Source organism: Oncorhynchus clarkii, unplaced genomic scaffold (genome assembly GCF_045791955.1).
Source record: "Oncorhynchus clarkii lewisi isolate Uvic-CL-2024 unplaced genomic scaffold, UVic_Ocla_1.0 unplaced_contig_10307_pilon_pilon, whole genome shotgun sequence".
In the NCBI taxonomy this organism is placed as follows: Eukaryota; Metazoa; Chordata; class Actinopteri; order Salmoniformes; family Salmonidae; genus Oncorhynchus; species Oncorhynchus clarkii.
The window spans coordinates 253754-325842 of NW_027257959.1; the positions used below are offsets into that span (position 1 = coordinate 253754).

Genomic DNA, 72089 nt, shown 5'->3' on the forward strand with positions numbered 1-72089 from the left:
TCTGATTCTGTTCTTTGTTTTGCATCTCAAATGGCACCCTGTTCCCTGTATAGTGCACTACTACACTCTTAGGGAAAAAAAGGTGCTAAGTAGAAGCATACAGGGTTCTTTGGTTCCCCACAGGGTTCTTAGTCCCCACAGGTTGAACCCTATTTTGGTGTAGAACCCTTTGCTCTGCCTAGCACCCTTCATGTAGGGTTCTTCATAGAACTCTCTGTATACGGTTCTACCTAGAACCCTCTATGAAGGGTTCTACCAATAACCATTTTATAATATAAGCGTTCTTTCTAGAAGCCTCTATGAACGGTTCCACCAGCCTTATTAGTTTTTTAAAACTGTAATTATGCATGAGAATACATGACATGTATCATAAGGTCTTTCTTTGAGGGTCTAATTATACCCTAACACAATGGTGTATGGAAACCCCTGGTTTACAGGCCACATCAGGCCTGCAAGTCACATTATTCTGGCTTGCAAAGGGATGCTTAATCACTATTGGAATCTAGTCCGAGTTAGGATATCCAACAATTGGAATTGTTAATCACCCGCAACCTGCATTCAGAATAACTGCCAGGGTAGGGGAGATTGAATACTGAGACTACCTCAATCCTTTAAACTGGAACAACTGTCTCAGGAACAGGTGCAACTACTAACAGATTGTAGTGTAGCATTAAATTAATGAATCAATCAATGTACATTCAAGAACACAGATATTAAAACAAAACAGAAAAACATAAAATCACCATGCAACACAGCATGCTGGGAAATATGATATATGGTTCAATGTAGAACCCTTTCCTGCATTCCAAAGAACCCTTCTTGCATTCCAAAGAACCCTTCCTGCATTCCAAAGAACCCTTCTTGCATTCCAAAGAACCCTTCTTGCATTCCAAAGAACCCTTCCTGCATTCCAAAGAACCCTTCCTGCATTCCAAAGAACCCTTCTTGCATTCCAAAGAACCCTTATTGCATTCCAAAGAACCCTTCTTGCATTCCAAAGAACCCTTCTTGCATTCCAAAGAACCCTTCTTGCATTCCAATGAACCCTTCTTGCATTCCAAAGAACCCTTCTTGCATTCCAAAGAATCATCAAAGAACCCTTTGTCTTCCAAAAGGGGTTCTTGAGATCAAAACGGTTCCTGGTAGAACCCTCATCCCTTCGCAAAGAACCCTTTTGTGGAACCCTCTTTTCTTCTAAGAGTGTACTTTTAACCTGAGGTTTTTTTTCTGGGCCTCCAGGCAACTCCTAGCCAAAAACACGTCTGCGAAACAGACTCGGTGACGACTGTTGCTGACGTCCAAATTAGTGAGCCGTCACTCAGAGAGTAATGAAGCTTTGCAGTTCTTTTGGAGGGCACTCAGAGTTATTCTGCCACACGGTAAGATGGTATACGGTCACCGTGTCAAAGCAATTCCTTCATAGGATTCTCATTTGACCTTTATTGTACAACTGTATAATGGTATTCCTCCATAGATTTTTGGGTCAGACGCCATTGAATGTCCATTCCAGGTCTAATATTGGAACCACACCTGTGGCACTTACACCTGTGATTATCCAGTTTCCAAGGGTGGCAGTGTGTGTTTGGTCTCCAAGCAATGCTCTGTGGAGTCTAATCTCTCCTCTTAACGGGCCAATTCGGGTGAGGGTGATGACAGGTGACGGACAGGGAGTGCCACAGGGATCAATGTTGGGGTCAATTCTGTTCTCAGTTCAGTCAAGAACTTATTTTGACTGAATTATAAAACTGAAGTGATGCAGGATTCTCATTCCTTTACGATACATGATTCTCATTCCTTTACGTTTCAGGATTCTCATTCCTTTACGATGCAGGATTCTCATTCCTTTACGATGTAGGATTCTCATTCCTTTACAATGTAGGATTCTCATTCCTTTACGATGCAGGATTCTCATTCCTTTACGATGCAAGATTCTCATTCCTTTACGATGCAAGATTCTCATTCCTTTACGATGCAGGATTCTCATTCCTTTACGATGCAGGATTCTCATTCCTTTACGATGCAGGATTCTCATTCCTTTACGATGCAGGATTCTCATTCCTTTACGATGCAGGATTCTCATTCCTTTACGATGCAGGATTCTCATTCCTTTACGATGCAGGATTCACATTCCTTTACGATGCAGGATTCTCATCCTCAGTGATAGCAAGTTGTTTGCTTCTTCAACATGGTCCTGTTGGTGTTTAAAACGGGGCTTGTTTATAGACCTCTTTCTGAAACACGACAGGTGAGAGAGAGTATTTTCCTTCTCTCTCTCTCTCGTTGTCTTTTGTGTTCTCTGTTCTGATCTGCACTGAGACCTCATAATGAAGACAAATCAACCATCCATTTAAACCTAATGAACCACTCCTGTCCCTGGCAGGATAAAGCTGTTTATAAAACACATTTGGGTTGCTGTCTGCTGCACTGCACACAGTGCAGCAGACAGCAACACGCCTCTTCTTCTGTCCTTGTTTGCTCTTCTTCTGTCCTTGTTTGCTGCTCAAAAGCAGTACAACATATTTCATTAATTAATTTATTTCACCCTTTATTTAACCAGGTAGGCTAGTTGAGAACACCTTTATTTAACCAGGTAGGCTAGTTGAGAACACCTTTATTTAACCAGGTAGGCTAGTTGAGAACACCTTTATTTAACCAGGTAGGCTAGTTGAGAACACCTTTATTTAACCAGGTAGGCTAGTTGAGAACACCTTTATTTAACCAGGTAGGTTAGTTGAGAACGAGTTCTCATTTGCAACTGCGACCTGGCCAAGATAAAGCAAAGCAGTTTGACACAATACAACAACACAGAGTTACACATGGAATAAACAAACATACAGTCAATGATACAGTAGGAAAATAAGAGAGGTAAGGCAATACATATAGAGAATAGGGTGCCATTTGGGATGCAACTTCTGGCCGTTTGCCAGGATTCTCGTTCTATTACGATGCAGGATTCTCATTCTATTACGATGCAGGATTCTCATTCTATTACGATGCAGGATCCTCATTCTATTACGATGCAGGATTCTCATTCTATTACGATGCAGGATTCTCATTCTATTACGATGCAGGATTCTCATTCTATTACGATGCAGGATTCTCATTCTATTACGATGCAGGATTCTCATTCCTTTACGATGCAGGATTCTCATTCTATTACGATGCAGAATTCTCATTCTTTTACGATGCAGGATTCTCATTCTTTTACGATGCAGGATTCTCATTCCTTTACGATGTAGGATTCTCATTCCTTTACGATACATGATTCTCATTCCTTTACGATGCAGGATGCTCATTCCTTTACGATGCAGGATTCTCATTCTTTTACGATGCAGGATTCTCATTCCTTTACGATGTAGGATTCTCATTCCTTTACGATACATGATTCTCATTCCTTTACGATGCAGGATGCTCATTCCTTTACGATGCAGGATTCTCATTCCTTTTCATGATGCAGGATTTTCATTCCTTTATGATGCAGGATTCTCATTCCTTTATGATGCAGGATTCTCATTCCTTTATGATGCAGGATTTTCATTCCTTTATGATGCAGGATTCTCATTCCATTATGATGCAGGATTCTCATTCCTTTACGATACATGATTCTCATTCCTTTACGATGCAGGATTCTCATTCCTTTATGATGCAGGATTCTCATTCCTTTATGATGCAGGATTCTCATTCCATTATGATGCAGGATTCTCATTCCTTTACGATGCAGGATTCTCCTTCCTTTATGATGCAGGATTCTCATTCCATTATGATGCAGGATTCTCATACTATTACAATGCAGGATTCTCATTATATTACGATGCAGGATTCTCATTCCTTTACGATGCAGGATTCTCATTCTATTACGATGCAGGATTCTCATTCTATTACGATGCAGGATTCTCATTCTATTATGATGCAGGATTCTCATTCTTTTATGATGCAGGATTCTCATCCTTTTATGATGCAGGATTCTCATCCTTTTATGATGCAGGATTCTCATTCTTTTATGATGCAGGATTCTCATCCTTTTATGATGCAGGATTCTCATTCTTTTATGATGCAGGATTCTCATTATTTTATGATGCAGGATTCTCATTCCTTTACGATGCAGGATTCTCATTATTTTATGATGCAGGATTCTCAGATACATGGTCTCCACGTTTTCTTCGTTTTAGACAGCATCAGATACATGGGCTACATATTTCCCTCCCACGGATGATTTTTTCTGGTGAGATTCAGCCATTTGCGAATATACCGAAAATTATGAAAACACAGAGACGAAAGAGAACATATTTAATATATATATATTTTTTAATTGGTCAAATATTTGGGGAAGCTTGGCTTTAGCATCCGCTGCTTGCTATTCCCCCATCCGTTTCCATCAACAACACTGTCGTAAGTCTACACAGTTACCTCTGACTGTTTGATGTACGTTGCTTAAATCTCCTAGAGAACAATAAATACAGAAATAGGGCTGGATGGTAACGGATTACAGGCTTTAGCAGAGTAAAGAGGAACAGAAACGGTTGCCTCTTGTGATCTTCACAAGTGTTCCACTACCGCTATAACCCCTCTATATCTCCTCCAGTGAGATCATATCAAGGAGGGTTTGTTTGAAAGCTTCGACACGTTTTCCATTTTGTTAAAAAAATTAGCCTGTTGTTTTTTTTTTTTTTGTTGGTTGGGTGACATCAGAACATTGTGTGTGGTATTGTACACGCTTTCATCACTTCCCTCTCCTCAAACACGAGCTGTGTTCCGTGTTCCAGCCTGGTATCCACGGTGACAGCACATCCTTGTTTACCTTGCGTTGCTCATAGAGGAGTTTGCATAAATGTGCTGATGTCATAAAGACATCTGCTACACACACACACACACACAAACACAACCACACACACACACACACACACACTGAACATGGAAACACACGGTTTACAGTATAGAATGTCTCTCCAAGGTGACTGAGCCCTCAGGATCAGTGGTCTTGTATGAGGGTGACTTGAGCTGCATTGACAGACACTTTAATGTACTGAGGTCTGTGAGAATTTCTCCAAGCTGTAAGCCAAACAGAATCATGTTGCCGCGACCTTTTATCAAAGGACTGTTAAGTGGATGTGCAGCTGATTGGGGATTTATAAAGACTTTTCTTCAGCTAATGATCTGTTCGTCTCCGGAGGTCTGCTTATGTCGCTATGCAACAACATCTAATCGACACCTGTCGTCGCTCTGAGGCGTAAGAGTTCGGGAAGTGTAGATCCTGGAAAATGTTGAGACAATTCCCAGCACCCGCGAGCAGAAAGCATGGCCGTGATCTCCTGCGTCGTCTACCTCCTACCTACCTAACCTCTCACCTGTAACCCTGAAGGACAGCTTTTGTCGTGGTAACCAAACGGTAAACAACAGCAAAGTGGGAAACCTGAAGATCACTGCTGTGACAAAGGACTTTCCCCTAAATAATTCCCCCTAACTAATTTTCCCTAACCCATTCTCCCTAACCTAGTGCCGTGACAAAGGACTTTCCCCTAACTAATTCCCCCTAACTAATTATCCCTAACCCATTCTCCCTAACCTACTGCTGTGACAAAGGACTTTTCCCTAACTAATTCTCCCTAACTAATTCTCCCTAACTTATTCTCCCTAACTTATTCTCCGTAACTAATTCTCCGTAACTAATTCTCCCTAACTAATTCTCCCTAACTAATTCTCCCTAACTTATTCTCCCTAACTAATTCTCCCTAACATATTCTCCCTAACTAATTCTCCCTAACTAATTCTCCCTAACTTATTCCCCCTAACTTATTCTCCCTAACTTATTCCCCCTAATTTATTCCCCCTAACTTATTCCCCCTAACTTATTCCCCCTAACTTATTCTCCCTAACTTATTCTCCCTAACTTATTCTCCCTAACTAATTCTCCCTAACTTATTCTCCCTAACTTATTCCCCCTAACTTATTCCCCCTAACCTATTCTCCCTAACTAATTCTCCCTAACTTATTCTCCCTAACTAATTCCCCCTAACTTATTCCCCCTAACTTCTTCTCCCTAAATTATTCTCCCTAACTAATTCCCCCTAACCTATTCTCCCTAACTTATTCCCCCTAACCTATTCTCCCTAACTTATTCTCCCTAATTTATTCCCCCTAACTTATTCCCCCTAACTTATTCCCCCTAACTTATTCCCCCTAACCTATTCTCCCTAACTTATTCTCCCTAACTTATTCTCCCTAACTAATTCCCCCTAACTTATTCCCCCTAACTTATTCTCCCTAACTTATTCCCCCTAACTAATTCCCCCTAACTTATTCTCCCTAACTTATTCCCCCTAACTAATTCCCCCTAACTTATTCCCCCTAACCTATCCCCCCTAACTTATTCCCCCTAACTTATTCTCCCTAACTTATTCCCCCTAACTTATTCCCCCTAACTTATTCCCCCTAATTTTTTCCCCCTAACTTATTCTCCCGAACTTATTCTCCCTAACTTATTCCCCCTAACTTATTCCCCCTAACTTATTCCCCCTAACCTATTCTCCCTAACTAATTCTCCCTAACTTATTCTTCTGTCATGCTCATACTGTTTCTACTTGTGTCTGGGGCCTTTTTATTCCAACCGTACTCACCAGAGGAGGCTGCTGAGGGGAGGACGGCTCATAATAACGTCGGTGCACCAAACACCTGGAAACCATGGAAACCAATGTGTTTGATGTATCTGATACCATTCCACTGAATTCCGCTCCAGCTCTTACCAGGAGCCCATCCTAACCCACCTGAGATACCTATATATACATATATACAATTAAACAGAATGGTGAAGCAGTGACTGTTTCCCTTGTGTCATCATAACAACTGCATCTGTCAGCCAATCATGATGCTAAGCTCATCCTCTGTTCTCCTGTCTATCTCCATAGCAACCCAACGGGTGTTCTCTGCCTGGCCTGGACCCAGAATACAGTTCTGCCATACTCTGACTTCCCAGAATCCAGTTCTGCCATACTCCTGACTTCCCAGAATACAGTTCTGCCATACTCCTGACATCCCAGAATACAGTTCTACCATATTCCTGACTTCCCAGAATACAGTTCTGACTTCCCAGAATACAGTTCTGCCATACTCCTGACACCCCAGAATACAGTTCTGCCATACTCCTGACATCCCAGAATACAGTTCTGCCATACTCCTGACATCCCAGAATACAGTTCTGCCATACTCCTGACATCCCAGAATCCAGTTCTGCCATACTCCTGACACCCCAGAATACAGTTCTGCCATACTCCTGACATCCCAGAATACAGTTCTGCCATACTTCTGACTTCCCAGAATACAGTTCTGCCATACTCCTGACACCCCAGAATACAGTTCTGCCATACTCCTGACTTCCCAGAATACAGTTCTGCCATACTCCTGACTTCCCAGAATCCAGTTCTGCCATACTCCTGACTTCCCAGAATACAAGACAGACCAAACTGAGGAGAACTTAGCCCAGTGTTGCAAAAAGGAGAAGACACATTCTTTGCTACTGCTGTTTGAGGACAAAAGTAGGTAATAAAAAAATATTGATCCTCAAACCAGACAGTCACTATACCTGGGTGGATTGACAGAAACCTCAACCCAGCAGTGTTACAGTATTACTACGGACCGTTCTGTCTCGGGACTAGGCTTATTAACTAACACACAGTAACTACCTATTACAGCGGCAGACACACGTCTGAAGTGGATAGTAAGATTACTGTTGATCATGATCATAATAAACAGATTTCAATCAATCCACCATCCTAATTGATCTCTGGTTCACTCCTGATAAACTATTCCATGAGGCTGGCTGTAGGTGTAGAGGAGGCAGGGCTGGCTGTATGAGTAGGAGAGACAGGGCTGGCTGTATGTGTAGAGGAGAGACAGGGCTGGCTGTATGAGTAGGAGAGACAGGGCTGGCTGTATGAGTAGGAGAGACAGGGCTGGCTGTATGAGTAGGAGATACAGGGCTGGCTGTATGAGTAGGAGAGACAGGGCTGGCTGTATGAGTAGGAGAGACAGGGCTGGCTGTAAGTGTAGAGGAGAGACAGGGCTGGGTGTATGAGTAGGAGAGACAGGGCTGGCTGTAAGTGTAGAGGAGACAGGGCTGTCTGTATGAGTAGGAGAGACAGGGCTGGGTTTATGAGTAGGAGAGACAGGGCTGGCTGTATGAGTAGGAGAGACAGGGCTGGCTGTATAAGTAGGAGAGACAGGGCTGGCTGTATGAGTAGGAGATACAGGGCTGGCTGTATGAGTAGAGGAGACAGGGCTGGCTGTATGAGTAGGAGAGACAGGGCTGGCTGTATAAGTAGGAGAGACAGGGCTGCCTGTATGAGTAGAGGAGACAGGGCTGGCTGTATGAGTAGAGGAGACAGGGCTGGCTGTATGAGTAGAGTAGACAGGGCTGGCTGTATGAGTAGAGGAGACAGGGCTGGCTGTATGAGTAGAGGAGACAGGGCTGTCTGTATGAGTAGGAGAGACAGGGCTGGCTGTCAATCTGGCAAAGTCATTGCTGCCTGCCTTGAGCTCAGTGTTTGTGTTTGTGTGTGCGTGTGTGCGTGTGCGTGTTTGTGCGTGTGCTGGTTGGTGGCTCAGGCTCAGCTTGTAATCATGCTAATCATAGCTAATCATAGCTAATCAAGAAGCAGTGATAGCCTCTCGCAGGGAGAGCAGCGGCTGTTCTAATTAACTGTGGTACACTAACGAGGTGTCTGTGTCAGAACGAGGTATCGGTAAGTGGCACAGAGAGAGAGACATACAGGCACAAGTAGGCATGAGTGGGAAAGGGATGTGGGTACAGACACACACGTGCACGCGCACGCGCACATTCACCTGTAAAGTCAAAATAAAACACAGAGTTTTAGTGCCCTCTAGTGGTGAAATATAAGGTTTACTCCCACCCACACAACAGGTGCAGATTCTCCCTCTCTCTCTCTCTCTCTCTCTCTCTCTCTGTTTCTCCCTCTGTTTCTCTCGCTCTCTCTCATTCTCATTCTCTCTCTCTCTCTCTCTCTCTCTCTCTCTCTCTCTCTGTCTGTCTCTATCCCCTTCTCTCTCTCTCTCTCTCTCTCTCTCTCTCTCTCTCTCGCTCTCTGTTTCTCACTCTGTTCCTCTCGCTCTCTCTCTCATTCTCTCTCTCTCTCTCTCTCTCTCTCTCTCTCGCTCTCTCTCTCTCTGTTTCTCACTCTGTTTCTCACTCTCTCTCTCTCGCTCTGTTTCTCACTCTTTCTCTCACTCTCTTTCTCATTCTATCTCTCACTGTTTCTCATCTCTCTCTGTCTCTCTCTCTCTCTCTCTCTCTCTCTCTCTCTCTCTCTCTCTCTCTCTCTGTTTCCTCACTTCCCCCACCCCAACCCTCTTTCCCTAGTCCTCTCTCTTTCAATTAACAAAGAGCAAAATAGGTTTTTAAGGTCCCTCTCACTGAATATGCATGTTGTTCTGTCCCTCTCACTAAATATGCACGTTGTTCTGTCCCTCTCACTGAATATGCACGTTGTTCTGTCCCTCTCACTGAATATGCACGTTGTTCTGTCCCTCTCACTGAATATGCACGTTGTTCTAGATTAAATCATTTTCCCCCTCAGCAATCTACACACACTCTGCCATAATGACATCGCTCAGCAATCTACACACACTCTGCCATAATGACATCGCTCAGCAATCTACACACATTCTACCATAATGACATCACAATACCCCATAATGACATCACAATACCCCATAATGACATCACAATACCCCATAATGACAAAGCAAATATTCTGGCAAATTTATAACAAAGAAAACGGAAATATTAGATTTACATAAGTATTCAGAGCCTTTACTCAGTACTTTGAAGCACTTTTGCCTTTCACTGAGGAGTGGCTTTCGTCTGTCGACTCTACCATAGAAACCTGATTGATGGAGTGCTGCAGAGATGATTGTCCTTCCAGAAGGTTCTCCCATCTCCACAGAGGAACTCTGGATCTCTGTCAGAGTGACCATCAGGTTCTTGGTCACCTCCCTGGCCAAGGCCCTTCTCCCCCTGATTGCTCAGTTTGGCCAGGCGGCGAGCTCTAGGAAGAGCCTTGGTGGTTCACAAAATGCACTTAAGAATGATGGAGGCCACTCTGTTTTTGGGGACCTTCAATGCTGCAAACATTTTTTGGTACCCTTCCCCAGATCTGTGCCTCGACACAATCCTGTCTCGGAGCTCTACGAACAATTCCTTTAACCTCATTGCTTGGTTTTTGCTCTGACATGCACTGTCAACTACGGGACCTTAAATAGACAGGTGTGTGCCTTTCCAAATCATATCCAATCAATTACATTTTTCACAGGTGGAGAAACAGCTCAAGGATCATCAATGGAACTGAACTTAACTGAGTTAAATAAAGGTTTTTAAAAAAAATTATGGAAACAGGATGCACCTGAGTTCAATTTCGGGTCTCATAGCAAAGGTTCTGAATACTTATGTAAATAAGGTAGATATTCTTTTGTATCCTACCCCCTTTTTCTCCCCAATTTTTTTGATCTTGTTTCATCGCTGCAAATCCCCAACAGGCTTGGGAGAGGCGAAGGTCGAGTCACGTGTCCTCGAAACATGACCCGCCAAGCCGCGCTTCTTAACACCCGCCAGTGTCTGAAGTTTGACTACCGAAGTCAGCTTGCAGGCGCCCGGACAAACCCTCCCCTAAACCGGACGACACTGGGCCAACTGTGCTCCGCCCTTTGGGACTCCCGGGTTACGGCAGTTTGTTACACAGCCTGGGATCAAACCCCAGGCTGTAGTGCCTTAGACCTCTGTGCCACTCGGGAGGACCACTGTTTTTATTTTTCATTCATTTACAAAAAATGTCTAAAAAACATTATGGGGTATTGTGATGTCATTGTGGGGTGTTGTGATGTCATTATGGGGTATTGTGATGTCATTATCTGGTATTGTGATGTCATTGTGGGGTATAGTGATGTCATTATGGGGTATTGTGATGTCATTATGGGGTATTGTGATGTCATTATGGGATATTGTGATGTCATTATGGGGTATTGTGATGTCATTGTGGGGTATTGTGATGTCATTATGGGGTATTGTGATGTCATTGTGGGGTATTGTGATGTCATTGTGGGGTATTGTGATGTCATTATGGGGTATTGTGATGTCATTATGGGGTATTGTGATGTCATTATGGGATATTGTAGATTGATGAGGAACCTGTTTTATTTCATCCATTTTAGAATAAGGCTGGAATTGAACTAAATGTGGAACAAGGGAAGGGGTCTGAATACTTTCCCAATGCCCTGTACATATATATTTATATTCAGGACTCTTGACAGCTCATTCACTTTTGGATGGATGTGTGTATTGTTATCGTGTTGCTAGATATTACTGCACTGCTGCATTTCTACTACTACTACTGCTACTGCTACTGCGATAACATCTGCAAATCAGCGTACGAGACCTATAAACTTGGATTTGATTTGATTTACTACATACTATGAAGTTCACAGGGGTTGAAGTATTGATGTAGCAGAGGATTGGAAAGGGATGGAAATGGAATGATCTGCCCCCCCCCCCCCCCCCCCCCCCCCCCCAGCAGCGACACACACAGACCTGTGAAAATCAACAACTCCTTTGGGAGTAAGTCAATAGGATTTCCTGTTTAGGGTGTCTAGACCGAGACCCAGTGGGAATACAATTGTAACACCAGATAAAAATGTGAGTTAGCAAAAAAAAAAAGTTTTTGGTATTTTTTTTTTATATACATGACACTTTGGGGTGGAAACCCTCCCGTCTCAACCAATGAGAAGACATGAAATAGACAAGATGACGAACTTCATGGAGCAAAGTAAATATTTATTTTAATTAACTGAGCTTGCAACTGGAAGTGAACATTTTATGAGACTCTTGTTTCCACAAATCAAAGACGGTATCGCTTTAGGTTGGTTGACAATTCTCTGTGCTACACCAACCAGCACCTACCCTATAACTCACTACCCAGTATAACCAGGTAGCCGAGTGGTTAGAGGCAGGTAGCCTAGTGGTTAGAGGCAGGTGGCCTAGTGGTTAGAGGCAGGTAGCCTAGTGGTTAGAGGCAGGTAGCCTAGTGGTTAGAGGCAGGTAGCCTAGTGGTTAGAGGCAGGTAGCCTAGTGGTTAGAGGCAGGTAGCCTAGTGGCGGGTAGCCTAGTGTAGCCTAGTGGTTAGAGGCAGGTAGCCTAATGGTTAGAGGCAGGTAGCCTAGTGGTTAGAGGCAGGGTAGCCTAGTGGTTAGAGGCAGGTAGCCTAGTGGTTAGAGGCAGGGTAGCCTAGTGGTTAGAGGCAGGTAGCCTAGTGGTTAGAGGCAGGTAGCCTAGTGGTTAGAGGCAGGTAGCCTAGTGGCGGGTAGCCTAGTGTAGCCTAGTGGTTAGAGGCAGGTAGCCTAATGGTTAGAGGCAGGTAGCCTAGTGGTTAGAGGCAGGTAGCCTAGTGGTTAGAGGCAGGTAGCCTAATGGTTAGAGGCAGGTAGTCTAGTGGTTAGAGGCAGGTAGCCTAATGGTTAGAGGCAGGTAGCCTAGTGGTTAGAGGCAGGTAGCCTAGTGGTTAGAGGCAGGTAGCCTAGTGGTTAGAGGGAGGTAGCCTAGTGGTTAGAGGCAGGTAGCCTAGTGGTTAGAGGCAGGTAGCCTAGTGGTTAGAGGCAGGTAGCCTAGTGGTTAGAGGTAGGTAGCCTAGTGGTTAGAGGCAGGTAGCCTAGTGGTTAGAGTCAGGTAGCCTAGTGGTTAGAGGCAGGTAGCCTAGTGGTTAGAGGCAGGTAGCCTAGTGGTTAGAGGCAGGTAGCCTAGTGGTTAGAGGCAGGTAGCCTAGTGGCGGGTAGCCTAGTGTAGCCTAGTGGTTAGAGGCAGGTAGCCTAGTGGTTAGAGGCAGGTAGCCTAGTGGTTAGAGGCAGGTAGCCTAGTGGTTAGAGGCAGGTAGCCTAGTGGTTAGAGGCAGGTAGCCTAGTGGCGGGTAGCCTAGTGTAGCCTAGTGGTTAGAGGCAGGTAGCCTAGTGGTTAGAGGCAGGTAGCCTAGTGGTTAGAGGCAGGTAGCCTAGTGGTTAGAGGCAGGTAGCCTAGTGGTTAGAGGCAGGTAGCCTAGTGGTTAGAGGCAGGTAGCCTAGTGGTTAGAGGCAGGGTAGCCTAGTGGTTAGAGGCAGGTAGCCTAGTGGTTAGAGGCAGGTAGCCTAGTGGTTAGAGGCAGGTAGCCTAGTGGTTAGAGGCAGGTAGCCTAGTGGTTAGAGGCAGGTAGCCTAGTGGTTAGAGGCAGGGTAGCCTAGTGGTTAGAGGCAGGTAGCCTAGTGGTTAGAGGCAGGTAGCCTAGTGGTTAGAGGCAGGTAGCCTAGTGGTTAGAGGCAGGTAGCCTAGTGGTTAGAGGCAGGTAGCCTAGTGGTTAGAACCAGGTAGCCTAGTGGTTAGAGGCAGGGTAGCCTAGTGGTTAGAGGCAGGTAGCCTAGTGGTTAGAGGCAGGTAGCCTAGTGGTTAGAGGCAGGTAGCCTAGTGGTTAGAGGCAGGTAGCCTAGTGGTTAGAGGCAGGTAGCCTAGTGGCGGGTAGCCTAGTGTAGCCTAGTGGTTAGAGGCAGGTAGCCTAATGGTTAGAGGCAGGTAGCCTAGTGGTTAGAGGCAGGGTAGCCTAGTGGTTAGAGGCAGGTAGCCTAGTGGTTAGAGGCAGGGTAGCCTAGTGGTTAGAGGCAGGTAGCCTAGTGGTTAGAGGCAGGTAGCCTAGTGGTTAGAGGCAGGTAGCCTAGTGGCGGGTAGCCTAGTGTAGCCTAGTGGTTAGAGGCAGGTAGCCTAATGGTTAGAGGCAGGTAGCCTAGTGGTTAGAGGCAGGTAGCCTAGTGGTTAGAGGCAGGTAGCCTAATGGTTAGAGGCAGGTAGTCTAGTGGTTAGAGGCAGGTAGCCTAATGGTTAGAGGCAGGTAGCCTAGTGGTTAGAGGCAGGTAGCCTAGTGGTTAGAGGCAGGTAGCCTAGTGGTTAGAGGGAGGTAGCCTAGTGGTTAGAGGCAGGTAGCCTAGTGGTTAGAGGCAGGTAGCCTAGTGGTTAGAGGCAGGTAGCCTAGTGGTTAGAGGTAGGTAGCCTAGTGGTTAGAGGCAGGTAGCCTAGTGGTTAGAGTCAGGTAGCCTAGTGGTTAGAGGCAGGTAGCCTAGTGGTTAGAGGCAGGTAGCCTAGTGGTTAGAGGCAGGTAGCCTAGTGGTTAGAGGCAGGTAGCCTAGTGGCGGGTAGCCTAGTGTAGCCTAGTGGTTAGAGGCAGGTAGCCTAGTGGTTAGAGGCAGGTAGCCTAGTGGTTAGAGGCAGGTAGCCTAGTGGTTAGAGGCAGGTAGCCTAGTGGTTAGAGGCAGGTAGCCTAGTGGCGGGTAGCCTAGTGTAGCCTAGTGGTTAGAGGCAGGTAGCCTAGTGGTTAGAGGCAGGTAGCCTAGTGGTTAGAGGCAGGTAGCCTAGTGGTTAGAGGCAGGTAGCCTAGTGGTTAGAGGCAGGTAGCCTAGTGGTTAGAGGCAGGGTAGCCTAGTGGTTAGAGGCAGGTAGCCTAGTGGTTAGAGGCAGGTAGCCTAGTGGTTAGAGGCAGGTAGCCTAGTGGTTAGAGGCAGGTAGCCTAGTGGTTAGAGGCAGGTAGCCTAGTGGTTAGAGGCAGGGTAGCCTAGTGGTTAGAGGCAGGTAGCCTAGTGGTTAGAGGCAGGTAGCCTAGTGGTTAGAGGCAGGTAGCCTAGTGGTTAGAGGCAGGTAGCCTAGTGGTTAGAGGCAGGTAGCCTAGTGGTTAGAACCAGGTAGCCTAGTGGTTAGAGGCAGAGTAGCCTAGTGGTTAGAGGCAGGTAGCCTAGTGGTTAGAGGCAGGTAGCCTAGTGGTTAGAGGCAGGTAGCCTAGTGGTTAGAGGCAGGTAGTCTAGTGGTTAGAGGCAGGTAGCCTAGTGGTTAGAGGCAGGTAGCCTAGTGGTTAGAGGCAGGTAGCCTAGTGGTTAGAGGCAGGTAGCCTAGTGGTTAGAGGCAGGTAGTCTAGTGGTTAGAGGCAGGTAGCCTAGTGGTTAGAGGCAGGTAGCCTAGTGGTTAGAGGCAGGTAGCCTAGTGGTTAGAGGCAGGTAGCCTAGTGGTTAGAGGCAGGTAGCCTAGTGGTTAGAGGCAGGTAGTCTAGTGGTTAGAGGCAGGTAGCCTAGTGGTTAGAGGCAGGTAGCCTAGTGGTTAGAGGCAGGTAGCCTAGTGGTTAGAGGCAGGTAGTCTAGTGGTTAGAGGCAGGTAGTCTAGTGGTTAGAGGCAGGTAGCCTAGTGGTTAGAGGCAGGTAGCCTAGTGGTTAGAGGCAGGTAGCCTAGTGGTTAGAGGCAGGTAGCCTAGTGGTTAGAGGCAGGTAGCCTAGTGGTTAGAGGCAGGGTAGCCTAGTGGTTAGAGGCAGGTAGCCTAGTGGTTAGAGGCAGGTAGCCTAGTGGTTAGAGGCAGGTAGCCTAGTGGTTAGAGGCAGGTAGCCTAGTGGTTAGAGGCAGGTAGCCTAGTGGTTAGAACCAGGTAGCCTAGTGGTTAGAGGCAGGGTAGCCTAGTGGTTAGAGGCAGGTAGCCTAGTGGTTAGAGGCAGGTAGCCTAGTGGTTAGAGGCAGGTAGCCTAGTGGTTAGAGGCAGGTAGTCTAGTGGTTAGAGGCAGGTAGCCTAGTGGTTAGAGGCAGGTAGCCTAGTGGTTAGAGGCAGGTAGCCTAGTGGTTAGAGGCAGGTAGCCTAGTGGTTAGAGGCAGGTAGTCTAGTGGTTAGAGGCAGGTAGCCTAGTGGTTAGAGGCAGGTAGCCTAGTGGTTAGAGGCAGGTAGCCTAGTGGTTAGAGGCAGGTAGCCTAGTGGTTAGAGGCAGGTAGCCTAGTGGTTAGAGGCAGGTAGCCTAGTGGTTAGAGGCAGGTAGCCTAGTGGTTAGAGGCAGGTAGTCTAGTGGTTAGAGGCAGGTAGCCTAGTGGTTAGAGGCAGGTAGCCTAGTGGTTAGAGGCAGGTAGTCTAGTGGTTAGAGGCAGGTAGTCTAGTGGTTAGAGGCAGGTAGCCTAGTGGTTAGAGGCAGGTAGCCTAGTGGTTAGAGGCAGGTAGCCTAGTGGTTAGAGGCAGGTAGCCTAGTGGTTAGAGGCAGGTAGTCTAGTGGTTAGAGGCAGGTAGCCTAGTGGTTAGAGGCAGGTAGCCTAGTGGTTAGAGACAGGTAGCCTAGTGGTTAGAGGCAGGTAGCCTAGTGGTTAGAGGCAGGTAGCCGCGTGGTTAGAGGCAGGTAGCCTAGTGGTTAGAGGCAGGTAGCCTAGTGGTTAGAGGCAGGTAGCCGCGTGGTTAGAGGCAGGTAGCCTAGTGGTTAGAGGCAGGTAGCCTAGTGGTTAGAGGCAGGTAGCCGAGTGGTTAGAGGCAGGTAGCCTAGTGGTTAGAGGCAGGTAGCCTAGTGGCGGGTAGCCTAGTGTAGCCTAGTGGTTAGAGGCAGGTAGCCGAGTGGTTAGAGGCAGGTAGCCTAGTGGTTAGAGGCAGGTAGTCTAGTGGTTAGAGGCAGGTAGCCTAGTGGTTAGAGGCAGGTAGCCTAGTGGTTAGAGACAGGTAGCCTAGTGGTTAGAGGCAGGTAGCCTAGTGGTTAGAGGCAGGTAGCCTAGTGGTTAGAGGCAGGTAGCCGAGTGGTTAGAGGCAGGTAGCCTAGTGGTTAGAGGCAGGTAGCCTAGTGGCGGGTAGCCTAGTGTAGCCTAGTGGTTAGAGGCAGGTAGCCGAGTGGTTAGAGGCAGGTAGCCTAGTGGTTAGAGGCAGGTAGTCTAGTGGTTAGAGGCAGGTAGCCGCGTGGTTAGAGGCAGGTAGCCTAGTGGTTAGAGGCAGGTAGCCTAGTGGTTAGAGGCAGGTAGCCGCGTGGTTAGAGGCAGGTAGCCTAGTGGTTAGAGGCAGGTAGCCGAGTGGTTAGAGGCAGGTAGCCTAGTGGTTAGAGGCAGGTAGCCTAGTGGCGGGTAGCCTAGTGTAGCCTAGTGGTTAGAGGCAGGTAGCCGAGTGGTTAGAGGCAGGTAGCCTAGTGGTTAGAGGCAGGTAGTCTAGTGGTTAGAGGCAGGTAGCCTAGTGGTTAGAGGCAGGTAGTCTAGTGGTTAGAGACAGGTAGCCTAGTGGTTAGAGGCAGGTAGCCTAGTGGTTAGAGGCAGGTAGCCTAGTGGTTAGAGGCAGGTAGCCGAGTGGTTAGAGGCAGGTAGCCTAGTGGTTAGAGGCAGGTAGCCTAGTGGCGGGTAGCCTAGTGTAGCCTAGTGGTTAGAGGCAGGTAGCCTAGTGGTTAGAGGCAGGTAGCCTAGTGGTTAGAGGCAGGTAGCCTAGTGGTTAGAGTCAGGTAGCCTAGTGGTTAGAGGCAGGTAGCCTAGTGGTTAGAGGCAGGTAGCCTAGTGGTTAGAGGGAGGTAGCCTAGTGGTTAGAGGCAGGTAGCCTAGTGGTTAGAGTGTTGTGCCAGTAACTGAAAGGTTGCTAGATCGAAGGTAAAAAGCATTCTGCCCCTGAACAAAACCCACCATCATTTTTTAATTGTACCTTTATTTAACTAGGCAAGTCAGTTAAGAACAAATTATTATTTTCAATGACGGCCTAGGAACAGTGGGTTAACTGCCTGTTCTGGGGCAGAACGACAGTTGTACCTTGTCAGCTCGGGGGTTTGAACTTGCAACCTTCCGGGTACTAGTCCAACGCGCTAACCACTAGGCTACCCTGCCGCCCCTCCACTCTAACCACTAGGCTACCCTGCCGCCCCTCCACTCTAACCACTAGGCTACCCTGCCGCCCCTCCACTCTAACCACTAGGCTACCCTTCCGCCCCTCCACTCTAACCACTAGGCTACCCTGCCGCCCCTCCACTCTAACCACTAGGCTACCCTGCCGGCCCTCCACTCTAACCACTAGGCTACCCTGCCACCCCGCCCCTCCATTATTTGCATATTTCCGTTAGGGTATGCCTACGCTCCTAAACAACAAAACATTTTACAACTTTGGCAAAGGGTAAAATCAACAATAATTAGTCCACCCTGTTGTATTCTAGAATTTCAAATTCTAGTTTTGGGAACAGAAGACTGTATTGAGATCAAATTATTCATAGATGAGAATTTGCATAATCTCGGCTAAAATGAATCGCCCTCGATCTTCTCCACTGCCGTCCACTGGGCTTCTTCTCATCCCCATATTTGACCCAACCGGATGCTTCACATTTATACATCCGGTAAAATATCTGGCTCATTGTTCTATCTGTGTTCAGATTATTTGATTGATTTGCCTGAAATATCCTGCTGCTCTGGCGTGCCCTCTGGCGGTAGGTCGGTGCATGGGCTTCATTATAGGTCACATGCAGAGAAACAGCAGCAGCTTCGATTTTCCGAAGATTCCCGATTCGGAGCTCGACTTTCCGGAAGATCCGGGTACTCGGCTTCATTACATTACAGGTCACATGAAGAGAAACAGCAGCAGCGTCGATTTTCCGAAGATTCCCGATTCGGAGCTCGACTTTCCGGGAAGATCCGGGTACTGGGCTTCAACCTCAACATAACAGCAATGGCGGAGGCAGCAGCTACAGCGGCTCCAGCAATACCAGGAGCCTGGACCAAACACGTCACCTGCAGGTAACGACCAGACCCGGGGATCAATTTAGCACCACTATGTTGATGTTGTCCATGGTTTGTAACCAAAACGCCGGGGGTTTTGGCCGTTTGTTAAGCGACTTTACAACGCCGTCTTTTGTGCTCCGGTAGCAAGCCCAGCTGTGTTTTGTTGTGATACAGGCAGCCGACGGTAAAACGGCTTCGTCCTGCAGTTGAGACATTATTAACTAGAGAGAAATTCCCCCGTACGATTCAAAGTGATACACAGTAACATCCGCAATGGCAACACAAAAGGAAAACGCACGGAGACCCAGCGGCAAATAGACGCTGAATTCAATATAATTAAAATGGTTTAATATGATAATATTTATCAGCCAAACACTGAAATGATTCCGGGGGGTGTAAATATGGTTGGATATTTCGCAGAGCTCTCATTCCTCGACCAAAGCTGAAATGCGGTAGAGACAACCAGCTAACTAGCTAGAATTACATAAGTCAGTGTTTACTGTGTTATCTAATGTGAATTACACTCTGAACGTGGTCAACACCGTCAATGCCAGTTCTGTAATAGTGCTACTGTGTTTACTAGCTGTCCACTGGTCTCTGAATTCCGCTGGATATTAGTTGGAGTTACACCAATGGAGTATTGAGTCAAAGCTCCTGAAATAATGGTATCATTTAGGCCTTAATTTTGTCCCAAGTGATACATTTGTTTTATTGATAACAGGAAGAATTGTTTCTAGTCTTCATGTTCCCACTGTGACGTTTTACAACGAGCATCATCGTTCGGTTCAAAAGCTACATTCAGGCTGTTTGTTTGAACACCTCTGTTTGTAATCGATGTGAAATAACTTCAGCAGACATTTATTCCCATTTTGTCTTTCCCTTTCGCAGGTGTTTCAACAGAGCACATTTCAAATTATTTGTGTGACTTTTTTTTGTGTTTTGTCTTTGGTTTATTCGCAGGTATTTCATGCATGGGCTTTGCAAAGAAGGCACCAACTGTCGATATTCCCATGATCTCAACACCAGTCAACCAGCTGCAGTTATGATTTGCAAGTTCTTTCAGAAAGGAAACTGTGTGTTCGGCGACCGGTGCAGGTAAATATTATTTAAAGTTTAATATGTTCCTTTTAGGTGTTGGGCCGTAGCAAGCTGCCTTGTAGGTGGTTGGCCATAGCAAGCTGCCTTGTAGGTGGTGGGACATATAGCAAGCTGCCGTGTAGGTGGTGGGCCGTAGCATGCTGCCTTGTGGGTAGTGGGCCATAGCATGCTGCCTTGTAGGTGGTGGGCCGTAGCACGCTGCCTTGTAGGTGGTGGGCCGTAGCAAGCTGCCTTGTAGGTGGTGGGCCGTAGCATGCTGCCTTGTAGGTGGTGGGCCATATAGCAAGCTGCCTTGTAGGTGGTGGGACATATAGCAAGCTGCCGTGTAGGTGGTGGGCCGTAGCAAGCTGCCGTGTAGGTGGTGGGCCGTAGCAAGCTGCCGTGTAGGTGGTGGGCCGTAGCATGCTGCCTTGTAGGTGGTGGGACATAGCAAGCTGCCTTGTAGGTGGTGGGCCGTAGCATGCTGCCTTGTAGGTGGTGGGCCGTAGCATGCTGCCTTGTAGGTGGTGGGCCATAGCATGCTGCCTTGTAGGTGGTGGGCCATATAGCAAGCTGCCTTGTAGGTGGTGGGCCATATAGCAAGCTGCCTTGTAGGTGGTGGGCCATATAGCAAGCTGCCTTGTAGGTGGTGGGCCATATAGCAAGCTGCCTTGTAGGTGTTGGGCCATAGCAAGCTGCCTTGTAGGTGTTGGGCCATAGCAAGCTGCCTTGTAGGTGGTGGGACATAACAAGCTGCCTTGTAGGTGTTGGGCCATAGCATGCTGCCTTGTAGGTGGTGGGACATAACAAGCTGCCTTGTGAGTGGTGGGCCATAGCATGCTGCCTTGTAGGTGGTGGGACATAGCAAGCTGCCTTGTGGGTGGTGGGCCATATAGCAAGCTGCCTTGTAGGTGTTGGGCCATAGCAAGCTGCCTTGTAGGTGGTGGGACATAACAAGCTGCCTTGTAGGTGGTGGGCCATATAGCAAGCTGCCTTGTAGGTGGTGGGCCATAACAGGCTGCCTTGTAGGTGGTGGGATATAGCAAGCTGCCTTGTAGGTGGTTGGCCATAGCAAGCTGCCTTGTAGGTGGTGGGCCATAGCAAGCTGCCTTGTAGGTGGTGGGACATAGCAAGCTGCCTTGTAGGTGGTGGGCCATAGCAAGCTGCCTTGTAGGTGGTGGGCCATATAGCAAGCTGCCTTGTAGGTGGTGGGCCATATAGCAAGCTGCCTTGTAGGTGGTGGGACATAACAAGCTGCCTTGTGGGTGGTGGGCCATAGCATGCTGCCTTGTAGGTGGTGGGCCATATAGCAAGCTGCCTTGTAGGTGGTGGGCCATAGCAAGCTGCCTTGTGGGTGGTGGGCCATAGCAAGCTGCCTTGTGGGTGGTGGGCCATAGCAGGCTGCCTTGTAGGTGGTGGGCCATAACAGGCTGCCTTGTAGGTGGTTGGCCATAACAGGCTGCCTTGTAGGTGGTTGGCCATAACAGGCTGCCTTGTAGGTGTTGGGCCATAACAAGCTGCCTTGTAGGTGGTGGGCCATAACAGGCTGCCTTGTGGGTGGTGGGCCATAGCATGCTGCCTTGTAGGTGGTGGGCCATAACAGGCTGCCTTGTAGGTGGTTGGCCATAACAGGCTGTCTTGTAGGTGGTGGGCCATAACTAGCTGCCTTGTGGGTGGTGGGCCATAACAGGCTGCCTTGTAGGTGGTGGGCCATAACAGGCTGCCTTGTAGGTGGTGGGCCATAACAGGCTGCCTTGTAGGTGGTGGGCCATAACAGGCTGCCTTGTAGGTGTTGGGCCATAACAAGCTGCCTTGTAGGTGGTGGGCCATAACTAGCTGCCTTGTGGGTGGTGGGCCATAACAGGCTGCCTTGTAGGTGGTGGGCCATAACAGGCTGCCTTGTAGGTGGTGGGCCATAACAGGCTGCCTTGTAGGTGGTGGGCCATAACAGGCTGCCTTGTAGGTGTTGGGCCATAGCAAGCTGCCTTGTAGGTGGTGGGCCATAACTAGCTGCCTTGTAGGTGGTGGGCCATAACTAGCTGCCTTGTAGGTGGTGGGCCATAGCAAGCTGCCTTGTAGGTGGTGGGCCATAGCATGCTGCCTTGTAGGTGATGGGCCATAGCATGCTGCCTTGTAGGTGGTGGGCCATAGCAAGCTGCCTTGTAGGTGGTGGGCCGTAGCAAACTGCCTTGTAGGTGGTGGGCCGTAGCAAGCTGCCTTGTAGGTGGTGGGCCGTAGCAAGCTGCCTTGTAGGTGATGGGCCATAGCATGCTGCCTTGTAGGTGATGGGCCATAGCATGCTGCCTTGTAGGTGATGGGCCATAGCATGCTGCCTTGTAGGTGATGGGCCATAGCATGCTGCCTTGTGGGTAGTGGGCCATAGCATGCTGCCTTGTAGGTGATGGGCCATAGCATGCTGCCTTGTGGGTAGTGGGCCATAGCATGCTGCCTTGTAGGTGATGGGCCATAGCATGCTGCCTTGTGGGTAGTGGGCCATAGCAAGCTGCCTTGTAGGTGATGGGCCATAGCATGCTGCCTTGTGGGTAGTGGGCCATAGCATGCTATCTGCTTTAGTTTTTGAGATTCTAGAACTCTGCCAAGTCGTGCTGAGAGATTTGGTGCTGAGAGATTTGGTGCTGAGAGATTTGGTGCTTTTTGAGGTCTGGTTCAGATATTTACATGAAATACATTATAAAATAATGGCGTTACAATTATTTTATAGCTCTTTTTAATGGAAATTCCAAAGCCCAAAAATAGTGAACATTGAATTGCCAGAACAGTAAAAATATTCCATTGTCTCGGCGTTCCACATTGGGTAGACGTCTATGAAATTATACATATTTCAGTTTTGTATATTACTTTAGTTTTCTTTAATGACTTATTTTTCATTCCTTAAAGTAGCCTGATCACCTCATCTCTGTTCAGGCAGTAGCAGCCAGCCAGGCCGTCTAACTTTGTCCTGCCCCACACTGTACTGTCTGTACTCATTCTACTTAGCTAGCCTGCCCACACTGCACTGCCTGTAGTCTGTACTCATTCTACTTAGCTAGCCTGCCCACACTGCACTGCCTGTAGTCTGTACTCATTCTACTTAGCTAGCCTGCCCACACTGCACTGTCTGTACTCATTCTACTTAGCTAGCCTGCCCACACTGCACTGCCTGTAGTCTGTACTCATTCTACTTAGCTAGCCTGCCCACACTGTACTGTCTGTACTCATTCTACTTAGCTAGCCTGCCCACACTGCACTGCCTGTAGTCTGTACTCATTCTACTTAGCTAGCCTGCCCACACTGCACTGCCTGTAGTCTGTACTCATTCTACTTAGCTAGCCTGCCCACACTGCACTGCCTGTAGTCTGTACTCATTCTACTTAGCTAGCCTGCCCACACTGCACTGCCTGTAGTCTGTACTCATTCTACTTAGCTAGCCTGCCCACACTGCACTGCCTGTAGTCTGTACTCATTCTACTTAGCTAGCCTGCCCACACTGTACTGTCTGTAGTCATTCTACTTAGCTAGCCTGCCCACACTGCACTGCCTGTAGTCTGTACTCATTCTACTTAGCTAGCCTGCCCACACTGCACTGCCTGTAGTCTGTACTCATTCTACTTAGCTAGCCTGCCCACACTGTACTGTCTGTACTCATTCTACTTAGCTAGCCTGCCCACACTGCACTGCCTGTAGTCTGTACTCATTCTACTTAGCTAGCCTGCCCACACTGTACTGCCTGTAGTCTGTACTCATTCTACTTAGCTAGCCTGCCCACACTGTACTGTCTGTACTCATTCTACTTAGCTAGCCTGCCCACACTGTACTGTCTGTAGTCATTCTACTTAGCTAGCCTGCCCACACTGCACTGCCTGTAGTCTGTACTCATTCTACTTAGCTAGCCTGCCCACACTGTACTGTCTGTAGTCTGTACTCATTCTACTTAGCTAGCCTGCCCACACTGCACTGCCTGTAGTCTGTACTCATTCTACTTAGCTAGCCTGCCCACACTGCACTGTCTGTACTCATTATACTTAGCTAGCCTGCCCACACTGCACTGCCTGTAGTCTGTACTCATTCTACTTAGCTAGCCTGCCCACACTGTACTGTCTGTACTCATTCTACTTAGCTAGCCTGCCCACACTGCACTGCCTGTAGTCTGTACTCATTCTACTTAGCTAGCCTGCCCACACTGCACTGCCTGTAGTCTGTACTCATTCTACTTAGCTAGCCTGCCCACACTGCACTGCCTGTAGTCTGTACTCATTCTACTTAGCTAGCCTGCCCACACTGCACTGCCTGTAGTCTGTACTCATTCTACTTAGCTAGCCTGCCCACACTGCACTGCCTGTAGTCTGTACTCATTCTACTTAGCTAGCCTGCCCACACTGCACTGCCTGTAGTCTGTACTCATTCTACTTAGCTAGCCTGCCCACACTGCACTGCCTGTAGTCTGTACTCATTCTACTTAGCTAGCCTGCCCACACTGTACTGTCTGTAGTCATTCTACTTAGCTAGCCTGCCCACACTGCACTGCCTGTAGTCTGTACTCATTCTACTTAGCTAGCCTGCCCACACTGCAATGCCTGTGGTCTGTACTCATTCTACTTAGCTAGCCTGCCCAAGTATGGCTGCAGAGCTGTCTGAAAATCATTCTACTAGTTCTTCATAGTAGATGAGGTATACTTTCACAAACTGTCTCTGTCCCTGTCGTTGTTTTGTAAGTTTCTCTCTCATGTGCTCTCTGAGTGTATCTAGCCCAACGTAGCAGGTGTAGAAAGTGTATCCCGTCCAAAGATCTGTAAATAATGATGAGATGCTCATGCCCCTGGCCCTAACAATGGCAGTCATTGTCCCAAAGGCAGGAAGGCAAGGTGACAAGCTTAGATCCAAAATAAGCCCATAGAAAGTCATTGTACTTATTTTGCTAAGAGTAAAACCTCTCGCTTCGCCTCTTTCTCTCTGATCACTCTCTTGAGTCGGAAAAAAAAAATGGCGCAATGAATTATGGTCATTGTAGGTAATTACCACATTTCTGCGCTGAACTAGGTTGAATATTTGCGAAAATGAAAACTACCACTTCCTACATCGTTCCGAACTTGATTTCTCTCAAATGATTTGATTTCTCTCTAGAGAAACTGCGTGTTGGGCTCACAAATACCAGAACGAAATGGAATTCAAGTAATTGAATCAATGTCGGTCAATTTGTTTAAAAAAAATAAATAATGAAAAAACGTAATGTTGGTTAACCACTCGGCACTACTGTGGAGGGAGGAGCTTGTTTTTACATTTTGTGTATATTTATTTATTCTGAACACATTTCTGTTTGGCAAAGTCACTTTTTGCAAATTATTTCAAAGTACTTAAGTTCGCTAGCTGGACAGGCAAACGCTGCGGAGTACCAAACTGTAAACCAATCAGAACTTGTGTACTATCCATGGTACTACGTCTGCCAATCACGGAAGGAGGTATCGAGGTCCTGGTATAGAGGTCCTGGATGGCAGGGAGCTCTGCCCCAGTGATGTACTGGGCTGTACACTACCCTCTGACACCGCCTGGTATAGAGGTCCTGGATGACAGGGAGCTCAGCCCCAGTGTTGTACTGGGCTGTATACACTACCTTCTGACACTGCCTGGTATAGAGGTCCTGGATGGCAGGGAGCTCAGCCCCAGTGTTGTACTGGGCTGTATACACTACCCTCTGACACTGCCTGGTATAGAGGTCCTGGATGGCAGGGAGCTCAGCCCCAGTGTTGTACTGGGCTGTATACACTACCCTCTGACACCGCCTGGTATAGAGGTCCTGGATGGCAGGGAGCTCAGCCCCAGTGTTGTACTGGGCTGTATACACTACCCTCTGACACCGCCTGGTATAGAGGTCCTGGATGGCAGGGAGCTCAGCCCCAGTGTTGTACTGGGCTGTACACTACCCTCTGAAACCGTCTGGTATAGAGGTCCTGGATGGCAGGGAGCTCTGCCCCAGTGATGTACTGGGCTGTACACTACCTTCTGACACCGCCTGGTATAGAGGTCCTGGATGGCAGGGAGCTCAGCCCCAGTGATGTACTGGGCTGTATACACTATACCCTCTGTAGCGCCTTGCGGTCGGATGCCAAGAATGATAAAGACCGTTCGTATTGCATTCTGCATACTTCAAGTGCACTCAAACAGATATATTATTTCAGTCTTTGGGAGCTTCAGTTAACACACTGACAGCCAATCAAAGGCTGTGTTTACATCTTAGATGCCATTGGCAGTAGGATACAGTATGTTTAGTATTGACTGCAGTAGGATACAGTATGTTTAGTATTGACGGAGACGGCAGTAGGATACAGTATGTTTAGTATTGACGGCAGTAGGATACAGTATGTTTAGTATTGACGGCAGTAGGATACAGTATGTTTAGTATTGACGGAGACGGCAGTAGGATACAGTATGTTTAGTATTGACGGAGACGGCAGTAGGATACAGTATGTTTAGTATTGACTGAGACTGCAGTAGGATACAGTATGTTTAGTATTGACTGAGACGGCAGTAGGATACAGTATGTTTAGTATTGACTGAGACGGCAGTAGGATACAGTATGTTTAGTATTGACTGAGACGGCAGTAGGATACAGTATGTTTAGTATTGACTGAGACGGCAGTAGGATACAGTATGTTTTAGTATTGACTGAGACGGCAGTAGGATACAGTATGTTTAGTATTGACTGAGACGGCGGTAGGATACAGTATGTTTAGTATTGACGGCAGCAGGATACAGTATGTTTAGTATTGACTGAGACTGCAGTAGGATACAGTATGTTTAGTATTGACGGAGACTGCAGTAGGATACAGTATGTTTTAGTATTGACTGAGACGGCAGTAGGATACAGTATGTTTAGTATTGACGGAGACAGCAGTAGGATACAGTATGTTTAGTATTGACGGAGACAGCAGTAGGATACAGTATGTTTAGTATTGACTGAGACGGCGGTAGGATACAGTATGTTTAGTATTGACTGAGACTGAGACGGCAGTAGGATACAGTATGTTTAGTATTGACTGAGACGGCAGTAGGATACAGTATGTTTAGTATTGACTGAGACGGCAGTAGGATACAGTATGTTTAGTATTGACTGAGACGGCAGTAGGATACAGTATGTTTAGTATTGACTGAGACGGCAGTAGGATACAGTATGTTTAGTATTGACGGCAGTAGGATACAGTATGTTTAGTATTGACTGAGACTGCAGTAGGATACAGTATGTTTAGTATTGACGGAGACTGCAGTAGGATACAGTATGTTTTGGTATTGACGGCAGTAGGATACAGTATGTTTAGTATTGACTGAGACGGCGGTAGGATACAGTATGTTTAGTATTGACTGAGACGGCAGTAGGATACATTATGTTTAGTATTGACTGAGACGGCGGTAGGATACAGTATGTTTAGTATTGACTGAGACGGCGGTAGGATACAGTATGTTTAGTATTGACTGAGACTGAGACGGCAGTAGGATACAGTATGTTTTAGTATTGACTGAGACGGCAGTAGGATACAGCATGTTTTAGTATTGACTGAGACGGCTGCAGGATACTACAGTATGTTTAGTATTGACGGAGACGGCAGTAGGATACAGTATGTTTAGTATTGACTGAGACGGCAGTAGGATACAGTATGTTTAGTATTGACTGAGACGGCGGTAGGATACAGCATGTTTTAGTATTGACTGAGACGGCTGCAGGATACTACAGTATGTTTAGTATTGACTGAGACGGCAGTAGGATACAGTATGTTTAGTATTGACTGAGACGGAGACGGCAGTAGGATACAGTATGTTTTAGTATTGACGGCAGTAGGATACAGTATGTTTAGTATTGACGGCAGCAGCAGTAGGATACAGTATGTTTAGTATTGACTGAGACGGCAGTAGGATACAGTATGTTTAGTATTGACTGAGACGGAGACGGCAGTAGGATAGTATGTTTAGTATTGACGGAGACAGCAGTAGGATACAGTATGTTTAGTATTGACGGAGACGGAGACAGCAGTAGGATACAGTATGTTTTAGTATTGACTGAGACGGCAGTAGGATACAGTATGTTTAGTATTGACTGAGACAGCAGTAGGATACAGTATGTTTTAGTATTGACGGAGACGGCAGTAGGATACAGTATGTTTTAGTGTTGGCGGCAGTAGGATACAGTATGTTTTGTATTGATGGAGACGGCAGTAGGATACAGTATGTTTTAGTATTGACTGAGACGGCAGTAGGATACAGTATGTTTTAGTATTGACTGAGACGGCAGTAGGATACAGTATGTTTTAGTATTGACTGAGACGGCAGTAGGATACAGTATGTTTTGTATTGATGGAGACGGCAGTAGGATACAGTATGTTTAGTATTGACTGCAGTAGGATACAGTATGTTTAGTATTGACGGAGACGGCAGTAGGATACAGTATGTTTAGTATTGACTGAGACTGCAGTAGGATACAGTGTTTTAGTATTGGCGACAGTAGGATACAGTATGTTTAGTATTGACTGAGACTGCAGTAGGATACAGTATGTTTAGTATTGACTGAGACTGCAGTAGGATACAGTATGTTTAGTATTGACTGAGACGGCAGTAGGATACAGTATGTTTAGTATTGACGGCAGTAGGATACAGTGTGTTTAGTATTGACTGAGACGGCAGTAGGATACAGTATGTTTTAGTATTGACTGAGACTGGTCAGTCAGCTTTTCTTCTGAGAACAGTTAGCAGGCTATGTAGTGGAATTCTCTTCCGGGGAATCATCTGACACCTAAGAACGCAACGCTACGAAACGCCACAGCGGTTTCCTAATGTCAACATGTTGTTCACGTTGCTTGCACGCACACACATACCCATACCGGGGATCAACCAGGCTAGAGATCATTAAGGGCCCTAGTAATGGGACAACATCTGCCGTCATATCAGCCTATTGCCCTGATGGAGACATGGATTACCCAGAGCACACTGCGCCTCCAGCTGCTGTTTCTTCATCTGACCATGTTTTCTCTCATCGTCTGAGAGCATCTGGGTCATGGAGGTTTTGGCACAGGGCTATTCGTTTCTCCTATGTGGAGATTCTCTCACCTGTCCATCTCCTCCTCATTTTAAATGCTGTCACTTGTCCCCTGAAGCTTAACATTATCTATCACCCACCTGAGGGGTATCCCAGGAAGCAATATAGAGCTACTTAGAAAACCATCCCAGCTTCAGTGACCTTCACATTCCAGGTCAGACTCCATCTGTACTACGACAGTGACCTTCACATTCCAGGTCAGGCTCCATCCGTACTACGACAGTGACCTTCACATTCCAGGTCAGGCTCCATCCGTACTACGACAGTGACCTTCACATTCCAGGTCAGGCTCCATCCATACTACGACAGTGACCTTCACATTCCAGGTCAGGCTCCATCCGTACTACGACAGTGACCTTCACATTCCAGGTCAGGCTCCATCCGTACTACGACAGTGACCTTCACATTCCAGGTCAGACTCCATCTGTACTACGACGGTGACCTTCACATTCCAGGTCAGGCTCCATCTGTACTACGACAGTGACCTTCACATTCCAGGTCAGGCTCCATCCGTACTACGACAGTGACCTTCACATTCCAGGTCAGGCTCCATCCGTACTACGACAGTGACCTTCACATTCCAGGTCAGGCTCCATCCGTACTACGACAGTGACCTTCACATTCCAGGTCAGGCTCCATCCGTACTACGACAGTGACCTTCACATTCCAGGTCATGCTCCGTCCGTACTACGACGGTGACCTTCACATTCCAGGTCAGGCTCCATCTGTACTACGACAGTGACCTTCACATTCCAGGTCAGGCTCCATCCGTACTACGACAGTGACCTTCACATTCCAGGTCAGGCTCCATCCGTACTACGACAGTGACCTTCACATTCCAGGTCAGGCTCCATCCGTACTACGACAGTGACCTTCACATTCCAGGTCAGGCTCCATCCGTACTACGACAGTGACCTTCACATTCCAGGTCAGGCTCCATCCGTACTACGACAGTGACCTTCACATTCCAGGTCAGGCTCCATCCGTACTACGGCGGTGGATATTGCTCGTTCCGCCAGCCGCTAACTCTCCCAGCAGGCTTGTAACTGCACGTCCATGTGGCGAGTCGAACGCCAAACGATGCTGAGACAGTCAGCCATGGGTGGGTGCCGCGTTTTTCATTTGTGCCGAAAGTTTAAAAAAAAATTGTTATTGTTAATTCAGCAGGCTGTGGTGTGAAGCAGGCTTTGGTGTGAAGCAGGCTTTGGTGTGAAGCGGACGGAGCTTTGGTGTGAAGCGGGCAGGCTTTGGTGTGAAGCGGGCAGGCTTTGGTGTGAAGCGGGCAGGCTTTGGTGTGAAGCGGGCAGGCTTTGGTGTGAAGCGGGCGATGGAGATGATTGCACGAACTGGAAGTCTCTCTAGATAAGAGAGATGACTAAAATGTAAAGCATTAGCCTGGTCCCAGATGTTTGAGGTCTTGCCAACTCCTATGGTTTGTCGTTACAATGACCGTTGGAGTGGGCAAGATGGTCCAAACCGACCAAGCTAGCTAGGTCAACATGACAATTACCCAACAACTCAAAAACACTCCAAATCAAACACTCGTATTTACATTGTGTTCTGAGGAAGTCCAACTGCCCTACAATGTCTCTTACTGTGTAAATAATCTTGGGTTGTAATTCTATGCTGTGTTGTTGTGTTACTCCTAGCAATGTTTGCCCAAGCAAGGCCTTTCCTGGTGTTATCTGTTTTAAAAAACAAAATGGCAGGCTGGGAAATGGGATTGAGACTGAAATGGCGCCGAGTAAACATGTTTTAATTGTGCCGAGTTGAGATACTCACTCGAGTAATCGTATGTATTATGTGAAGTGAGAGTTTTGTAATGGGCTAGCAGGTACGAGTGAACATGTTTTAATTGTGCCGAGTTGAGATACTCACTCGAGTAATCGTATGTATTACGTGAAGTGAGTTTTGTAATGGGCTAGCAGGTACGAGTAAACATGTTTTAAATGGACTACTATTTGCGTTTTTTTTTTTTTTTAAACAATAGGCTAAATCAATGATATCCAGGAGCCACGATGCTGTTTATGTCGTCAAGTGTGGGAGTCCTAGCCTACGTCACATCCTAAGAAATCTCACTGAAAACTCATTCCCACCACAGTTGTTTGTAGACTTCTCATTCTTTAAACCAGAACACGAGTTCAACCAGTTCATTCAGACAGCGTCTCTCTCCTATTGGTCTGCTTTTAGCAGCATCCCCATAGTTACCATCCCATGGTTACCGCTGCTAGCATGCTCCCAGGTCAACTGTCTGTCTAGAGAATTGTCCGTGTCCCCAAAAAGGCTCCCTTTTCCCTATTTAGTGCACTACTTTTGACCCAGGGCCCTTATCAAATGTAGTGCACTATATCGGGGATAAGGGTGCTATTTGGGATGCACTCAATTTGCTTTTGTTATGCGTCTAGCCTAGATGGTAATAACAAGGATTTACATAGTCCATACATAGGCTGCTGACTCTGTGAGCAATTGCCTTCTAGCCTTCCCACTGAGATGGCTTAGACCAGAACCGGTGTGGCATTGACCTGTTGTTGTTATGTAACAAGACCTAAAGGGGAACTTCTACTTTTCCATACAGACTATTTATTTGACTACTAGCCAAGCCACTGAGAGGACTTGAACATGTGTAGCATTGACCTGTTGGTATGTAACTAGACCTAAAGGAGGACTTGAACATGTGTACCATTGTGTTGCTGCTGGAACTTTCCTCCGCCAGTTGGGGATGTTGGGGATGTATCAGCCCTCATTATTCCATAGGGGGGCTAGATGAGGGAGGGAGGAAGAGGGGGGTGGAGGAAGGAGAGGGGTGGAGGAGGGAGGAAGAAGTGGAGGAGGGAGGAAGAAGTGGAGGAGGGAGGAAGAAGTGGAGGAGGGGTTTAGGAGGGAGGAAGAAGAGGGGTAGGGAAGAAGAGGGATAGTGGATTGGGGAGGAAGAAGTGGATTGGGGAGGAAGAAGTGGATTGGGGAGGAAGAAGTGGATTGGGGAGGAAGAAGTGGATTGGGGAGGAAGAAGAGGGATAGTGGAGGGAGGAAGAAGTGGAGGGGGGGTTTATTCAATTGGTTTCTGCTTGTGACCAGCATGTGAGAACATCACAGCAGGCCTCCAGAGGAAGGAAAGGCCTTTTTATTCAAACCTAAAGCTGGATAATCCAACCGTAACCGTGTTGACCACCTTCTTCACATGTTTCTTACATGTCAAGTCGGAGTCCAAAATGACGGAGAGAGAAGTTAGACACAACTTTCAGGTTCTCCCCCCATTTCAACCAGAACGTCTGGATTTCTTAGAGAAGTCCGGTCTTGTCGATTTTATTAAAATGGCGGTTAAGAATTAGTCATCCATTTTTTTTTTTTAGAAACAACCAATTTGAATCACTCTACAAAAACAAAACACTTCAGATCACAAACCAAAAACAGTTACCACTATTGTTAGACACAACTTCTCTCGCCGTCACTTGTTAACAACTAGTCTTGTTTTGTGTTTTTGTGTGTGTACATACAGAACTGTATCGGCACATACATCTGCATGTTAAGACTAAATTCTTATTTACAATGACGGCCTACCAGGGGCAGAACGACAGATGTTTACCTTGTCAGCTCGGGGGATTCGATCTAGCAACCTTTTGTTTATTAGACCAACCTGCCGCCCCTATATACCGGTGTGTAGACTACTACTACATTGATGTTAGTCATTTAGCAGACGCTCTTATCCAATTTACAGTAGAGGGATCACATTATCATACTGGCCCCCCACCGTGGGAACCGAACCCGCGACCCTGGCATTGCAAGCGCTATGCTCTACCAACTGAGCCACACGGGACCTCCTCCTATGTTGGGATTCTATATAGCCGTGTGTAGACTAGCACTCTGTTGGGATTCTATATAGCTGTGTGTAGACTAGTACTCTGGGATTCTATATAGCTGTGTGTAGACTAGTACTCAGTTGGGATTCTATATAGCTGTGTGTAGACTAGCACTCAGTTGGGATTCTATATAGCTGTGTGTAGACTAGTACTCTGTTGGGATTCTATATAGCTGTGTGTAGACTAGTACTCTGGGATTCTATATAGCTGTGTGTAGACTAGTACTCTGTTGGGATCCTATATAGCTGTGTGTAGACTAGTACTCTGTTGGGATTCTATATAGCTGTGTGTAGACTAGTACTCTGTTGGGATTCTATATAGCTGTGTGTAGACTAGTACTCTGTTGGGATTATATATAGCTGTGTGTAGACTAGTACTCAGTTGGGATTCTATATAGCTGTGTGTAGACTAGTACTCTGTTGGGATTCTATATAGCTGTGTGTAGACTAGTACTCTGGGATTCTATATAGCTGTGTGTAGACTAGTACTCTGGGATTCTATATAGCTGTGTGTAGACTAGTACTCTGTTGGGATTCTATATAGCTGTGTGTAGACTAGTACTCTGGGATTCTATATAGCTGTGTGTAGACTAGTACTCTGTTGGGATTCTATATAGCTGTGTGTAGACTAGTACTCTGGGATTCTATATAGCTGTGTGTAGACTAGTACTGTTGGGATTCTATATAGCTGTGTGTAGACTAGTACTCTGTTGGGATTCTATATAGCTGTGTGTAGACTAGTACTGTTGGGATTCTATATAGCTGTGTGTAGACTAGTACTCTGGGATTCTATATAGCTGTGTGTAGACTAGTACTCTGTTGGGATTCTCTATAGCTGTGTGTAGACTAGTACTCTGTTGGGATTCTATATAGCTGTGTGTAGACTAGTACTCAGTTGGGATTCTATATAGCTGTGTGTAGACTAGTACTCTGGGATTCTATATAGCTGTGTGTAGACTAGTACTCTGTTGGGATTCTATATAGCTGTGTGTAGACTAGTACTCTGTTGGGATTCTATATAGCTGTGTGTAGACTAGTACTGTTGGGATTCTATATAGCTGTGTGTAGACTAGCACTCAGTTGGGATTCTATATAGCTGTGTGTAGACTAGTACTTTGTTGGGATTCTATATAGCTGTGTGTAGACTAGTACTCTGGGATTCTATATAGCTGTGTGTAGACTAGTACTCAGTTGGGATTCTATATAGCTGTGTGTAGACTAGCACTCAGTTGGGATTCTATATAGCTGTGTGTAGACTAGTACTTTGTTGGGATTCTATATAGCTGTGTGTAGACTAGTACTCTGGGATTCTATATAGCTGTGTGTAGACTAGTACTCAGTTGGGATTCTATATAGCTGTGTGTAGACTAGCACTCAGTTGGGATTCTATATAGCTGTGTGTAGACTAGTACTCTGTTGGGATTCTATATAGCTGTGTGTAGACTAGCACTCAGTTGGGATTCTATATAGCTGTGTGTAGACTAGTACTCTGGGATTCTATATAGCTGTGTGTAGACTAGTACTCTGTTGGGATTCTATATAGCTGTGTGTAGACTAGTACTCTGGGATTCTATATAGCTGTGTGTAGACTAGCACTCTGTTGGGATTCTATATAGCTGTGTGTAGACTAGTACTCTGGGATTCTATATAGCTGTGTGTAGACTAGTACTCTGTTGGGATTCTATATAGCTGTGTGTAGACTAGTACTCTGTTGGGATTCTATATAGCTGTGTGTAGACTAGTACTCTGGGATTCTATATAGCTGTGTGTAGACTAGCACTCTGTTGGGATTCTATATAGCTGTGTGTAGACTAGTACTCTGGGATTCTATATAACTGTGTGTAGACTAGTACTCTGGGATTCTATATAACTGTGTGTAGACTAGTACTCTGTTGGGATTCTATATAGCTGTGTGTAGTCTAGTACTCTGTTGGGATTCTATATAGCTGTGTGTAGACTAGTACTCTGTTGGGATTCTATATAGCTGTGTGTAGACTAGTACTCTGGGATTCTATATAGCTGTGTGTAGACTAGTACTCTGTTGGGATTCTATATAGCTGTGTGTAGTCTAGTACTCTGTTGGGATTCTATATAGCTGTGTGTAGACTAGTACTCTGTTGGGATTCTATATAGCTGTGTGTAGTCTAGTACTCTGTTGGGATTCTATATAGCTGTGTGTAGACTAGTACTCTGTTGGGATTCTATATAGCTGTGTGTAGACTAGTACTCAGTTGGGATTCTATATAGCTGTGTGTAGACTAGCACTCTGTTGGGATTCTATATAGCTGTGTGTAGACTAGTACTCTGTTGGGATTCTATATAGCTGTGTGTAGACTAGTACTCTGTTGGGATTCTATATAGCTGTGTGTAGACTAGTACTCTGTTGGGATTCTATATAGCTGTGTGTAGACTAGTACTCTGTTGGGATTCTATATAGCTGTGTGTAGACTAGTACTCTGTTGGGATTCTATATAGCTGTGTGTAGACTAGTACTCTGTTGGGATTCTATATAGCTGTGTGTAGACTAGTACTCTGTTGGGATTCTATATAGCTGTGTGTAGACTAGTACTCTGTTGGGATTCTATATAGCTGTGTGTAGACTAGTACTCTGTTGGGATTCTATATAGCTGTGTGTAGACTAGTACTCTGGGATTCTATATAGCTGTGTGTAGACTAGTACTCTGTTGGGATTCTATATAGCTGTGTGTAGACTAGTACTCTGGGATTCTATATAGCTGTGTGTAGACTAGTACTGTGTTGGGATTCTATATAGCTGTGTGTAGACTAGTACTCTGTTGGGATTCTATATAGCTGTGTGTAGACTAGTACTGTGTTGGGATTCTATATAGCTGTGTGTAGACTAGTACTCTGGGATTCTATATAGCTGTGTGTAGACTAGTACTCTGGGATTCTATATAGCTGTGTGTAGACTAGTACTCTGTTGGGATTCTACACACAGGTGTATAGACTACTTCTGTATATAGAATCCCAACGTAGTAATAGTTATAACATTGGGGTCCCACAAGGGTCAATATTAGGCCCCCTTCTGTTTACCATCGATATAAAATGATCTCCAACAAGTTAACTAGTTATATTTAAATATTTTGTATTTATTTAAATATTATGTCAATAGTGAAAGGTTCTGAGGGAGCTACGGTGAAGCTTTGTCTTCAATTAAAAGTTGGTTGTAAAGATGAGTTCAGTTCCCTGCAAGAGAACCTTAACATTGAATCATTTAAATTATTATTTTCTCTCGTCTTTCTCTGCCTCTGACCTGTCTCATTTGCTCTCTGACCTCTCTCTGACCTCTCTCTCTCTCTCTCTCTCTCTCTCTGTCTCTCTCTGTCTCTCTCTGTCTCTGTCTCTCTCTGTCTGTCTCTGTCTGTCTCTCTCTCTCTCTCTGTCTCTCTGTCTCTCTCTCTGTCTCTCTCTCTGTCTCTCTGTCTCTCTGTCTCTCTCTCTGTCTCTCTGTCTCTCTGTCTCTCTCTCTGTCTCTCTCTCTCTCTGTCTTTCTGTCTCTCCCCAGGTTTGAACACTCTAAAGAAGACGTGCCTGGGCCCAAGCCGTCGCTGCCACCCCCTGCCTCCGCCTGCGCCCTTCTCACTCCTACGTCCCTCGCCGCCAGCGCTCCAGCCCCCGTTCGCAGTGGATCGGCGGGTGGTGAGTCGGCAGACGGCCCAGAGAACCCTCATGGATCAGGCGCAGGGGACTGGGTTATGGCGGCAGAGTTTGTACCAGGCCAGCCGTACTATTGTGGAAGGGGTGAGTGTGTCTAGGATGCTTGTGATTAAGCCTACTTGTACATAATTACACTTATTATTATTATTATTATTATTATTATTATTATTATTATTATTGAAATGATTAAGTTAAAGTGCCTTAACATGTAACACGTACCGATAGCAAGGTGCAGCCTGTCTGGTCCAGTCATTCAATGTGGTGGTCTTTACCACGTCGTGATTGTTGTCACACTGGCTGGTTCTCATTCAGGACCCAGGCTGCTAAAGCTTCTGTTAACCCTGTCACACTGGCTGGTCCTCATTCAGGACCCAGGCTGCTAAAGCTTCTCTTAACCCTGTCACACTGGCTGGTCCTCATTCAGGACCCAGGCTGCTAAAGCTTCTCTTAACCCTGTCACACTGGCTGGTCCTCATTCAGGACCCAGGCTGCTAAAGCTTCTCTTAACCCTGTCACACTGGCTGGTCCTCATTCAGGACCCAGGCTGCTAAAGCTTCTCTTAACCCCAGAGCCATGTTGTCTCAATGTGATCAATTAATCGTGCAGCCCTACTGGCTTCTACAAGGTGTCGAAAGTGTTCCACAGGGATGCTGGTCCCATGTTGACTCCAATGCTTTCCCACAGTTGTCAAGATGGCTGGATGTCCTTAGGGTGGTGGATCATTCTTGACACACACGGGAAACTGTTGAGCTTGGAAAAACCCAGCAGCGTTGCAGTTCTTGACACAAACCGGTGCACCTGGCGCCTACTACCATACCCCTGTTCAAAGGCACAGAAATATTTTGTCTTGCCCGTTCAACCTCTGAATGGCACACATACACAATCCATGTCTCAATTGTCTCAAGGCTTAAAACTCCTTCTTTAACCCGTCTCCTTCCCTTCATCTACACTGATTTGAAGTGGATTTTAACAAGTGACATCAATAAGGGATCATAGCTTTCACCTGGATTCACCTGGTCAGTCTGTCATGGAAAGAACAGGTGTTCCTAATGTTTTGTACACAGTGTGTATAGGGAATAGGGTGCTGTTTGGGACTGGTATCCTTAGCTAGCTCAACTGTGGAAGTGGAGAACAAAGCTACGGTCAAAATGACACCCTGTTACAACGGTCAAAATGACACCCTAGTTACTACGGTCAAAATGACACCCTAGTTACTACGGTCAAAATGACACCCTAGTTACTACGGTCAAAATGACACCCTAGTTACTATGGTCTTAATCAGTGCGCTCTGTACAGAATAGAGTTCCATTTGAGAGGCAGATGGTGTCCTTAGCTAGCCCTACTGCTGACAGGGTGAGTTTGTGCCAGTCTGTCAGGGTTGTCCTTAGCTTGAGCCACTGATATGCCAACAGTGCTAGTCGCTGCCAACTTCTGCCATGTGGCCGGACACAGTGTGAAATGAATGGATGATTTGAATGTAGCGATCTTTCAGTCTGTCCCTCCTGTCTCCCTGTAGGATGGACATGATGTACTGTCAGTCACCTACTAAGTCAATAAGACACTTTCAGTTTGTCCCTCCTGTCTCCCTGTAGGATGGACATGATGTACTGTCAGTCACCTACTAAGTCAATAAGACACTTTCAGTTTGTCCCTCCTGTCTCCCTGTAGGATGGACATGATGTACTGTCAGTCACCTACTAAGTCAATAAGACACTTTCAGTCTGTCCCTCCTGTCTCCCTGTAGGATGGACATGTACTGTCAGTGACTCAATAAGACACTTTCAGTCTGTCCCTCCTGTCTCCCTGTAGGATGGACATGATGTACTGTCAGTCACCTACTAAGTCAATAAGACACTTTCAGTCTGTCCCTCCTGTCTCCCTGTAGGATGGACATGTACTGTCAGTGACTCAATAAGACACGTTCAGTTTGTCCCTCCTGTCTCCCTGTAGGATGGACATTATGTACTGTCAGTCACCTACTAAGTTAGTACTTTTGGCCCCTGTGGGCACCGGTCAGAAGTATGGCTCTATATAGGAAATGGGGGCCATCTTGGAATACACAGCATCCCCTTTCTGTTTGGTCTGCTGCCAAATGCTCCCCAATCCAGTCTCCCACTGAACAGGTGTATTTTTATCAGAGAGAGAGAGAGAGAGAGAGGGGAGGGGGCGACTTCTGGTTGATTTTGTTTCCCTTTGGGGGCATTTTAGCATCTTTTATTAACAAGTTGGTTTGTAGACCACCAGACTCATGAGGTAAATAAATGACACCATTTTGTTGGCGCCAAGTCGATGACTGTTTCCATGTGTCTTAATAAGGGTGTGTGTCTGGCTCGCTCACCTCTCCTCTCGCCCTCTCTCCTCTTCCCCCTCCCTCGTCAGACCCGGTGAAGTCTGACGGGTCGGGGATGAGTCCTCTGGAGCGAGAGAAAGACCCGGCGGGAGACGATAAGGAGTTGAGGAAGACTCTGTGTCCCTACGCCGCCATGGGGGAGTGTCGCTACGGACTTAACTGTGCCTATCTCCACGGCGACGTGTGTGACATGTGCGGTCTGCAGGTGCTCCACCCCTCCAACGACGCACAGCGATCAGAACACACCAAGGTAACGGTCCTGTCAACACACGCCCCTCCATCAGAACACACCTGTACCTGTCAACACACGCCCCTCCATCAGAACACACCTGTACCTGTCAACACACGCCCCTCCATCAGAACACACCTGTACCTGTCAACACACGCCCCTCATTCAGAACACACCTGTACCTGTCAACACACGCCCCTCCATCAGAACACACCTGTACCTGTCAACACACGCCCCTCCATCAGAACACACCTGTACCTGTCAACACACGCCCCTCCATCAGAACACACCTGTACCTGTCAACACACGCCCCTCCATCAGAACACACCTGTACCTGTCAACACACGCCCCTCCATCAGAACACACCTGTACCTGTCAACACACGCCCCTCCATCAGAACACACCTGTACCTGTCAACACACGCCCCTCCATCAGAACACACCTGTACCTGTCAACACACGCCCCTCCATCAGAACACACCTGTACCTGTCAACACACGCCCTCCATCAGAACACACCTGTACCTGTCAACACACGCCCCTCCATCAGAACACACCTGTACCTGTCAACACACGCCCCTCCATCAGAACACACCAAGGTAACGGTCCTGTCAACACACGCCCCTCCATCAGAACACACCTGTACCTGTCAACACACGCCCCTCCATCAGAACACACCTGTACCTGTCAACACACGCCCCTCCATCAGAACACACCTGTACCTGTCAACACACGCCCCTCCATCAGAACACACCTGTACCTGTCAACACACGCCCCTCCATCAGAACACACCTGTACCTGTCAACACACGCCCCTCCATCAGAACACACCTGTACCTGTCAACACACGCCCCTCCATCAGAACACACCTGTACCTGTCAACACACGCCCCTCCATCAGAACACACCTGTACCTGTCAACACACGCCCCTCCATCAGAACACACCTGTACCTGTCAACACACGCCCCTCCATCAGAACACACCTGTACCTGTCAACACACCTCCATCAGAACACACCTGTACCTGTCAACACACGCCCCTCCATCAGAACACACCTGTACCTGTCAACACACGCCCCTCCATCAGAACACAGCTGTACCTGTCAACACACGCCCCTCCATCAGAACACACCTGTACCTGTCAACACACGCCCCTCCATCAGAACACACCTGTACCTGTCAACACACGCCCCTCCATCAGAACACACCTGTACCTGTCAACACACGCCCCTCCATCAGAACACACCTGTACCTGCCAACACACGCCCCTCCATCAGAACACACCTGTACCTGTCAACACACGCCCCTCCATCAGAACACACCTGTACCTGTCAACACACGCCCCTCCATCAGAACACACCTGTACCTGTCAACACACGCCCCTCCATCAGAACACACCAAGGTAACGGTCCTGTCAACACACGCCCCTCCATCAGAACACACCTGTACCTGTCAACACACGCCCCTCCATCAGAACACACCTGTACCTGTCAACACACGCCCCTCCATCAGAACACACCTGTACCTGTCAACACACGCCCCTCCATCAGAACACACCTGTACCTGTCAACACACGCCCCTCCATCAGAACACACCTGTACCTGTCAACACACGCCCCTCCATCAGAACACACCTGTACCTGCCAACACACGCCCCTCCATCAGAACACACCTGTACCTGTCAACACACGCCCCTCCATCAGAACACACCTGTACCTGCCAACACACGCCCCTCCATCAGAACACACCTGTACCTGTCAACACACGCCCCTCCATCAGAACACACCTGTACCTGCCAACACACGCCCCTCCATCAGAACACACCTGTACCTGTCAACACACGCCCCTCCATCAGAACACACCTGTACCTGTCAACACACGCCCCTCCATCAGAACACACCTGTACCTGTCAACACACGCCCCTCCATCAGAACACACCAAGGTAACGGTCCTGTCAACACACGCCCCTCCATCAGAACACACCTGTACCTGTCAACACACGCCCCTCCATCAGAACACACCTGTACCTGTCAACACACGCCCCTCCATCAGAACACACCTGTACCTGTCAACACACGCCCCTCCATCAGAACACACCTGTACCTGTCAACACACGCCCCTCCATCAGAACACACCTGTACCTGTCAACACACGCCCCTCCATCAGAACACACCTGTACCTGTCAACACACGCCCCTCCATCAGAACACACCTGTACCTGTCAACACACGCCCCTCCATCAGAACATACCTGTACCTGTCAACACACGCCCCTCCATCAGAACACACCTGTACCTGTCAACACACCTCCATCAGAACACACCTGTGCCTGTCAACACACGCCCCTCCATCAGAACACACCTGTACCTGTCAACACACGCCCCTCCATCAGAACACACCTGTACCTGTCAACACACGCCCCTCCATCAGAACACACCTGTACCTGTCAACACACGCCCCTCCATCAGAACACACCTGTACCTGTCAACACACGCCCCTCCATCAGAACACACCTGTACCTGTCAACACACGCCCCTCCATCAGAACACACCAAGGTCAAATCAAGATGAGGCGTTAGGATTAATGTAACTCAGCTGTGTGGTACTTAGTCTCCATGTTTTACTATCAGATACTGTATTTATATACTACGGTCTCCATGTTTTATATACTACGGTCTCCATGTTTTACTGTCAGATACTGTATTTATATACTACGGTCTCCATGTTTTACTGTCAGATACTGTATTTATATACTACGGTCTCCATGTTTTACTGTCAGATACTGTATTTATACACTACGGTCTCCATGTTTTATATACTACGGTCTCCATGTTTTATATACTACGGTCTCCATGTTTTACTGTCAGATACTGTATTTATATACTACGGTCTCCATGTTTTACTGTCAGATACTGTATTTATATACTACGGTCTCCATGTTTTATATACTACGGTCTCCATGTTTTATATACTACGGTCTCCATGTTTTATATACTACGGTCTCCATGTTTTATATACTACGGTCTCCATGTTTTATATACTACGGTCTCCATGTTTTACTGTCAGATACTGTATTTATATACTACGGTCTCCATGTTTTATATACTACGGTCTCCATGTTTTATATACTACGGTCTCCATGTTTTACTGTCAGATACTGTATTTATATACTACGGTCTCCATGTTTTATATACTACGGTCTCCATGTTTTATATACTACGGTCTCCATGTTTTATATACTACGGTCTCCATGTTTTATATACTACGGTCTCCATGTTTTACTGTCAGATACTGTATTTATATACTACGGTCTCCATGTTTTATATACTACGGTCTCCATGTTTTATATACTACGGTCTCCATGTTTTATATACTACGGTCTCCATGTTTTATATACTACGGTCTCCATGTTTTATATACTACGGTCTCCATGTTTTACTGTCAGATACTGTATTTATATACTACGGTCTCCATGTTTTATATACTACGGTCTCCATGTTTTATATACTACGGTCTCCATGTTTTACTGTCAGATACTGTATTTATATACTACGGTCTCCATGTTTTATATACTACGGTCTCCATGTTTTACTGTCAGATACTGTATTTATATACTACAGCCTCCACGTTTTATATACTACGGTCTCCATGTTTTATATACTACGGTCTCCATGTTTTATATACTACGGTCTCCATGTTTTATATACTACGGTCTCCATGTTTTATATACTACGGTCTCCATGTTTTACTGTCAGATACTGTATTTATATACTACGGTCTCCATGTTTTATATACTACGGTCTCCATGTTTTATATACTACGGTCTCCATGTTTTATATACTACGGTCTCCATGTTTTATATACTACAGTCTCCATGTTTTATATACTACGGTCTCCATGTTTTATATACTACGGTCTCCATGTTTTATATACTACGGTCTCCATGTTTTACTGTCAGATACTGTATTTATATACTACGGTCTCCATGTTTTATATACTACGGTCTCCATGTTTTACTGTCAGATACTGTATTTATATACTACGGTCTCCATGTTTTATATACTACGGTCTCCATGTTTTATATACTACAGTCTCCATGTTGTACTGTCAGATACTGTATTTATATACTACGGTCTCCATGTTTTTATATACTACAGTCTCCATGTTTTACTGTCAGATACTGTATTTATATACTACGGTCTCCATGTTTTATATACTACAGTCTCCATGTTTTACTGTCATACTGTATTTATATACTACGGTCTCCATGTTTTATATACTACGGTCTCCATGTTTTATATACTACGGTCTCCATGTTTTATATACTACGGTCTCCATGTTTTATATACTACGGTCTCCATGTTTTATATACTACGGTCTCCATGTTTTATATACTACGGTCTCCATGTTTTATATACTACGGTCTCCATGTTTTATATACTACGGTCTCCATGTTTTACTGTCAGATACTGTATTTATATACTACGGTCTCCATGTTTTATATACTACAGTCTCCATGTTTTTATATACTACAGTCTCCATGTTTTATATACTACGGTCTCCATGTTTTATATACTACGGTCTCCATGTTTTATATACTACGGTCTCCATGTTTTACTGTCAGATACTGTATTTATATACTACGGTCTCCATGTTTTATATACTACGGTCTCCATGTTTTACTGTCAGATACTGTATTTATATACTACGGTCTCCATGTTTTATATACTACGGTCTCCATGTTTTATATACTACAGTCTCCATGTTTTACTGTCAGATACTGTATTTATATACTACGGTCTCCATGGTTTATATACTACGGTCTCCATGTTTTATATACTACGGTCTCCATGTTTTACTGTCAGATACTGTATTTATATACTACGGTCTCCATGTTTTATATACTATGGTCTCCATGTTTTTATATACTACAGTCTCCATGTTTTACTGTCAGATACTGTATTTATATACTACGGTCTCCATGTTTTATATACTACGGTCTCCATGTTTTATATACTACGGTCTCCATGTTTTATATACTACGGTCTCCATGTTTTATATACTACGGTCTCCATGTTTTATATACTACGGTCTCCATGTTTTATATACTACGGTCTCCATGTTTTATATACTACGGTCTCCATGTTTTATATACTACGGTCTCCATGTTTTATATACTACGGTCTCCATGTTTTATATACTACGGTCTCCATGTTTTATATACTACGGTCTCCATGTTTTATATACTACGGTCTCCATGTTTTATATACTACGGTCTCCATGTTTTATATACTACGGTCTCCATGTTTTATATACTACGGTCTCCATGTTTTATATACTACGGTCTCCATGTTTTATATACTACGGTCTCCATGTTTTATATACTACGGTCTCCATGTTTTATATACTACGGTCTCCATGTTTTATATACTACGGTCTCCATGTTTTATATACTACGGTCTCCATGTTTTATATACTACGGTCTCCATGTTTTATATACTACGGTCTCCATGTTTTACTGTCATGATACTGTATTTATATACTACGGTCTCCATGTTTTATATACTACGGTCTCCATGTTTTACTGTCAGATACTGTATTTATATACTACGGTCTCCATGTTTTATATACTACAGTCTCCATGTTTTATATACTACAGTCTCCATGTTTTATATACTACAGTCTCCATGTTTTATATACTACGGTCTCCATGTTTTATATACTACGGTCTCCATGTTTTATATACTACGGTCTCCATGTTTTACTGTCAGATACTGTATTTATATACTACGGTCTCCATGTTTTATATACTACGGTCTCCATGTTTTACTGTCAGATACTGTATTTATATACTACGGTCTCCATGTTTTATATACTACGGTCTCCATGTTTTACTGTCAGATACTGTATTTATATACTACGGTCTCCATGTTTTATATACTACGGTCTCCATGTTTTATATACTACAGTCTCCATGTTTTACTGTCAGATACTGTATTTATATACTACGGTCTCCATGGTTTATATACTACGGTCTCCATGTTTTATATACTACGGTCTCCATGTTTTACTGTCAGATACTGTATTTATATACTACGGTCTCCATGTTTTATATACTACGGTCTCCATGTTTTTATATACTACAGTCTCCATGTTTTACTGTCAGATACTGTATTTATATACTACGGTCTCCATGTTTTATATACTACGGTCTCCATGTTTTATATACTACGGTCTCCATGTTTTATATACTACGGTCTCCATGTTTTATATACTACGGTCTCCATGTTTTATATACTACGGTCTCCATGTTTTATATACTACGGTCTCCATGTTTTTATATACTACAGTCTCCATGTTTTACTGTCAGATACTGTATTTATATACTACGGTCTCCATGTTTTATATACTACGGTCTCCATGTTTTATATACTACGGTCTCCATGTTTTATATACTACGGTCTCCATGTTTTATATACTACGGTCTCCATGTTTTATATACTACGGTCTCCATGTTTTATATACTACGGTCTCCATGTTTTATATACTACGGTCTCCATGTTTTATATACTACGGTCTCCATGTTTTATATACTACGGTCTCCATGTTTTATATACTACGGTCTCCATGTTTTATATACTACGGTCTCCATGTTTTATATACTACGGTCTCCATGTTTTATATACTACGGTCTCCATGGTTTATATACTACGGTCTCCATGGTTTATATACTACGGTCTCCATGTTTTATATACTACGGTCTCCATGTTTTATATACTACGGTCTCCATGTTTTATATACTACGGTCTCCATGTTTTATATACTACGGTCTCCATGTTTTATATACTACGGTCTCCATGTTTTATATACTACGGTCTCCATGTTTTACTGTCAGATACTGTATTTATATACTACGGTCTCCATGTTTTATATACTACGGTCTCCATGTTTTATATACTACAGTCTCCATGTTTTATATACTACAGTCTCCATGTTTTATATACTACGGTCTCCATGTTTTACTGTCAGATACTGTATTTATATACTACGGTCTCCATGTTTTATATACTACGGTCTCCATGTTTTACTGTCAGATACTGTATTTATATACTACAGTCTCCATGTTTTATATACTACGGTCTCCATGTTTTACTGTCAGATACTGTATTTATATACTACGGTCTCCATGTTTTATATACTACAGTCTCCATGTTTTACTGTCAGATACTGTACTTATATACTACGGTCTCCATGGTTTATTTACTACGGTCTCCATGTTTTATATACTACGGTCTCCATGTTTTACTGTCAGATACTGTATTTATATACTACGGTCTCCATGTTTTATATACTACAGTCTCCATGTTTTACTGTCAGATACTGTATTTATATACTACGGTCTCCATGTTTTATATACTACGGTCTCCATGTTTTATATACTACGGTCTCCATGTTTTATATACTACGGTCTCCATGTTTTACTGTCAGATACTGTATTTATATACTACAGTCCATGTTTTACTGTCAGATACTGTATTTATATACTATGGTCTCCATGTTTTATATACTACGGTCTCCATGGTTTATATACTACGGTCTCCATGGTTTATATAGTACGGTCTCCATGGTTTATATACTACGGTCTCCATGTTTTACTGTCAGATACTGTATTTATATACTACGGTCTCCATGTTTTATATACTACGGTCTCCATGTTTTACTGTCAGATACTGTATTTATATACTACGGTCTCCATGTTTTATATACTACGGTCTCCATGTTTTTATATACTACGGTCTCCATGTTTTACTGTCAGATACTGTATTTATATACTACGGTCTCCATGTTTTACTGTCAGATACTGTATTTATATACTACGGTCTCCATGTTTTATATACTACGGTCCCCATGGTTTATATACTACGGTCTCCATGTTTTACTGTCAGATACTGTATTTATATACTACGGTCTCCATGTTTTATATACTACGGTCTCCATGTTTTATATACTACGGTCTCCATGTTTTATATACTACAGTCTCCATGTTTTATATACTACAGTCTCCATGTTTTATATACTACAGTCTCCATGTTTTATATACTACAGTCTCCATGTTTTATATACTACGGTCTCCATGTTTTATATACTACGGTCTCCATGTTTTACTGTCAGATACTGTATTTATATACTACAAAGTATCCGTGTTCTAGAATTGAGACATTTAATCATTTCCAATGACTTCATCATTGTTTTGTTATCTGCCCCGTGATGGTTTCTGGTGGTTAACTTGTTTTGGTTTCCCCTCAGGCTTCATAATGCATTATAGTGGTTAGCTATACCTTTAGTACCCCCCCCCCCCTCCCTCCCAGGCTTCATAATGCGTTATAGTGGTTAGCTATACCTTTATCCTCCACCCCCAGGCTTCATAATGCATTATAGTGGTTAGCTATACCTTTAGTACCCCCCCCCCCCCCCAGGCTTCATAATGCACTATAGTGGTTAGCTATACCTTTAGTACCCCCTCAGGCTTCATAATGCACTATAGTGGTTAGCTATACCTTTAGTACCCCCCCCCCCCCCCCCAGGCTTCATAATGCACTATAGTGGTTAGCTATACCTTTATCCTCCACCCCCAGGCTTCATAATGCATTATAGTGGTTAGCTATACCTTTATCCTCCACCCCCAGGCTTCATAATGCACTATAGTGGTTAGCTATACCTTTATCCTCCACCCCCAGGCTTCATAATGCATTATAGTGGTTAGCTATACCTTTAGTACCCCCCCCCCCCCCCAGGCTTCATAATGCACTATAGTGGTTAGCTATACCTTTAGTACCCCCCCCCCCCCCCCCCCAGGCTTCATAATGCATTATAGTGGTTAGCTATACCTTTAGTACCCCCCCCCCCCCCCCCCCCAGGCTTCATAATGCATTATAGTGGTTAGCTATACCTTTATCCTCAACCCCCAGGCTTCATAATGCACTATAGTGGTTAGCTATACCTTTATCCTCCACCCCCAGGCTTCATAATGCATTATAGTGGTTAGCTATACCTTTATCCTCCACCCCCAGGCTTCATAATGCATTATAGTGGTTAGCTATACATTTAGTACCCCCCCCCCCCCCCCCCAGGCTTCATAATGCATTATAGTGGTTAGCTATACCTTTAGTACCCCCCCCCCCCCCCCCCCAGGCTTCATAATGCATTATAGTGGTTAGCTATACCTTTAGTACCCCCCCCCCCCCCCCCCCCCAGGCTTCATAATGCATTATAGTGGTTAGCTATACCTTTATCCTCCACCCCCAGGCTTCATAATGCATTATAGTGGTTAGCTATACCTTTAGTACCCCCCCCCCCCCCCCCCCCCCCAGGCTTCATAATGCATTATAGTGGTTAGCTATACCTTTATCCTCCACCCCCAGGCTTCATAATGCATTATAGTGGTTAGCTATACCTTTATCCTCCACCCCCAGGCTTCATAATGCATTATAGTGGTTAGCTATACCTTTATCCTCCACCCCCAGGCTTCATAATGCATTATAGTGGTTAGCTATACCTTTATCCTCCACCCCCAGGCTTCATAATGCATTATAGTGGTTAGCTATACCTTTATCCTCCACCCCCAGGCTTCATAATGCACTATAGTGGTTAGCTATACCTTTAGTACCCCCCCCAGGCTTCATAATGCACTATAGTGGTTAGCTATACCTTTATCCTCCACCCCCAGGCTTCATAATGCATTATAGTGGTTAGCTATACCTTTATCCTCCACCCCCAGGCTTCATAATGCATTATAGTGGTTAGCTATACCTTTGTTATTCCTCTTCAGGCTTGCATCGAGGCCCATGAGAAGGACATGGAGCTGTCGTTTGCCATCCAGCGCAGTAAGGACATGCAGTGTGGCGTGTGTATGGAGGTGGTGTTTGACAAGGCCAACCCCAGTGAGAGACGCTTCGGCATCCTGTCCAACTGCTGCCACTGCTACTGCCTCAAGTGCATCCGCAAGTGGAGGAGCGCCAAGACGTTCGAGAGCAAGATCATCAAGTAAGGAAGTAGTGTTTATTATCGCGAGGGACAAGATCATCAAGTTAGGAAGTAGTGTTTATTATCGCGAGGGACAAGATCATCAAGTTAGGAAGTAGTTTTTATTATCCCGAGGGACAAGATCATCAAGTTAGGAAGTAGTTTTTATTATCCCGAGGGACAAGATCATCAAGTAAGGAAGTAGTTTTTATTATCCCGAGGGACAAGATCATCAAGTTAGGAAGTAGTTTTTATTATCCCGAGGGACAAGATCATCAAGTTAGGAAGTAGTTTTTATTATCCCGAGGGACAAGATCATCAAGTTAGGAAGTAGTTTTTATTATCCCGAGGGACAAGATCATCAAGTTAGGAAGTAGTTTTTATTATCCCGAGGGGCAAGATCATCAAGTTAGGAAGTAGTTTTTATTATCCCGAGGGACAAGATCATCAGGTAAGGAAGTAGTTTTTATTATCCCGAGGGACAAGATCATCAAGTTAGGAAGTAGTTTTTATTATCCTGAGGGACAAGATCATCAGGTAAGGAAGTAGTTTTTATTATCCCGAGGGACAAGATCATCAAGTTAGGAAGTAGTTTTTATTATCCCGAGGGACAAGATCATCAAGTTAGGAAGTAGTTTTTATTATCCCGAGGGACAATTAATTTTGCAGCACGTAGTCAAAAATACAATGAACACATGACAATAAATATAGACCTAAAACCAAAGCAGTGTATGCTGCAATATGTAGACAATACTACTACAGCTTATTGAGGTAGATGAGACAACTACAGCTTATTGAGGTAGATGAGACTACTACAGCTTATTGAGGTAGATGAGACTACTACAGCTTATTGAGGTAGATGAGACTACTACAGCTTATTGAGGTAGATGAGACTACTACAGCTTATTGAGGTAGATGAGACTACTACAGCTTATTGAGGTAGATGAGACTACTACAGCTTATTGAGGTAGATGAGACTACTACAGCTTATTGAGGTAGATGAGACTACTACAGCTTATTGAGGTAGATGAGACTACTACAGCTTATTGAGGTAGATGAGACTACTACAGCTTATTGAGGTAGATGAGACTACTACAGTTTATTGAGGTAGATGACCCAACACCTGTTTAGAGTGGTCCTCTCGTCCAACTAAACCTCTCTCTCTCTTCCCAGGTCCTGTCCAGAGTGTCGGATAACGTACAACTAAACCTTTCTCTCTCTTCCCAGGTCCTGTCCTGTCCAACTAAACCTCTCTCTCTTCCCAGGTCTTGTCCTGTCCAACTAAACCTCTCTCTCTCTTCCCAGGTCCTGTCCTGTCCAACTAAACCTCTCTCTCTCTCTTCCCAGGTCCTGTCCCGTCCAACTAAACCTCTCTCTCTCTCTTCCCAGGTCCTGTCCAGAGTGTCGGATAACGTCCAACTTCGTCATCCCCAGTGAGTACTGGGTGGAGGACAAGGAAGACAAGCAGAAACTGATACAGAAATACAAGGATGGCATGGGGTAAGATATGTACTGATGATAGGAGGGGGTAAGATATGTACTGATGATAGGAGGGGGTAAGATATGTACCGACGATAGGAGGGGGTAAGATATGTACCGACGATAGGAGGGGGTAAGATATGTACCGACGATAGGAGGATATGTACCGACGATAGGAGGGGGTAAGATATGTACCGACGATAGGAGGGGGTAAGATATGTACTGATGATAGGAGGGGGTAAGATATGTACTGATGATAGGAGGGGGTAAGATATGTACTGATGATAGGAGGGGGTAAGATATGTACTGATGATAGGAGGGGGTAAGATATGTACTGATGATAGGAGGGGGTAAGATATGTACTGACGATAGGAGGAGGGGGGGTAAGATATGTACTGATGATAGGAGGGGGTAAGATATGTACTGACGATAGGAGGAGGGGGGGTAAGATATGTACTGATGATAGGAGGGGGTAAGATATGTACTGACGATAGGAGGAGGGGGGGTAAGATATGTACTGATGATAGGAGGGGGTAAGATATGTACTGATGATAGGAGGGGGTAAGATATGTACTGACGATAGGAGGAGGGGGGGTAAGATATGTACTGATGATAGGAGGGGGTAAGATATGTACTGATGATAGGAGGGGGTAAGATATGAACTGATGATAGGAGGGGGTAAGATATGTACTGACGATAGGAGGGGGGGGTAAGATATGTACTGATGATAGGAGGGGGTAAGATATGTACTGACGATAGGAGGAGGGGGGGTAAGATATGTACTGACGATAGGAGGGGGGGTAAGATATGTACTGACGATAGGAGGAGGGGGGGTAAGATTTATTTATTTTATTTTACCTTTATTTAACCAGGCAAGTCAGTTAAGAACAAATTCTTATTTTCAATGACGGCCTAGGAACAGTGGGTTAACTGCCTGTTCAGGGGCAGAACGACAGTTGTACCTTGTCAGCTCGGGGGTTTGAACTTGCAACCTTCCGGTTACTAGTCCAACGCTCTAACTGACGATAGGAGGGGGTAAGATATGTACTGACGATAGGAGGGGGGTCTGTCTCTCTGTTCCTCATCTATATCTGTAATAATCACTGTCCTCTGCTGACGGTCCCGTCCGTCTCTGTTCCTCAGGACTAAAGCCTGTCGTTACTTCGACCAGGGTCGGGGCACCTGCCCGTTTGGCTCCAACTGCTTCTACAAACACGCCTTCCCTGACGGGCGGCTGGAGGAGCCCCAGAGGAGACCAGCAGGGTGCAACGGCAGGAACAGGGTAAGACGCTGCCCTGTCAAATGTCCTTTCTGTCAGAAATAGATTGAGACCATTTTTGGTTTTCCTATGGGGGTTCATACGTTTAACAGACACCGATGTGGCATTTGGACATTTTGTGTGTTTACGGTCCAGAAGTTCTCAGCCCTATTGTAAAACGCTTCCTGTTCTGCTTTCGTAATACCGAAACGAATTCCTGTTTTTTTTTAAAATATATTCCTGTTCTCCCCTCCAGAACTGGAGGAGGACACCCCTGTGGGACCTGTTTGAAGAGCGGGAGAACAGCAGCGACTCTTTGGACAACGAGGACGAGGAGATGGTGACCTTTGAACTGAGCGAGATGCTCCTCATGCTCCTCGCCGCGGGAACCGACGACGACGTCACGGACTCGGAGGACGAATGGGACTTGTTTCACGAAGAGCTGGACGATATCTACGAGATTTACCTATAGCAACATCTCCCTAACGTTACCGTTGAAACCCCCCTTTATCGTTTTTGACTACCCCCCCCCCCCCCCCCCCTCTTTACCTTTACCGTGCTGTAGAATGGACTGTCTTGTGTGTTTGGACAGTAGCTTCTCTCCTCTGTGTTGTGGCAGTGCCGTTGGGGCAGGCCTTTCATTCAGAAATCAACTACATGAAGAAGAAGAAGAAGAAGGAGAAGGAGAAGAATTAACAGATTAAAAAAACAAATGTAAATGAAAACAGTGGGGTAAATGAAACAGGTGGGTGTAAAACCATTTTTCTAGAAACATCCTGTCCTTGTGAATTTATCTATCCGTGTCAGGTTCATGTAAAAATAAAATAAAATAACAACAACAAAAACAAAGGGGGGAAAAAATTACAAACATTTTTTGGAAAATATCGCTAATAAACAGTGTTTATTTGTGGACGTGGGTTTGACTTACCGTTTTTACCCAGGTGATGTTTTTAAGACTTGTGTTTTGTTTTGTTTTGAGGATGATGCACCACAACCAACTCTACACAACTATACTTCCTGGTGATGATGTCATGTCTGTGGTGGTCATGGGTATTGTAGTCCTCTGCTCATGCACTGAGTATATTGGGTGGAGGGAGACAGCAGTCCTGTCGACTTCCTATATTCACATGTACCCTCTTGATTCACTCTCTTTCCCTCCTCCCTGGTGGTGGGAACTCCCTCTGTCAAGGAGGGGGATGAGGACGACTCCTCTGTCAAGGAGGGGGATGAGGACGACTCCTCTGTCAAAGGGGGGGGGGGGGGGGGGCCTTCGGGGAACAACTTACAATATCTAAAGTTGTTTGTTTTAAATGGGCCACTTTTATTTTATCCCCCCCCCGATCGAATCGCAGCTATTATTCAGGAACACCCGTGGTACCTAATGACAAGTCTCCCCTCAGAACCGAGCTGATAGTGACACTCGCTGACTCTGTGTCCCTAGTGGCGCCATATTGTGACGATACACTGAGTGAACAAAACATTAGGAACACCTTCCCAATATTGTTGCACCCCCACCCCCCCCTCTCATTTCTTCAGGGGCATGAACTCTACCAGGTCTGATCCTTATACCGTAGGGCTCTAGTGAACCACCAGTGGTCTAGAGAGGGTGCCATTTGGAACACAGTCCTGTGTCTTGGTCACTACTACTTCTCTTTGAACTCCCATTTAGAATGCACTATATATATATTATGTTTCTCTTCTTGTTTTTCTATGGTCCACAACCATCCATCATGACTTGAAATTAAAGTTTATTATCAAAAGTTACCAGGGTTGCTTTACTGAGTGGAATTCATTATTGATCATTAAACTTGTGCTCTGATATTATGGCTTGTATGTAGTACACGTGTGTCTATATATATGTAGTACACGTGTGTCTATATATGTAGTACACGTGTGTCTATATATGTAGTACACGTGTGTCTATATATGTTTTGGAATTTCACTTACATTTCTACATTTTAAGTGGGGGCTCTGACATGGTGGTTCTATGTGATCTGTTGTGTTACCCAGAATGCATTATTTTGTTACCCAACTAACTCAAGTCCCTACTCGGGGAGGGGGGGGGGGGGGGGCAGTCGTTCAAGGTTTAGCATTCTCTGCCGTGCTTTGTCCTCACTCTGAAGGTCTGTTGCCGTCCCAGCCAATCAACATGTCTGTTGCTGTCCCAGCCAATCAACCGCGGCATGTTTTAATGACATGTCTGTGTACGGTGGGGAATTGATGTGACATCGGGGGGGGGGGGACGTCGGTCCATATTACTGTCTTCTCTCTGCTGTCTCTCTGAATGTCTTATGTCCCAGAATCCACCTCTGTTCCATATAGTTCTGGATACATGGAGCCTGGGTAACTGAGGTTCTGGATACATGGAGCCTGGGTAACTGAGGTTCTGGATACATGGAGCCTGGGTAACTGAGGTTCTGGATACATGGAGCCTGGGTAACTGAGGTTCTGGTTACATGGGGCCTGGGTAACTGAGGTTCTGGATACATGGGGCCTGGGTAACGGAGGTTCTGGATACATGGAGCCTGGGTAACCGAGGTCCCGGTGTTCTGGATACATGGGGCCTGGGTGGGATGAAGCCTGGGTAACCGAGGTCCCGGTGTTCTGGACACATGGAGACAGGGTGGGATGAAGCCTGGGTAACCGAGGTCCCGGTGTTCTGGACACATGGAGACAGGGTGGGATGAAGCCTGGGTAACCGAGGTCCCGGTGTTCTGGACACATGGAGACCGGGTGGGATGAAGCCTGGGTAACCGAGGTCTCGGTGTTCTGGACACATGGAGACACCAGTAGTCCATTTACTCTACTGGAGGATTCAGCTAGAAATGCTTCAGACCAGAGGGCTAGACTAGCTCTGGTCCAGGGTGTCTTCAGGCTGCTAGCTCATTATAGATAGTGATGGATGGTGAGAGCACAACGACGCCCTGCACCAGAGCTATAGGGCTAGAGCCTCTACTTCCTGTCACCTCTAGACATGGAGTCTCAACTTCCTGTCACCTCTAGACATGAAGCCTCTACTTCCTGTATGACACCTCTGAAGAGGTGACGGAATTATATCTAATCTATTCCTGGCTCCTCACTTTATAAATAGCCTTGCCTATCAATTGCCAGGCACTCCTAGAATACCAAGGGATTTTGCTTAACAAATCCTAGGGATAGATCAACCGTTATATCAACAGTATGATTCGTGTCCAATGTTGCGGAATTATTGGGAAAGGAGTCTCAATTTAAAAATCCTGGAAAGCTCAAAAAAAGAACAAAACGATTGGTGATACGCATCTGCACACAGCAATAATTCCGTCCACCGCATTTCATTCCAGTGGGAGAGAAATACCATGCCTTGGTTTACGCCGCGCCCCCTATCGCTCTCCAACCTAAAAGCAAAGACAGTACAGTAGGAAGACGGGTAGAAACTGCTTCTCCAATAGAAATCTCCGATCACGCTTGTAGGCGATGTCATGGCAATGTTGGCAAGCTAGGCGCATGCGTAAAAATTACGTAATTGTGCATGCCGTCAAATTAAAGGCACTCCTTCAATATAAAGTCATTTTTTAAGGAAAATTAAAACGTGTCAGTTTGTCACTTTCACGAAGTTGGAGTGGCAACACGTTCAACTACTTAAGACATTGGCTCGAATATAGGTTGTGCCTTTAGATTTTGAGAAAGTTAACTAAGGAAGAATTTTTCACGTCTCTCATTGACTTCTCAAGCCCTCAACACTGGCTTGTTCCCGGAAGTATCGCGATATTGCGCCTCTGGGTTTAGAAACTCTGTGCTAAAAGCATATATCACTACCAAACCAGGGAAGAAAAAGAAGAGAGAGAGAAAGGGAAGCGAACGCGCAAATACATGCATACAATGATAGCAGAAATTGGTGCCGCCGACAACCCCAAGGCCAGCTCCAGCTATCCCCATCCCCAAGCAGCTGTGATCTGCCCGGACTCACCGGTTTCATTAGCCCCGGACTACGGAGTCGGACAGCTGTTCATACGTAGCGCCTCGTCCAGGAGGGACACACAGACGTCCGCGGGGAGTATCAACCCAGACGAGAGCTCCATCAAGCCGCTGGTATCCGGAGTATCCTCCGCTATTACAGACGCCTATATCATGACCTCTGAGGAATTCATGCAGACCGCTCCCTTGTTCGGCCAGCGGTCCAAGAGGAACGTTCTCTACAAGATCCTGTGTTTCCTCATTCTGATATTCCAAGGAGGCATTCTAGATTTCTACCTCATTATCTTCACGGATCTGTACTGGTGTTCGTGGATCGCCACGGATCTGGTGGTGATCTCTGGCTGGGGGATCTTCTTCATGAAGAACGCCAGGAGCAAGAGAGAGCGTGCGTGTGGGTTCCACCAAAAGAACTCTATATTCGGCTGTAACCTCGGCGAGTTTACCTACGCCTACCTGGCCTGGTTAATCTACGTGATCGCCTGCACCCCTAAAATAGTCCTCATTCTAGAGACTTCGATATTAGATCTCATCGCGCTCAAAGTTCCGTTCGGTGTAACCGGATTTAAGATTATCACGTTGCTCTCGGTCCCGTTACTCTACTGTCTCGTCAATTCTATCACCGAGGACCAGAACGGAGCTACGCGCCACCGGTCCCAAAGCTGCTTCATCACCACCTGTCTGGACCTCGCAGACTGTTTTACCCTGGTGGAGTTGTATCTGAAGAACGAGATACCGACGGTCTATTTAAAATACACGGTCATCTCGGTGTATTTCATCGCCCTGGGCGTCCCAGTGGTGTGGTTATACGAGTTGACAGCCTCCGAGATGCGCTGTCGCTGGGTCTGGGCTAGGTTCCTGGTCGGTGTGTTGGTCAACGCCCCACTTCTGGTGGTGCGGTGTTTCCAGGTGTATGTTCACGAGATGCCCGTCTCAGTGTTCATGTTCAAGAATATGTTCTTCCTGGCCTGTAAGTGTCTGGAGCTGATAGAACAGTGTTTCACAGTGCGGGGTGTCAGGAGGTTCGGTGAGGGAAGCAACCCGGCGCAGTTCTCTCACTGTGTCTCAGAGAACGATATGTGTCCCCATGGATATGTCAACACCCTGGCGGTTACCACGCAGTCATAGGCCCGGCTTGGATCTCACCCTGGCCGTCACTACCTAGACCTAAAACGGCCTGGATTTTATTTTATCCCCCTGGAGGGTGGAAGGCACATGAGTGATGCTGAAGGAAGAATTTTGAGGGACAGGGTTACGCCCTTAAACGGCACCCTATGCCCTATATAGTGCACCTACTTTTGACCAGGGCTAATAGGGTTCTGATCAAAGGGAGTGCACTAAATAGGGAATAGGGTGCCAATGAGGATGCATCAACGACAGCCTTATTGACGATTTTGTCATTTATTCAGATGTGAACATTTGATAACAACAGGTGCTACAGAATCATTATGCATCAACTACACCTGCTTAAGATCTGGTCAACCTGGCAGACCTGGCAGACCTGGCAGACCTGGCCACTGGCCAACCTGGCAGACCTGGCCACTGGCCAACGATTGTCGTTTTGAAATGGGAGTCTTGGATATGGTGTCAATGTCGATGTAAAGTCATGTTTTACGTTGGTAGAGTCTTGTCTCTCAATCTGTGAAACTTCCAAATAGCATTTCCTAATCAATGAATAGATGGAAACCTTGTGGTAATATAGATACCTAATTAGTGTGTAATTGCGGTATACGTAATGATTCTAATGTTTAATCATGTCCTCTCATTTCCTAAACTATTTTGGGGGGAATATTTCATGTTATCAATATAAATCAATTGATATTTCTTAAAGAATTTGACATCACTATGTGTATTTTAATGTATGCTTTGAAGTAGCACTACAATGTGTCATGATGATATGAGATGGAGCAGGCAGCTATAGAACAACCTCTTTATTATACTGTGTCTCTGTCTGTCTGTCTGTCACCTGTCTGTCAGCGTGTTGTCTGTCTGTCTGTCTGTCTGTCTGTCTGTCTGTCTGTCTGTCAGCGTGTTGTCTGTCTGTCTGTCTGTCTGTCTGTCTCTCTCTCTCTCTCTCTCTCTCTCTCTCTCTCTCCTTAAGACAAGGCCTACCTCTTTGCATCCAGTCAATATCGTCTGTCTGTCTATCTATCTGGGCTGTCTGTCTGTCTGGCAACATGTGTACTGACAGTCTGTCTGTCTGTCTGTCTGTCTGTCTGTCTATCTGGTCTGTCTGTCTGTCTGTCTGTCTGTTTGTCTGTCTGTCTGTCTATCTGGGCTGTCTGTCTGTCTGGCAACATGTGTACTGACAGTCTGTCTGTCTGTCTGTCTGTCTGTCTGTCTGTCTATCTGGTCTGTCTGTCTGTCTGTCTGTCTGTCTGTCTGTCTGTCTGTCTATCTGGTCTGTCTGTCTGTCTGTCTGTCTGTCTGTCTGTCTATCTGGGCTGTCTGTCTATCTATCTGGTCTGTCTGTCTGTCTGTCTGTCTGTCTGTCTATCTGTCAACATGTGTACTGTCTGTCTGTCTGTCTGTCTGTCTGTCTGTCTGTCTGTCTGTCTGTCTGTCAACATGTGTACTGACAGTCTGTCTATCTGTCAACATGTGTACTGACAGTCTGTCTGTCTGTCTGTCTATCTGTCAACATGTGTACTGACAGTCTGTCTGTCTGTCTGTCTATCTGTCAACATGTGTACTGACAGTCTTGACTGATGGAATTTATACAGGGTCAGCCTTGCCAATTTGTCACCCAGAAATGAACGGAGCTTCAAAAAAGTGAATATAAATGTGATATCGTTTCGATCGAACATGATGAGACAATCTACTCCAAGGTGCTATGAAGGAATGTGTAGCTGTGGAATCAGATGTGTGTGGCGTTGATATGCGTAATCAGATGGGTGTGGCGTTGATATGCGTAATCAGATGGGTGTGGCGTTGATATGCGTAATCAGATGGGTGTGGCATTGATATGCGTAATCAGATGGGTGTGGCGTTGATATGCGTAATCAGATGGGTGTGGCGTTGATATGCGTAATCAGATGGGTGTGGCATTGATATGCGTAATCAGATGGGTGTGGCGTTGATATGCGTAATCAGATGGGTGTGGCATTGATATGCGTAATCAGATGGGTGTGGCGTTGATATGCGTAATCAGATGGGTGTGGCGTTGATATGCGTAATCAGATGGGTGTGGCGTTGATATGCGTAATCAGATGGGTGTGGCGTTGATATGCGTAAACAGATGGGTGTGGCGTTGATATGCGTAATCAGATGGGTGTGGCGTTGATATGCGTAATCAGATGGGTGTGGCGTTGATATGCGTAATCAGATGGGTGTGGCGTTGATATGCGTAATCAGATGGGTGTGGCGTTGATATGCGTAATCAGATGGGTGTGGCGTTGATATGCGGAATCAGATGGGTGTGGCGTTGATATGCGAGGTGTTTGACATCCTATTGCCGGAACTCTGGATAAAAATAAAAAAAACACTGCTATTATTACCTAACAGAAGACCCTTATGTGGATGAGAGAAATATAGGTCACTGTGCAACCAATAGAACAGGGTTGAGAGAATGCAGGGATTACAGACAGATCGGAGAATAAATCACGATCGTAAACACTTGTCATCTCAAAATGTAGGTCTCTGTTTCTCCTCATGGATCTTCTCATACAGTGAAAAACACCAAAATTATGTTTGATAAAAAAAGTACCCAAATACATATTGGTAATGGACGCAGTCTGCAGAGAAGACACTTTTGTACAGTACGTAACATCAGCCGCCATCTCGTATTTACTGTGTTACAAAAAGGAGTCCCTTTAGTTTCCAGTACCTAAGCCTCTGGTCATTAAAAAAAGATCTTGGATGTGATATAATTCATTCAACCTAATGGTGATCTGTGACATTTGTTTGTCCTTCACTTTCTTTTTTCCTGATGGGGGGGAAAAAAAAGAGTGAGCTGAATATAGCCTGAGTTCCAGTCTGTATGTGCCATCACGCCAGCTCCTTGTTACTCAGCCTCAATGCACGCCAAACTGTTTGTGTTGTATGGAGTTGGCTAGAACACCAACTGATCTGAGACCAGGCTATGATGAAGATGCAGGTAGGTGATGAATAGGAATGAAAAAAACACTTATTAAGAAAAAAAAATGGTGCCTTTTTGAGTGCAGTGTGAAGTGAACAGGATTGTTGATGGGTTCCTTCATGAAGCGTTGTGGAATAAAAGGACATTATATTTTATCATATAAAGTCAAATTAGGATATTTATATTGAGGGATTTAAAATGAGGAGTCCTTCTACCTAGCCTTGTGTTGGCTGATGGGACTGAGGTGTCCTTCTACCTAGCCTTATGTTGGCTGATTGAACTGAGGTGTCCTTCTACCTAGCCTTATGTTGGCTGATGGGACTGAGGTGTCCTTCTACCTAGCCTTATGTTGGCTGATTGAACTGAGGTGTCCTTCTACCTAGCCTTATGTTGGCTGATTGAACTGAGGTGTCCTTCTACCTAGCCTTGTGTTGGCTAAATTGAACTGAGGTGTCCTTCTACCTAGTCTTATGTTGGCTAATTGAACTGAGGTGTCCTTCTACCTAGTCTTATGTTGGCTGATTGAACTGAGGTGTCCTTCTACCTAGCCTTATGTTGGCTGATTGAACTGAGGTTTCCTTCTACCTAGCCTTATGTTGGCTGATTGAACTGAGGTGTCGTTCTACCTAGCCTTATGTTGGCTGATTGAACTGAGGTGTCGTTCTACCTAGCCTTATGTTGGCTGATTGAACTGAGGTTTCCTTCTACCTAGCATTATGTTGACTGATTTGAACTGAGGAGTCCTTCTACCTAGTCTTATGTTGGCTGATTTAAAATGAGGTGTCCTTCTACCTAGTCTTATGTTGGCTGATTTAAAATGAGGTGTCCTTCTACCTAGCCTTATGTTGGCTGATGGGACTGAGGTGTCCTTCTACCTAGCATTATGTTGGCTGATGGGACTGAGGTGTCCTTCTACCTAGCCTTGTGTTGGCTGATGGGACTGAGGTGTCCTTCTACCTAGCCTTATGTTGGCTGATTGAACTGAGGTGTCCTTCTACCTAGCCTTATGTTGGCTGATGGGACTGAGGTGTCCTTCTACCTAGCATTATGTTGGCTGATGGGACTGAGGTGTCCTTCTACCTAGCCTTATGTTGGCTGATGGAAATGAGGTGTCCTTCTACCTAGTCTTATGTTGGCTGATTGAACTGAGGTGTCCTTCTACCTAGCCTTATGTTGGCTGATTGAACTGAGGTGTCCTTCCACCTAGCCTTATGTTGGCTGATGGGACTGAGGTGTCCTTCTACCTAGCCTTATGGGACTGAGGTGTCCTTCTACCTAGCATTATGTTGGCTGATTGAACTGGGGTGTCCTTCTATCTAGCCTTATGTTGGCTGATTGAACTGAGGTGTCCTTCCACCTAGCCTTATGTTGGCTGATGGGACTGAGGTGTCCTTCTACCTAGCCTTATGTTGGCTGATGGGACTGAGGTGTCCTTCTACCTAGCCTTATGGGACTGAGGTGTCCTTCTACCTAGCATTATGTTGGCTGATGGGACTGAGGTGCCCTTCTACCTAGCCTTATGTTGGTTGATTTGACCTCAAATAAAACTGGAATGGCTCTTTCTTGCTTCTGTTTGTTCCTAATCAATCAAGCCAATGTATTTACAGTGTTTTTTATACTTTTCACATATTATTTACGTGCCGATGACACGGCCGCATATTGAGATATTGAAAAGGTTACAATTTGTGACTTGGGGTTTAGAGATGATAGAAGATAGCCTGGCCCCCAGATCTGTTTAGAGATGATACAAGATAGCCTGGGCCCCCAGATCTGTTTAGAGATGATACAAGATACCCTGGGCCCCAGATCTGTTTAGAGATGATACAAGATAGCCTGGGCCCCAGATCTGTTTAGAGATGATACAAGATAGCCTGGCCCCCTGGATCTGTTTAGAGATGATACAAGATAGCCTGGGCCCCAGATCGGTTTAGAGATGATACAAGATAGCCTGGGCCCCTGGATGTGTTTAGAGATGATACAAGATAGCCCGGACCCCGGATCGGTTTAGAGAAGATACAAGATAGCCTGGGCCCCCCAGGATCTGTTTGTGCTCTCACCAACTCCATTTCTCATTGTCATGAGTTGTCATAACAACACAATCAGACAGGTACCCAGGCTAGATAAAAGACAGGTTGTAACAATGTATGTACTGACAACAACAAAAATATATATTTTGTGTCCAGCAATAGGCCAATAGAAGAAGCACTGAACCACCAAGGGCTTTCTTTCTTGGATCTAGAATACGTGTTAAAAGAGACCGAGACTAACTCTGACTGACTCCATTTTGATTTGTTAAAATGGGATTTACAGTATATTTAACAGATACTACGCTTCTGTTTTCAGCATGAACGTTTTCTATGTGTTGCCGAACCCATTAAATGGGATTTTCTATTTGAGGCTTGTGCCCACAGGGCTCTGGTCAAAAGTAGTGCACTATGTAGGGAATAGGTGTGCTATTTGGGACAAAAAAAATTCTTGATTCCCAAATAGTGTACAGGAAAACAGAAACTGGTTATTGTTTACAGAAAGCCAATTCTACGTGTAGAATGTTGTGTAATTGTGTATATCTGAAATATGGACATGATCACGTTTTATTGTCCCTGTACCAACCAGATATAAGGAAGTGATGTCAGAACTAAATATATGGATTATGCTGTACAAACCCATTGGCTGATTCATTGACTCCAGGTTTGTTCATCATTTCAAATCAGGAAATCAGGAAAACTTTTATAGACAATAGTGTTATAACAACATGAAAAGACAATGCTGAACAACTAAAGTGTTTATGATCCAGAGTATATATGATTAACATCCGTTTTCTAGAACGTTCTCTCCGCGTTTTTATTGCAGAAGCCAGAGTATTTAATTGTTTAGGTAGAGAGCCTGTTGTAGCCTGGCCAGTGCCACCAGTGGATTGTCGCTGTCCTCTCCTACAGGGTAGTGGACAGAAGAGTCCTGCTGGAAGGAGCTCCTGGAGATATAGCCCAGGTCTGACCCACTGACGGGTCTCTTCTCCTGGGCAGCAGGCTTCATCACCTCCCCACCCTCCTCCATCTCTACCGGCTGGGAGTGGGTTATCTCTGGCAGGGGAGGGAGGTACTGAATCTGACTATCCATCGGTACAGGTGGGGTAACCTGGATGGAGCTGAAGGACAGTCGTGATTGGCCCATCTTGACAGGAAGTGATAGGTCCATCTCTCCACGCGGTTGTGATAGGTAGCCGTTCTCCGTGGACACAGAGGTGATTTCTGGGATAGCACTGAGACCACAGAGTGACAGCTGGAGAGACATGAGTTGTTCCAGGGTGTCAACAGAGGGTTGACAAGAAGGACTGTATGCCTCCTCCTCTTCCTCGTTCTCTAGAGGGCAACGGTCTGCTGTTCCCCACCTCTCCTGTAGGCGGAGACAGTTCTCTCTGGCCAAGGGTGGCTCACTCGGGAGAAGATCTGACAACCCACAGGGTTGACTCTCCAGGGCATTGGGGTGCAGATCAGAGATAAGTACCCCGGGTGGGGCCTCAACGACTGGGTATGATGGGTACATCTGGTGGCTGTCGGAGTTGACCCTTGGAAGAAGCTCCAGCACACACGTCCCGTGACCTGGAAGGAGAAGACTTTATTAATACCTATCAGACAGACATTTCTTCTGTTGTACCAAACCCCTTTAGCCTGGGCACCAGTCTGTTTGTGCTATCATTCCACTCCCCTCTGATAACCTTACCTTCCAGTTTCACTTCAGGAGTCGAGACCTGGACTCCCTGGCTGTTTTCATTGATCTCTACATCATAGTTGGAGATTGGAGGCCCCTTCCTGTATTCTGGAACACACTCTAGAACAGGAGGCCCCTTCCTGTATTCTGGAACAAACTCTAGAACAGGAGGTCCCTTCCTGTACTCTGGAACAAACTCCAGAACAGGTGGCCCCTTCCTGTACTCTGGAACAAACTCTAAAACAGGTGGCCCCTTCCTGTACTCCGGAACAAGCTCCAGAACAGGTGGCCCATTCCTGAACTCTGGAACAAACTCTAGAACAGGTGGCCCATTCCTGTATTCTGGAACAAACTCTAGAACAGGCGCGACCGGCTTTTCCAGCAGAGCGTCATACTCTGTTACTGCGAACACTTCCTCCTCTGCGTCGATGTCAACACACTCCTGTTCAAACCAGTCTGGGTTCTCTAACTGGAACGCCTGGAAGGCTTCGATGGCGTCTCGCAGATCCCTCCCCGGTGGACATGTGAAGTACTCTTCCACTCCGATCCCCTCGATGTGGCTGACCTGATTTGAATTAAATCATTCATTTTATTTGACACGTTCAAAATATACTGAACGAAAAAAAATATATAAACGCAACAACTTTGAAGATTTTACTGAGTTACAGTTCATATCAGGAAATCAGTCAATGGGAAATACATTTATTGGGCCATAATCTGTGGATTTCACATGACTGGGCAGGGGTGCAGTCGTGGGTGGGGGGCATAGGCCCACCCACTAAGGAGCCAGGCCCAGTTAATCAGAATGTGTTTTTCCCCTACAAAAGGGCTTTATTACAGACAGAAATATTCCTCAGCACATTTTTAAAGTGGCCCTTTTATTGTCCCCAGAACAAGGTGCACCTGTGTAATGATCATGCTGTTTAATCAGCTTCTTGATATACCACACCTGTCAGGTGGATGGATTATCTTGGCAAAAGAGAATATGCTCACTAACAGGGATGTAAAACAAATTTGTGAACAACATTTGAGAAAAAAAAAATATATATATAGGTGTAGTACATAAAGAGCTTCCTCAGCCATGAGAGTTCTGGTACAATAATACACACACACACACACACAGAGAGAGTTCTGGTACAATAATACACACACACACACACACACACACACAGAGAGTTCTGGTACAATAATACACACACACACACACACACACACACACACACACACACACACACACACACACACACACACACACACAGAGAGTTCTGGTACAATAATACACACACACACACACACACAGAGAGTTCTGGTACAATAATACACACACACACACACACACACACACACACACACACACACACACACACACACACACACACACACACACACACACACACAGAGAGTTCTGGTAAAATAATACACACACACACACACACACACACACACACACACAGAGAGTTCTGTTACAATAATACACACACACACACACACACAGAGAGTTCTGGTACAATAATAACACACACACACACACACACACACACACACACACACACACACACACACAGAGAGTTTTGGTACAATAATACACACACACACACACACACACACACACACACACACAGAGAGTTCTGGTACAATAATACACACACACACACACACACACAGAGTTCTGGTACAATAATACACACACACACACACACACACACACACACACAGAGAGTTCTGGTACAATAATACACACACACACACACACACACACACACACACACAGAGAGTTCTGGTACAATAATACACACACACACACACACACACACACACACACACACACACACACACACACACACACACACACACACACACAGAGAGAGTTCTGGTACAATAATACATTCAACATAATGGAGAAGCCAGCATCTTATTTCCACTGTGGGCCTCACTGCTACTAGTGATGCACCGATATGAAATTTTTGGCCGGTAACCGATATTTTCCTTGCCAAACAAACCCTGATAGTGATAAGCGATATTTAAAAATGTAGCGGCCTTTTAAGCATTCTAGGCCAGTTAAATAGTTAACACACACACATGGACGCAGAGGTCTAAGGCACTGCATCTCAGTGCAAGAGGCGTCACTACAGTCCCTGGTTCGAATCCAGGCTGTATCACATCCGGCCGTGATTGGGAGTCCCATAGGGCGGCGCACAAGTGGCCTGGGTAGGTCGTCATTGTGAAATAGAATTTATTCTTAACTGACTTGCCTAGTTAAATAAAAGGCTACACAAACACACACACACACACACACACACACACACACAAACACTGACCAAAACGTTATTTTGTTGGCATTTACATACGTCCCCATTACCAGTAAAACATCATCAAAACCTGTTTCTTTCACTTACTGTGCTGTTTCGCTGTTCATTAGTTCCGTCGTTTCATTCTCAACCAGGATGTCTATGGAACGCTGTTTGGGTCTTTGCGTGTCAAAAAAGATACACGATAAATATACACTATTTGACCAATCAGGATCTGAATATGACTGCACGTCACTTAATAATTTAACGCATTCATTCATTATTTTTTTTAACGTTGATTACACGATCACTCCTATTTCATGTGTCACAACGATTCATCGATACGTACAGTTTGCCATGACGCTGGTAAAGTTGTCTCGCGCACCTTCAGTGCTGGTTAAAAAGCTAGCTAGCTCATCATGGATGCAAAACGACATCTGTTCCAGTAGCTATCGTTAGCTAGCTACATATATAGCTACAGTTGAAGTCAGAAGTTTACATACACTTAGGTTGGAGTCATTAAAACTTGTTTTTCAACCACTCCACACATTTCTTGTTAACAAACTATAGTTTTTGCAAGTCGGTTAGGACATCTACTTTGTGCATGACACAAGTAATTTTTCCAACAATTGTTTGCAGACAGATTATTTCACTTATAATTCTCTGTATCACAATTCCATTGGGTTAGAAGTTTACATTCACTAAATTGACTGTGCCTTTAAACAGCTTGGACAATTCCAGAAAATGATATCATGGCTTTAGAAGCTTCTGATAGGCTGATTGACATCATTTGAGTCAATTGGAGGTGTACCTGTGGATGTATTCCAAGACCTACCTTCAAACTCAGTGCCTCTTTGCTTGACATCATGGGAAAATCAAAAGAAATCAGCCAAGACTTCAGAATTGTTTTTTTAGACCTCCACAAGTCTGGTTCATCCTTGGGAGCAATTTCCAAATGCCTGAAGGTACCATGTTCATCTGTACAAATAATAATACACAAGTATAAACACCATGGGACCACGCAGCCGTCATACCACTCAGGAAGGAGACGCGTTCTGTCTCCTAGAGATGAACGTACTTTGGTGCGAAAGGTGCAAATCAATCCCAGAACAACAGCAAAGGACCTTGTGAAGATGCTGGAGGAAACAGGTCCAAAAGTATCTATATCCACAGTCAAACCAGTCCTATATCGACATAACCTGAAAGGCTGCTCTGCAACGAAGAAGCCACTGCTCCAAAACCGCCATAAAAAATGACCATCGTTATGTTTGGAGGAAAAAGGGGGAGGCTTGCAAGCCGAAGAACACCATCCCAACCGTGAAGCACAGGGGTGGCAGCATCATGTTGTGGGGGTGCTTTGCTGCAGGATGGACTGGTGCACTTCACAAAATAGATGGCATCATGAGGAAAGAAAATGATGTGGATATATTGAAGCAACATCTCCAGACATCAGTCAGGAAGTTAAATCTTGGTCGCAAATGGGTCTTCCAAATGGACAATGACCCCAAGCATACTTCCAAAGTTGTGGCAAAATGGCTTAAGGACAACAAAGTCAAGGTATTGGAGTGGCCATCACAAAGCCCTGACTTCAATCCCATAGAACATTTTTGGGCAGGATGTCATCTGAGGAGGACATTGGGAAAAAATATCTTGGGTACCGAGTAGACTGATACCCCATTTCTTCACATTCCAGCCTTGTTTAACACGGTCTAAATATGTCATGACTCCACCAATTGTAACCTTCTGCCTCACTTTCAAAAGGTACTTTTATTTTGAAGGCAAACCGCAAATTCCACTATTGTGCCTAATCCTTATTGTGGCTAGCTTCACAACACATAACCAGGTCCGGTCGAGTCTCATTAGCCAGATGAGGCTAGCTGGCTGCTTATAACATTAGCTTTGGGCAACAGGGTTAAGTAGCTGGCTAGCTATTTATTTTCATGAACTGAAGTTCAATATCAATAGGCGAACAACAAGCGACAACCTAGCTAATACTTACTCACAAGGATCCCTAAATCATTGCTTAGAATAATGAAAATGGCTGCAGGTTCTACTGGTCATTGTTTTCAGGCTGGTTGTATTGGGGCTAGCTAGATACCAAGCTACTGCTACTGGTGCTACTGTATCTTTTTTGACACTCAAAGACCCAAACGGCGTTCCATAGTATGTTGTGAAGCTAATAGCAGTGACGCTATTACTGTGTAGTGTGTACCGGTGCTCGACCAGTGCTACTGATAGTCATGGTGGCGCTTGGCTTGAACGTGCAAATTCAGAACACACAACATTCTATAATAGAACTATAACATTCTATAATAGAACTATAACATTCTATAATAGAACTATAACATTCTATAATAGAACTATAACATTCTATAATAGAACTATAACATTCTATAATAGAACTGCGTTATTTAACGTGGCTATTTTGACGGGTATCTTTTTTTTTGACAGGCGAAAGACCCAAACTCTTTCAAATGACTGCTGGACTTGTTGACGGCTCGATCCACACAGGAGACATTGTGGGCGAGGTTAGGGATGCTGTGTTGCACGTGTAGCGTAACATTTTACGTGGCGTCATTATGGCACGCCAGCTATGACATCCGGTTGTTAACATCAACGTTCAACTAGACATCGGGCCGATACAGATGTCGTCATTTTTTAGCTAATATCGTCCGAGTCCGATGTGTTCACCGATATATCGTGCATCCCCAACTATTACCTTTTAGAAAGCTAGGACCAGACTGGCCGTACCTGTCCCATACACTAGGGTACAGAACAACAGACCAGGCAGGAAGCATAGGGAGATCCCATCAACAAACTGACCTGTCCCGGTGCGTACTTCTCCTGGTCCAGGATCCTGAAGCATCCCCAACTATTACCTTTTAGAAAGCTAGGACCAGACTGGCCGTACCTGTCCCATACACTAGGGTACAGAACAACAGACCAGGCAGGAAGCATAGGGAGATTCCATCAACAAACTGACCTGTCCCGGTGCGTACTTCTCCTGGTCCAGGATCCTGAAGCAGAGCTCCTCAAAGTGCTTCATCAGCTTGTACTTCACAGCGATGTCGAAGACAGACGGCACGTCACGCTCGCTGCCGACCTCGTCAAAGTAGGCCACCATGTACTTCCCTAGCGCGGCGGCCTGCTGCATGTCGGGCAGGAAGAGGTTGAGGGCCGGCGTCAGCATGTCGTCGATGGGCGACCGGAGGTCCTCTCTTAACGTCACACGACTCTGGCCACACATCGCCCTCCACTTGGCCTGGACGCCACGAGAACAGAGGACCAGGATCTTGTCTGATGATTTGTTGATCTGTAGGAGAGAAGCAGAGAGAGGGGGAGGAGAGAAGAGAAGAGAAGAGAGGGGGAGGAGAGGACAAGAGAGGAGAGGAGGGAAGAGAAGAGGAGAGAGGGAGAGGAGAGAAGAGAAGAGGAGAGAGGGGGAGGAGAGGAGAGAATAAGAGGAGAGGGAGAGGGGGAGGAGAGGAGAGAATAAGAGGAGAGGAGAGGGGGGGAGGAGAGGAGAGGAGAGAGGGGGAGGAGAGGAGAGAATAAGAGGAGAGGAGAGAATAAGAGGAGAGAATAAGAGGAGAGGAGAGAGGGGGAGGAGAGGAGAGAATAAGAGGAGAGGAGAGAGGGGGAGGAGAGGAGAGGAGAGAGGGGGAGGAGAGGAGAGAATAAGAGGAGAGGAGAGAATAAGAGGAGAGGAGAGAATAAGAGGAGAGGAGAGAGGGGGAGGAGAGGAGAGAATAAGAGGAGAGGAGAGGAGAGAGGGGGAGGAGAGGAGAGAATAAGAGGAGAGGAGAGAGGGGGAGGAGAGGAGAGAATAAGAGGAGAGGAGAGAATAAGAGGAGAGGAGAGAGGGGGAGGAGAGGAGAGAATAAGAGGAGAGGAGAGAGGGGGAGGAGAGGAGAGAATAAGAGGAGAGGAGAGGAGAGAATAAGAGGAGAGGAGAGAGGGGGAGGAGAGGAGAGAATAAGAGGAGAGGAGAGAATAAGAGGAGAGGAGAGAGGGGGAGGAGAGGAGAGAATAAGAGGAGAGGAGAGAGGGGGAGGAGAGGAGAGAATAAGAGGAGAGGAGAGGAGAGAATAAGAGGAGAGGAGAGAATAAGAGGAGAGGAGAGAATAAGAGGAGAGGAGAGGAGAGAGGGGGAGGAGAGGAGAGAATAAGAGGAGAGGAGAGAATAAGAGGAGAGGAGAGAATAAGAGGAGAGGAGAGGAGAGGAGAGGAGAGGAGAGGAGAGGAGAGGAGAGGAGAGGAGAGAATAAGAGGAGAGGAGAGGAGAGGAGAGGAGAGGAGAGGAGAGGAGAGGAGAGAATAAGAGGAGAGGAGAGGAGAGGAGAGGAGAGGAGAGGAGAGAGGGGGAGAAGACAATAAAAGAAAAAAGAGAAGAGAAGAGGAGAAAATAGGAGGAGAGGAGAGGAGAGTAGAAAATAAAAGAAGAGAAGAGAGGGGAGGGGAGAGGAGAGACAGATTTATCAATCTATCCATCTGTGGAAACAGATTTATTTCCTTGCTAAAGGGAACAATGGTACAGGGTCTGAAACCAACAACACTTTTACTTCCTAACCATCTAGTCCTCTTCTCTACTGGGCCTGTATGTATAAAGCGTTTCAGAGTAGGACAACTGATCTAGGAGCAGTTTAGCCTTTTAGATTATATTGATGGATATTACATGAACAAGGGACACCTGATCCTAGATCAGCACTCCTGGTGTCTACCCGCCTGTTGTCTCTGCCACTCCAGCCAGGGTAGTCTCCCCACAGTGCCCAGCCAGGTTGTGTCTAGAAGGTCCAACACAACCTCAGTTCCACACTTGGCCTGGAGGAAGGCACAGAGCTTCAGGACTATCTTCCTGTAGAGTGGATGGTCCTGAGAGTAGATCACCAACACCTTGGGAGGAACCCTGGGGAGATGAGGAGTCTGGACCTCTGGCTCTACAGCTGGGGGATAGGGGCCTGGTGGGACTGAAGGAGAGACAGAGAGGGAAGGAGGGGAGGGAAAGAGAGAGATAGAGGTAGGGAGGGAGAGAGAGGGAAGGGAGGGAGAGAGAGAAGGGAGGGAGAGAGAGAGAGAGAAGGGAGGGAGGGAGAGAGAGATAGAGGGAAGGGAGGGAGAGAGAGAGAGAGAAGGGAGGGAGGGAGAGGAGGAGAAAGAGAGAGAGAGAAGGGAGGGAGGGAGAGGAGGAGAAAGAGAGAGAGAGAAGGGAGGGAGAGAGAGAAGGGAGGGAGGAGAGGAGAAAGAGCGATAAAGAGAATAATGAGAAAATGAAAAAAGAGAACAAGAAGATAACAATAAAAGTATCAACTAGAAAGATGAAACTATGAAACAGGAAGTCAGATGGATGCTCCTCCTCTCCTCCCACGGACCATTTAGTCCCCAAAATCCATCCTCATTTCTTAACCATCCTATTCTGCCAATGTCTTAATTAATGTCATGCATTTAGTTATGGCTACACGACCCTGCAGTAATGAAGCATATTATATACATATTATAAACGCCTTCATTTCTGAACAGCCAAAGGAAGTCAAACAGAGACTTGTCAAAATAACTTGTTTGTCACTAAGGAGCACCGAATAACCGATTTCCAATACATTTTGAGTGAGAGATAATAAGTGAGAGATAATAAGTGAGAGATAATAAGTGAGCGATAATAAGTGAGCGATAATAAGTGAGAGATAATAAGTGAGAGATAATAAGTGAGAGATAATAAGTGAGAGATAATAAGTGAGAGATAATAAGTGAGCGATAATAAGTGAGAGATAATAAGTGAGCGATAATAAGTGAGCGATAATAAGTGAGAGATAATAAGTGAGAGATAATACGTGAACGATAATAAGTGAGAGATAATAAGTGAGAGATAATAAGTGAACGATAATAAGTGAGAGATAATAAGTGAGAGATAATAAGTGAGAGATATAAAGTGAGAGATAATAAGTGAGAGATAATAAGTGAGAGATAATAAGTGAGCGATAATAAGTGAGCGATAATAAGTGTGCGATAATAAGTGAGAGATAAGTGAGAGATAATAAGTGAGAGATAATAAGTGCGCGATAATAAGTGAGAGATAATAAGTGAGCGATAATAAGTGAGCGATAATAAGTGAGAGATAATACGTGAGCGATAATGAGTGAGCGATAATGAGTGAGCGATAATGAGTGACATAATAAGTGAGAGATATTAAGTGAGAGATAATAAGTGAGCGATAATAAGTGAGAGATAATGGCATCTCTCTTCAACTCACCTTTCTTTCTCCGTGTCCGTAGTTGACAGACGAGACAACAGACCATTCCACCGACTAGCAGCACCACTGCGGCTGCTATGGCTGTGTATACTTTAGGAGATGAAGAATCTCCCGGTAACACAGTTGGAGAGGTCTCTGAAATCACATCAGTATGTTGTTAGTGGAGAATCTCCCGGTAACACAGTTGGAGAGGTCTCTGAAATCACATCAGTATGTTGTTAGTGGAGAATCTCCCGTTAACACAGTTGGAGAGGTCTCTGAAATCACACC

At 45.5% G+C, this 72089-nt stretch overlaps 3 protein-coding genes across 3 annotated transcripts in view; 2 read left to right on the forward strand and 1 right to left on the reverse strand.

The window, feature by feature from the left end:
• Positions 1 to 18473: 18473 nt before the first annotated feature.
• On the forward strand, positions 18474 to 52263 carry LOC139394283 (probable E3 ubiquitin-protein ligase makorin-1). Its single transcript, XM_071142310.1, has 8 exons — positions 18474 to 18544; positions 19490 to 19624; positions 36068 to 36303; positions 38599 to 38819; positions 48620 to 48834; positions 50203 to 50313; positions 51436 to 51574; positions 51807 to 52263. The coding sequence occupies exons 1-8, from the start codon at positions 18477 to 18479 to the stop codon at positions 52020 to 52022; spliced, it is 1341 nt and encodes a 446-aa protein (XP_070998411.1). The 5' UTR covers positions 18474 to 18476; the 3' UTR covers positions 52023 to 52263.
• Positions 52264 to 55408: 3145 nt separating this feature from the next.
• On the forward strand, positions 55409 to 56701 carry LOC139394288 (transmembrane protein 121B-like). Its single transcript, XM_071142313.1, has one exon. The coding sequence runs from the start codon at positions 55409 to 55411 to the stop codon at positions 56627 to 56629; it is 1221 nt and encodes a 406-aa protein (XP_070998414.1). The 3' UTR covers positions 56630 to 56701.
• A 5256-nt stretch (positions 56702 to 61957) lies between these two features.
• Positions 61958 to 72089, reverse strand: part of LOC139394289 (interleukin-17 receptor A-like) — a 13165-nt gene continuing 3033 nt past the window's right edge. Inside the window, exons 4-8 of the mRNA XM_071142314.1 lie at positions 71820 to 71954; positions 70301 to 70542; positions 68559 to 68888; positions 63300 to 63852; positions 61958 to 63178 (exon numbers count right to left, since the gene is read on the reverse strand). Coding sequence (XP_070998415.1) covers positions 62442 to 63178; positions 63300 to 63852; positions 68559 to 68888; positions 70301 to 70542; positions 71820 to 71954 — 1997 coding nt within the window. The 3' untranslated portion in view covers positions 61958 to 62441. The remainder of the gene's footprint in view (positions 63179 to 63299; positions 63853 to 68558; positions 68889 to 70300; positions 70543 to 71819; positions 71955 to 72089) is intronic.

Coding starts and splice junctions, on each gene's coding strand:
- LOC139394283 (XM_071142310.1), top strand. CDS start 18,477: ATGGCGGAGGCAGCAGCTACAGCGGCTCCAGCAATACCAGGAGCCTGG. Junction 48,835..50,202: donor TTCGAGAGCAAGATCATCAA/GTAAGGAAGTAG, acceptor CTCTCTTCCCAG/GTCCTGTCCAGAGTGTCGGA. Junction 51,575..51,806: donor GGTGCAACGGCAGGAACAGG/GTAAGACGCTGC, acceptor TCTCCCCTCCAG/AACTGGAGGAGGACACCCCT.
- LOC139394288 (XM_071142313.1), top strand. CDS start 55,409: ATGATAGCAGAAATTGGTGCCGCCGACAACCCCAAGGCCAGCTCCAGC.